Source organism: Phacochoerus africanus, chromosome 2, assembly GCF_016906955.1.
Source record: "Phacochoerus africanus isolate WHEZ1 chromosome 2, ROS_Pafr_v1, whole genome shotgun sequence".
NCBI classification, from domain to species: Eukaryota; Metazoa; Chordata; class Mammalia; order Artiodactyla; family Suidae; genus Phacochoerus; species Phacochoerus africanus.
In genome coordinates, this window is record NC_062545.1 from 180,809,435 (window position 1) to 180,881,523 (window position 72,089).

Below are 72,089 nucleotides of genomic sequence, written 5' to 3' on the forward strand. Positions count from 1 at the left end.
TTTATTCATGTAGAGGGCAACAGTGCACACAAGAGGCATAAAGAGGCACTGGCTCCCCAGTGTTCCATTCTCCTCCACAAAACTGTACTAAGACTCAGGAAGATACAGCTCAGCTAGGGCAAGTTGTCCCACTGCCAAGGACCCCTAACAAAAGACCCCTGCTTATTATGGACTCGCAGACCAAAGGAGAAGTGGGAAAGGAAAGGGCTAAAGGTGAAAATGTACTGAGTCCAAGTGGAGAAAAATGCCTCAGCTGAGGCCTCCAATAAGGAACACTTTGGGTGGGGGCACCTGGGATGTGCCTCAGCCAAGAACCCAGTAAGAAGGACCTTGACTGGCAGTCCCTGGATTAGATGTGCACCTCTGTGAATGAGCATGGTTGGACCAGAGGGTCGGGGGCTCAGTCCTTGACTGGATTTCCTCCAGAGAACTGGAATGTCCTGGCTGTGTACCAAGTCTGGTTTGGGGAGGGTGGTGATTCCCTCAAGAAACATACCAGGTAGGAATTTGTAATTGCTTATGACCAGGATCCTTAGATGAAAGTTAAACCATATACATATAAAGCAAATGTGTGTGTGTATATAACAAATATGTGTATATATATACACACATACATATGAGTATAATCTTTATATCTCTGTACTAGAAGAAACTAATGTGTCACAAAAGGTTACTTCATGCTTAATAACTGAAAATAAACCTGACCAGAAGTGTGCAATATCTAAATAAAGAAAAGTATTTAGTTTGTGGAAGAACATAACATGAGGCCTGAATATTTGGGAAAACATAATATTCCTGGATGGGAAGACACCTAACACTATAAAACTACTAATTTCCCTAAACTTAATTCATAATATAACAGTAGTTCCAGTCAAAATCTCAGTGGCTGCTTTTGGAGCATAATGAATTAATTCAGAATTCCTCTGAAAAGAATTAGCTTTCCTTAGTAAAAGATTCCCAAAATTCCCAAATTTGCTTTCCTTAGTAAAAGAAAGTGTTTAACACTTTAATCCAGCTTTGATACTTTTGAAGTTGGTTTCATTCTCTATGAGGAAGTCATTAGGGAGAGTTCAAAGGCCAAGATACCTTGACAGAAAAATTAAGAGATTGTGTGATTATGACAAGGAGCAGAGAAAGAAATGAGGAATTAGTCCCAAAGATACATATAGGAGAATGTGAAATAATCATTCGGGTGGTTGTAACTTTTCTCAAACTACATGTCTTTAGAAAAATGTATTTTTAGAGAAGAAACTTTTATTTAGTTGTGTTCAATTTTTATTCTGTCAAGGTACTACATAATATAAAAGATATATTATTTTAGTATTTAATTCATATTGCCATTAGGATTTATTTAAAATACACTGAAAAATAGGTGAATGTTAACATGAACTCAATGTTAGGAAGTATCAATATTCTTTCTTTTGCAATACACATTTTAAACTAATAACACTTTTATTTATTACACAAGCATATATGCACGTGTACTGTAGAAAGAAAATACATAGAAATGAAAATAAGAAAATGAAAATATCGCAATTATATTATTCAAAGATGATTGCCATTCTGAAAACCTGTTTCTGGACATTTACTTCTCCTTTACTATGTGTATGTGTGTGTATATGGGTGTGTGTGTATATATACACATGTATAGATATAAAATTTATTTATTTTCCTTTTTTCTTCATTTTTACGAAAATGTGACCATATACATATGCTCTATTGTAAGCTGATTTTTTGCAAATAATGATTTCCATTTCTTCTTGAACATAAATTTTGTCTTAATAATTTAACAGTTTGTTTAAACCAGTATCCAATAACAAACACATACTGAATCTTACTATCATGCCTTTCACGTCTTTTCTAATCTGGCACTCTAGTAAAGCCCCCTTTTTATTTACATTAAAAATAATTAATTAAAAGTTGATTAATTATGCATTAATTATATAGATTTTTTTAATGTGTTTTTTTAATATAGTTGATTTATGGTGTTTCTTCAGTTTCTGTTGTACAGCAAAGTGACCCAATCACACACATTTCCCTGTGCTGTACAGTTAAGGCCCCACTTCCCAATCATTCCAAATATAACAGTTTGCATCCAAAAAACCCGAATTGCACATCCATCCTACTCCTCCCCCCTCACCAATATAGATTTAATAATATATTGTAAATAGTATTATAAATATAAAAATAATATTAAATAGTATTATTTTAATTAATTTAACTTTTTATGGCCACACCAATAGTACATGAAAGTTCTCAGACCACAGATCAAACCTGTGCCACAGTATGAGCCAAGCCACTGCAGTGACAACACCGGATCCTTAACCCACTGTGCTTCTGGAGAACTCCTAGCTTTTAAAATATATATAAAATTAATGCACCCATATGAAGGCAAAAGCACAGTGAAGAGAAACAAAGAATCAAGGGAGTGCGGTTAGTGGGCTGCTAATTAAGATATGGTGATCATGGGATTCCTTTCTAAGAAGATAGCCCTTGAGCAAACACTTTAATTACATTAATGCCACAGAGTTTGAACTTAAATATTTGAGGTTTTACAGTTACAGGTTATTCATATTCTGATTTTTTCCAACCCTATGTTTCAGAGGATTGAAAATTAAGACATTTAGTCTAATCTTTTAATACCAATAACTAATGTTATAAGACACTATTTCTAAAAACAGATAATAACACATATAAGAAAGGATAAATATTAGACTCTGAGGGCTAACTTATTGGAACCAGGATTAGATTTTCTTTGATTTACTCTATAAGAGCTCATTTCATTACTTTAAACAAGGTATTTATATAATTTTATGATTAAAGAATTAAAAGATACTATATAAGGATTTTTTCTATTGTAAGAACATCAATATGTAAATTTAAGAGTATTTAAAAATACAAAAAGTTAAAGGTAGTTCTTAAATTGTAGTTAAATTGTAGTTCTTTTCCGTTTTCCTTGTGTAATACCTCATTATTTTAGGGGAGCCAAGAAACCAAATGCTCTTTTGCTTTATATAGCAGCATATTCATAGAGCTAGCCTGATTCCTTGGAGTTAAAATGAACTGATAGTTTCATTCCCAATATCTGATTTCCTTTAGCATCTTGTTCTGAAGAAATTGGAACAACTGGAATAAGATAAAATTTTTTCTAAGAAGCCTTGCAAGATCTTTCTTGGTCCTAATCATTTTGGCATCTATTTTCATCAGAAAAAGAAATGGAAGTCAGCTACCAGCCACTAGCATTAGAGACAGAGTTAACATTTCCTGCAGGCTATAGAGTCCTGTTTCCATAGAAATAAAGTTTGGCTTGTTGAAAATAGGAAACAGATTTTAAAACCAGTGTGTTCTTCTACCGGTGAAAAACTGTGCAGATGTGTTCTCTTGTTTGTAAGACAGAGGTGGTTGAATAATTCTATCTGATGAGCTTTCCAGTGTGATCTGAAAATGTATGAGGAAGAATTAAAGCTTGCACAAATTTTGAGTGGAGAAGCACGGAGATAATAATCTATTAACAATGACATAAGAGGACCATAGTATTTCCTTAGTGGCCAGAAACATCAAAGCTTTCTGTTTATTGTATTTTGAAAGCTTTAATATATTTAGTCTGAAATTCATGATTTAGTCACTCACGAGATCACAGAAAGCTAACATTTTAAGCTTAAATTTAATAATTAGAAATAAGAGTAGAAATAGTTTTATCACCTCTAAGATTGAAGTCAGATATTAAATGTATATAGTCATTTTATTGCTGATCTTAATGTATGTTGAAATCAGAGAATGCAATTGCATATAATTGCTATCAAGTTTAGATTTGAAGATTTAACATAGTCTTCTCTTTTATATGTACCTATATCTTGAAATGGAAGATGTAAATCATACATACCAGATTTTCAGATGACTAGCATCAGAGTGAGAGCAATAGAGTTGGGTCTTTGATTATGTAACTCTGTTTTAAACTATTTCTCTGATATATAAATTTTAGGTTTATCCAGTGTTCTTTGCTTCATTTCACAAGACTGGGAGAATTACTGATTGGATGCTTTCGAGAAGATTTTACAAAGAAAAAGCATTTCTATAGCAATACAGGGTTTGTCTTGCACTAATTTCTCTTTTAAAAAGTAGCCCAATTACTGCACTATATTTATTTTATTTTTTTTATTTTTTGGGGGGCGGGGGAGCTTAAACAACAGCCATTTGTTTTCTCACAGTCCTATATAATAATAACTTTACTCAAGGAGTTCCCGTCGTGGCGCAGTGGTTAACGAATCCGACTAGGAACCATGAGGTTGCGGATTCGATCCCTGCCCTTCCTCAGTGGGTTGACAATCCGGCGCTGCGGTGAGCTGTGGTGTAGGTTGCAGACGCGGCTCGGATCCTGCATTGCTGTGGCTCTGGCGTAGGCCGGTGGCTACGGCTCCGATTGGACCCCTAGCCTGGGAACCTCCATATGCCGCGGGAGCGTCGGCCCAAAGAAATAGCAAAAAGACAAAAAAAATTAAAAAAAAAAAAAACTTTACTCAAGCATCTGGGACCCAAGATGGAAATTCTTGTGCTCTTTAGAATACACATAGTCTACTAGATATGCAGCATTGGTCCACTATGAGAGTGTTGAATCCATAGTCTAACACCTTATAAAAATTAATAAACATAAACTCAATTAAATGGAATTGGGAGACCAGAAGGAAAAACCTTTATGGTCCACAACATAGCAGAGCCAAATATGAAGGCATTAAGACTTCTTTACTTGTAGGTTTTTCAGCTAATGACGAACCATGGGCTCTTCATTCATTAACTTAACTCTCCAAACAATTTTTTCTCCTCTATAAGAGCATCCTCTTTTTCTTTCCTTGAGGGGAACTGCATATGATTTGTAATGGTTTCAGGCCTCAAATTGCACTGCACTATATTTATTGACAGCCTATATTCGTTATACCCTGAAAACACAGCAGTCATTCAGTAAATGACATTTTCTTTTATGTGATACCAAGGAAAATGGGTCAAAATAATGCAGTCAAATTAATGTAAAATTATAAATGTTAGCCAGTTGAGTTTTCTATCAACCCTTAGAACCATTCTGAACTTCATTTAAAGGAATTATGACTCCTATTATATGTTTGCTTAATACAAACAAAAACTTATTCTCCCAAATGTTAGGTCTCAGAAATTATTAGCAATTATTATTTCTCAAGAGGATATTTTAAGTAGTAGAGGGGAGCTAATGTTAACAGAGGAAAAATACATAGACATAGAGTGTCAACAAACTTTTGTTTTCATATACAGCTTTGTTAGATTTCTCAGTCTCTCTTACAATTATTTTTTTTTTTAGTTTTATTGAGGTATAGTTGATTTACAAGGCTGTGATAGCTTCTGTTGTACAACAAAGTGCTTATACATGTACACATATCTATTCTCTTTTCAGATTCTTTTCTCACATAGATTAACACAATATTGGGCAGAGTTCTCTGTGCTGTACAGTAAGTCTCCATTGGGCAATCATTCCATGTACCCCAGTGTGTATATGCCAGTCCCAAACCCCCAGTCCATATCTCTCCTGTTCCCCATCTGTACCCTTGGTAACTATGTTTTCAAAGTCTGTGTGTCTGTTTCTTTTCTGCAAATAAGTTTGTTTATATCCTTTTTTTTAAGATTCCACATATAAGTGATATCATAAGATATTTTTCTTTCACTATCTTCACTTTGCATGATAATTTCCAGGGCCATCCATGTTGCTACAAATTTCATTTTTTTTAATGTCTGAGTAATATTCTATTGTGTATATATACCACATCTTCTGTATCCGTTCCTCTGCTGATGGAGTTTTAGGTTGTTCCAATGTCTTGGCTATTGTATACAGTGCTGCAATGAACATTGGGGTACATGTATCTTTTCGAGTCATGTTTTTTTTCCAGATAGCTGCCTAGGAGTTGGATTGCTGGATCATATAGTAGTTCTATTTTTAGTTTTTTGAGGAAACTTCATATTGTTTTCCATAGTGGCTGTACCAATTTACAATCCAACGAACGGTGCATGAAGTTTCCCTTTCTTTCACACCCTCTCCAGTATTTACTGTTTGTTGACATTTTGATGATAGCCATTCTGGCTGGTATAAGGTGGTGCCTCATAATAGTTTTGATTTGTATTTCTCCAATAACTAGTAATTTTGAACATCTTTTCATTTGTCTTTTGGCCATCTTTATGTCTTCTTTGGAGAAATGTCTCTTTTGATCTTTTGCCTATTTTTTGATGGGGTTATTTAGCGTTTTGTTTTTTTGGGGCGGGTTCTTTTTTTTTGATATTGAGCTACAGGAGGTGTTTCCGTATTTTGGAGCTTAATCCTTTGTCAGTTGCTTAATTTGAAAATATTTTCTACCATTCTGTGGGTTGTTTTTTTTTGTTTTGTTTTGTTTATGGTTTCCTTTGCTGTGCAAAAAACACTTGTTTAAGTCCTTTTCGTTTCTTTTTATTTTCATTACTCTAGGAGGTGACTCTGAGAAGATATTGCTGTGGTTTACCTCAGAGAGTGTTCAGCCTAGGTTTTCTTCCAAGAATTTTGTAGTATCTGGTCTTACATTTAGGTCTTTGTTCCATTTTGAGTTGGTTTTTGTGTATTGTGTTAGAGAGTATTTTAATTTAATTCTTTTACATGTCCAGTTTTCCTAGCACCGCTGATGGAAGAGACTCTCTTTCCTCCATTGTTTATTCTTGCCTCCTTTGTCATAGATTAGTTGTCCATAGATGATGGATTTATTTCTGGGCTTTCTATCCTGTTCCTTTGGTCTACATTTCAAGTGTCAACAAACTTGATGTTTAGGATTTCTTTAGCTATTCTACTAGTAGGAATTTGATGATATTATGACATGCCATTATGTTTCCCAGTGCTAATCTAATTCAAAATTAGTAGACTTTGAGGAAGGCTCAAGTACATATTGTAAGCCTCTAGGATTTAGAAGTTATAGATAATGTATATCTCTCATTATTGGTCCTCACTCCAGACCTACCAAATTAAAAGCTGTAGGGCTGGCCACAGTTGATTTTTATGCATTCTTAAGTTTGAATTAGCACTAGTATATGTACAATTTTAGGAGTGATTATTTATATGATAGTATTGATTTGGAATTTAGTCAGATATAAATGCAAGATCTTTGAGGAGGGGTTACTGCAAAAACATTGTGCTACTTTTTAAACATAAAACTGTATTATATTTAGCCAAGTGGCCAGTTAAAAGTTGAGACCATGAAGTATAAAAACATAATTTCTAAACACATAGGGATTCAGAAAACCTAGTAGGCACAGACATTTTCTGAAAAAAAAAAAAAAAAAAAAAGAAGAAAAAAGAAAAAAAAAGAAAATTACCATTTGTAGTTGAGCAAAACAACGAGAAAAGGGATTCAAAAAAGAGAAGGATAGAGCATCTAAGAATGACTCAGATCAGCAATAAGATCATATCCTATGATGACAGACATGCTACAGGCTAGAATAAAATTAGTCCAGATTGTATAAGGAAATCAGTAAGTATCTGTAAGTATGTCCTAAAGAAGAAAATTAATTTAAAAAACTGCATTATATTAGCATGGAGAGGCTATACAAAGAGGGGTAAAGAAGTTACTTTTATTGCATTGTAAGTGAAAATGAATAAGCTTTGAATTTAAAAACCAGAAAAAGTGTGTTATGTGGCATTATCAGTGGCCTGGAACTTTTTCCCTTAATCAGTAAGTTAAAATAATAAAGAATAATTATTGTATATTGCCTTTCCTACCATTTCCTCTTTGTATTTTTAGTAATGGTCTCTTTGAGTGGTATATACTTAATGACATAAAATAACATCTATTTTAGGTGTCCAATCACAGTACTTAGTGCCATAAGAGGTAATATGAAATAACAATGTTTTGAATTATTGAGTGATTTTATAGAGAAAACTAGGCAGTATTGTTATAGGATATCATGCAAATACTGTACTAGTAATAACATGGATAAAGATGATACTAATCAGGACTCAGCCAGAGCAGTGGTAGGACCTATACACACACATGAGTGTCAGTATATGCATATATTTTATACATATTATAATAATATCTTAAGGAACTGGATAAGTAAGCCAGAAGTCCATGGGCGGGCGGGCAGACAGAAAGGGAAGACCACAGGAGCATGAGCTGAAATTTGGAGTCTCTTTACTGCATGTTAGTAAGAGACTCATATATACGTATTATGAAGTAACAAGAGCAGTATCATTGCATCATCTTTGTCACATTAGTTAGAAAAGAAGTATGGATGTGAGACAGTTTTTTTTGAAAGTGAAGCACTCAGTTTAATATAAAGTCATTTAAATTTTTTCTTTTTACTCTACAAAGAGATTTCCTTATTTTGGAATTACTGGACTATATCTATGCAGTTTAAAGCCGATAAAGAGATGGTTAAATGATGAAAACTTCCAGGACAATTACTGATACTGGAAAATAAGCACCATAAAAATGTAGAAATCTAATTTGGCTATTGGAACAGGTCCTTAGCAGCTATTCACTCCTAATCAGCCTCAAGTTGTAATGAATAGAATAATAAGCATCATTAGAATAATTCACTATTCATCAAGAATAATAAACCACTTAGAATAACAAGGCTAAAATAATAAGCCAATGCTTAAATTATGGGGAAAGACTGGGGGGAAGAATAGGAGATTCTCAGAGGAATTGAGATTATTGCTGCTGTGAGTTACTGAACTCCCCTAATACATTGAATTCAGTATTGACCTGTTCCACTCCCTACCCCTGTGTTCTGCTCAGTAGCACTCAGTGTGGTTTGTAGACCACCTATATCAGACTCACCTGGAGTGTTTGTTAAGGCAGAGAAAGAGAGATGGGGGGTAGGAGTGAGTGATAGATTTCCAAAGATCCACTAACTGGGATGATTCTTATTTATAAATCTATATACTGTTCTACCTCAAAGACATTTGCTTCTGCTGTCCTTTCCACCTAGAATAGGCTTGTTTTCTAAATTGATGTGTTAAAAATCTACCCATCCTAAAGGTTCAGATTAATGGCTGTTTCCTTCTTTACCCTTATTGAATCCAATTTCCCACCCACTCACCCATCCTGGCCAAAGTGTAAGTAGACTCTTAGCAACAAGAGAAATTAAAAATTACTTCAGTTCCTTGTTTTCACATGATGAATATAGAAGAGAAAATCTTAAGATGCTCACTTAAAATCTTCCTTTCCAAACAAAAAACATGAAAATTGCTTTTAACAAAGGAACTAAATAGACTTATGGATGAGAGTGATTAAATTACTATTACAAAGATAAAGTAGAGAGTAAAGTAGATTTGTTTTTTGCTTTTGTTTTGTTTTGTTTTGTTTTAGGGCCACACCCACAGCCTATGGAGGTTCCCAGGCTAGAGGTTGAACTGGAGCTACAGCTAATGGCCTACTCCACAGCCACAGCAATGCCAGATCCAAGCCCCATCTGCAACTTACACCACAGCTCGCAGCAATGCTGGATCCTTAACCCACTGAGTGAGGCCGGGTATGGAACCTACTACCTCATGGTTCCTAGTCTAATTTGTTTCTGCTGTGCCATGACAGGAACTCTGAGTAAAATAGATTTTTAAAAAGTGGATAGAATAAAAATAAATAAATCAGAGGAAGATAAATACTGAAACCTTTTTTTTTTCTTACATGCAGACTATAAAACAAACAAACAAGCTAATAAGTATAATGAATTTAGGTGACAGATTGGTGGTTACCAGTGAAGGACGGTGAGGAGCAAGAGAAACTCTTTTTGGTTTTGTTTCAGTTTCAATATATAGAATTTTAAAAAATAGATATGACTTTCAATAAGGGCTATACAGATATAAAATATAAGTATTTTTAGCTACTTTTATTACTGTGCTAAAAATGAAAGTGAGCAATAGAAGTTGTTGGAAAAGGAGGACAGAATTTTAGGTCCTTTTCCAACCCTGATCTTCTGTGGATCAATATTTTTCAGTTTTAGGATTGGCTTCCTCTTCAGCAACTGTGCTAGTCAGTAGACTGTGATCCTCTTCTTAAGTTTAATATATAATGTATATGTTTATGATGCCTGAATGAGAAGTTGCATACATTAATGAAGTGATTTCAGCAAAGTATTTTGAATAATGTGTTCTGAATGTGTACAAAAATGAAATATTAGTACAACTAGCCTGCTCCTCCTCCCCAAATATTTGAGTTTCTTTAAGCCTACCACTGTAGTGAAAATACCAATATTGATTCAGTGAAGAATTCTTACCTCTTTTTATTGTTTGTATTCCTGCAAAGATAAGTGATTTAGAATTCACATAAGTATTTATATAATATTTGAGAACTCTGTATTTTATAATACATGATAAGTGGTATTTTCCTTTAAAGGAATCACATGGATAATTGTATCCGATGAAAAGCCTGACCCTCAGAGAAGCAGTAAGCTCTTGCAATATATTTCACATGGCTCCATATGTAAAGAAGAAGTATATTTTCCATATTGTCCTTCAGCTGCAACTTTGATAGGAAAAGCAGACAGTTTATTTTGATGGGCTGAGTGAATTCATCAGTACTAATTTCTGCACAGTATAACTACATTAAAAAAAAAAGGTTAGCAAAGGGAGAGATTTTAGTAATTTTTAATGAGATAGTTCCCATGCCTAAAACTGTTTCAAATACTAGTCTTACTGTAAATTCTTATCCATTTCTTTCCTCTGTCCTTGGTGAACTCATGCATGAAAGTGTCAGGCAAAAAAAAAAAAAAAAAGTTTCCTGTAATGTTGTAGTGAATGTGTGGATTCCATAAAGATATAAAAAACCCATGGTAAAAAAAATGAACTTTTTTTTTTCTGTAAGCAATGCAATTTAGATATCAACTAACAATGTTGTTACAGAGGTTAACATGGTAAAGCTAATAAAGAGAAATGAACATACTGTTATAGAAAAAAGATTTAGCTTTAATTTTGTTCTCAACAAAAGTATGTTTTATTTTTTTAGGGCTGACGCCTTGAGTAATATTCCTGTGAAGTTGTGCCCAAAGCTAATGTAACAAACGAGTCAGCCCCCAGCTTCTTATTGACTGAATCCATTTTTAGCTAAACAGGTCATCAGGCTGAAAAACTGCCCACTGGTTACTTTATCAATACTGCCTCCAAAGTCCTAAAAAGTGCCCTTAATCATTATCAGCTTGCATGGAAAATTCATAAGAAGATGATTCTGAAAAGTAAAACACCCAAAATATTTGGATATAGCTCCAAACAGAGATACACCAAATAGCTGCTCACTCTTCTTTAATTTCCTTCCTTCTTTTTTCCCTTCCCTAACCCTCTCCATCCCTCACACACACATTTTCTTTCAGAATACTGTATGCTATTATATTGTCCATGAGGAAGAAATTTTCCTCTACAAAAAATTATAGCTTCTGGCTTATTTAAGAATTAAATTGACATGAGACAGATTAATACTAGAAAAACCAAACAAAAGTTTAAGAACATGTATATATGGGAGAGGTCCTGGAAAACTGAGTAGCTTACCAAAATGTTTGAAACCTTTACCTTAAATATCATCTAGCTAAAAACAAAAGGGAATGTTAGAAGTAGCAGATTGGGACTTCAAAGAAGAAGTTGATTGACATGGAGATGGAAAAGCAAAGATTTGGTAAAGAAATGTTTACTGGGTTATGCAAAGACAATGGGACACAGGGAGGGATTTTAACAGACTTTGTTAAGTTCCTTCTTGTTTGCCACACCTGGTTCATATATCTGTCTATGCCAGTAGATCCATTCTGGAATAGGTCCTCTATCTGCATTCTTTAGGCAGTTGGGGGAAGGCCAAAGTTCTTCCTGAGTCTTTAGGGCTGGATTGTCTTCAGCTCAAAATAATCTGAATGCCAAAGAGACATTCTGGGGTGGCAAATTTTGCTCCTCTGAGATATAATCTAAATGCAGTCAGAAAGAGTCTTGGGAATATCAGGAGCTTGAGAACCAGTGACTATGAAACATTCCCTTTTGGATTATCTCCTAGGCTCAGCTTCTTTGAGAACTATTATGTCCATTTAAAGATAAAGCTCTATGGGAGAAATAAGCTAAATCTGTCTGGGGTAAGTTCACTGGAAAAGGAATCTGAGCTAGATCCAGAGAGATGAGTAGGAATCTGATAAAAAGGAGAAGGCAGGTAGTCTCACATAGAAGAAACATATTTACAAATGCAAGGAAGAATAGAAAAATTTTATATAAAATTCAGTGTGGTTAGATTCCTCAATGTGTGGTGCTGAGTGGCAGGAGGTGAGATGGCATCTAATAAGGAAGAGCTTTTGCAGGATTAACAAAGAATTGCAGGAATTCCCAGCATGGCTCAGTGGTAATGAGGCAGAATAATAACTCAGGTAGTCAGTGTAGGAACATGGGCTTTGATATATTCTTTGATAATATGGTTATTGATTAACATTTGCGGCTTAAGGTCTCCAGGGAGTAACATCCCCACAGGCCTTGTTTATTATAGGGAGTGTACCTGCACACAGATGGACAGTAATCCCTAATCCCCTGTGACTCAGTTTACAGGAAGAGAAGAACAAAGAAACCATAAATCTTATGGGACATTTCCACCCCTAAAGCCTGTATTGGACGAGGACTGATATAGGTAACTGAGCAAGGCCAATAGGAGAAACACCACATCTTTATGGACCCCACGTTGGTACCCCTTCATCTTTAAGAGATAAAAACCCCGATAAGACAATAGAGAGCAGGGGATCTTTCACCCCTTCCCAGCAGCCCTGGGAGTTTGTTTCCTTTAACAAGACTTTGATTGCTTGATGCCTGTGTGTTCGCGGAGTTCATTCTTCCACTGCGTGAACAAGAATCTGGATTCCAGTAACATCTTTCCAGCATCAGTAATGAACCCGACTAGTATCCATGAGGACATGGGTTCAGTCCCTGGCCTTGATCAGTGGGTAAAGGATCTGGCACTGATGTGAGCTCTGGAGTTCACAGGCATATCTCAGATCTGGCGTTGGTATGGCTGTGGCATAAGCCAGCAGCTACAGTTCATACTGGACCCCTAGCCTGGAAACTTCCATATGCCGTGGGTGCGGCCCTTAAAAAAAAAATTCTGATTCAGGTCTGCAATAATGGTGAGCCATATGCAAGTCCCTGCACAGGAGGGAAAGAGAATTATTTTATATAAGGGAAAAGGAAGTTGGGAGGACTATAGTAAACAGAGAGCCCATGACTCTTCATTGGCTGAATTGTGGTCTGGGAAGAAGTCTTGCTGTTGGGCTTTGCTGTGGCTGCAGGGCATGAGCACTCCCCCTGCTGGCATTTTTACTATTTAATTCTCCAAGAGCAGTGTGAACAGGCTTTCCTGAGTTGTATTTCAGACAAGTGAGGTAGGCATTTTGTGTGGCCTTGTTAATGTTTCCCTACCAGTAATGATTCATAAAAGATACTATCTTGTCAGTAGACCAGTCGTTTCATATATGTACGGTGGTAAGGAGTGGGAATTTCAGAGTCTCCAGGAGGACAGTGTTGTCATTTGGTCTGAACCAGAGCTTTATCTTTTTATTCAAACAATCATTGCTGAATTTCCAATCTTGGTTTTCCTTTTCTGGGGTCAAAGTTGGGCTTCTTCAGCAAGCCTTTTGTGAGATGACAGATATTTGGCTGCTTTTGGCCCCCTTAAGGGCAGCATTCTTTGTGGAAATGTCAGCAAGGCGATTCTCTTTAGTTTTCAGAGTCAAGTTTAGAATGCCGCAGAATCTTAATGATACCTAAAAGCGGCAGGTTTTTACCAGGGATTAGATCTAATCATTTCTGAACCTAGGAGCCATTTCTATTTTATTTTCACTAGAAGTAAGGAAGCCATGTTGCTTCCATAGCATTCCAAAACTATGAGCTCCTCTGAAAGCATATCTACTGTAAGTATAAATATTGGCAGTTTGATTCCTGTGTACAAACTGTGTACAAGCATATAATTTAACCTTTTGGGCTGAAGTGCTGCCTCAACAACATCAAATGGAGTTGCAGTAACATATTCAGCACAATATTTGCCATTGTCACATTTTGAATAAGAATGATCAATGAACCATGAGAAGTCAATGTTACTCAAAGAATCTCTTGTAAACCATCATGTGCAGTCAAGAGCTGATCTGTCAGTGTTAAGCAGTTTGTGAGAGAAGAGTAGTAGAATTAAGGTTATCACAGGTAAAAGAGTTATGTGAGGAGCAGTTAACAAAAGGACTTCGGGAGAGGGAAGATAGCTAAATGAGAAATGTTGAGTATGATGAGAATTCAGGAGGGCTTCTATTGCATGAGATAGAAAAACAGAAGGGATCGCACAACAATTTTCTCAGCGGCATTAACCAAAAGGGTAGTGGTCAGAACTGTTCTAAGGTAAAGGGGATATCTCCATGCCACAGGATCAAGTTGCTAGATATCCTATGGGTCAATGGTAGCCCCCATGTTTTGGGGTGAGTATCCAGAAGGCAGCCCTTTCCTTTTTATATACAAAAAGGAAAAAGGGAATTTAATAATTGGGATACCCAAGGGCAAGTGGATTCCTCAGATTCTCCTTTAAGGCCTTAAAAAGTATGTTGTCTTGTTCTTTCCATAAAATTGGGTTTGTATTGTTATTATTTAGTAAAACATACAGAGCTTTGGCCATAAGATATATCTGAAGATATTGGGAATCCAGTTCTAGCCGTAACTGATTAGCCCAAGATAACCTCACAGCTGGCACTTAGTTTTGGGTTTTGGGAAACTTAGGACACCAGGAAATCTACCTGGGTCTAGATGCAACCCTTCATTCCTGGTATCAGATGCCCTAAATATTGTACCTGGGTTTGGGCAAACTGAATTTTTTCTTTGGCAACTTGATATTTCTTGAAGGCTAAAAGCTTTAGCAAGTGGATGCTGTCTTCCTATGAGGAAGCTTGAGAAAGAGAACAAAAAAGGAAATCATCCACATATTACAACAAACTAGAAGCCTTAGGAAATTTTATATCCTCAGATCAGCCTTCACAACTTGTTAGAAATAAGTAGGACTTTCAATAAAACCCTGAGGCATTACTGTCCAGGTGAATTGTTTTACTTTCCAAGTGAAGGCAAAAAAGGTATTGACTAGCTTCACCAACTGAAATACTAAAGAATGCCCAGGAGTTCCCATCATGGCTCAGCAGAAACAAATCTGACTAGTGTCCATGAGAACGCAGGTACAATCCCTGGATTTGCTTAGTGGGTTATGGATCCAGCGTTGCCATGAGCTGTAGTGTAGGCTGCAGAAGCGGCTCAGATCTGGTATGGCTGTGGCTGTGGCATAAGCTGGTGGCTACAGCTTTGATTTGACCCCTAGACTGGGAACCTCCATATGCCGTGGGTCCAGCCATCAAAAAATAAACAACAAAAAAAATGCATGGCATAAATAAGTTTTAATAAAGAATTTAATTCTAATGGGAATGGATATTACTATTGAGTGAGGGTTAGGAATAACAGAATGTTAAGTAATAGTAATAATGACAAATGAGTAATAATAACATAATATCAGAGATCCTGCATAAACCTCCACCCTCAGCCCTTAGGTTTTCTTAGCAGTAAAATTAGAGATTTAGAAACTAGTATAAGAGATAATGAGGACTTGAGCCCTGTAATCTTATTATGGGCTTTATGCCTTGAGGACTTTTTTATTGATAGAGTACTGATTAATTCTGGAAAGGAGTTATGAGGTATCTACTTGAATCTTGATGAAAGGTGTTTTGTGAATTTTACCAATATCTGTTAGAGATGCTGCCCAAAAAGGAGGGTGGTAACTGACTCAATAGGGACAGATGATCAGTGTTTTCAGAATCAGTTCTAGCATCATAAGAGATTTAGCAAATAAAAGATTTCAAAATCTCATTTAATTAACCCTTTTGGTTATTTTGATGATTACTATCAAATTCTAGAATCATTTCCCCCTTTTGGGAGAAAGAAATTCTGGCTTGCTACTTCTCTACAAAGTCTTGGGCTAATAAACAGATGAAGGCAGGGGAGGTAGGAGAAAAGGAAATATACCTCTCAAAGGGCTTAAGTAAAAGGGAATAAGTTCAGAGACAGGAACCTTTTGAGGTTCATTAGAGAACTGTTGTTCTCTAATATGAACTGTTGTAGAACTCTAAGGCAGGAGATGCTTTATAGCACTGGGATCAAGCACTCAGAGTGTGGCATGGGTAATGATTACGACTGGCTAGGAATGATTCATCCTCAATCTGGAGAAATGTTTCTCCAAGCCAGTTAAAAGAGAAAATTGGGGAGAGCCCCTGTAGTTCTTCAGCACCCATCTTTGATCATTGGGAGGGTATTGTAAAAGATGGTTAGGGAGCTAAGGTGTCTAAAGCATGGACATTTTTAATACCCCCTTTCAAATGCCCTGGCTTTTTGCAGTAGTAGTAGAAACTAGGAGGGTTTTGGTTTCTTTACTGGAGTTGAATATTAAGAATTTTGGTGGTCTTTCTTACAGATGAGTCATCTAGAGTGCAGGAAAGCTAGTAAACCAAATAGACTAAATCTGGAGAAGCCGTAGCTTCCCATTCCATTCTTCTTCTTCTTTTTCTTCTTCTTTCTTTTTTTTTTTTTTGTCTTTTTGTCTTTTAGGGCCACACCCATAGCACACAGAGGTTCCCAGGCTAGGGGTCCAATTAGAACTGTAGCCACCGGTCTATGCCACAGCCACACTGGATCCAAGCCATGTCTACAACCTACACCACTGCTCATGGCAAGGCTGAATCCTTAACCCACTGAGTGAGTCCAGGGATCGAACCTGCATCCTCATGGATGCTAGCTGGGTTTCCTAACCACTGAGCCATGACGGGAACTCCCCATTCTGGTTCTTTTCTCAGTTCAGCCCATTAATAAACACAGAGTTAAAAGCTACCCAAGTGGAACTGACATATAAAGGAAGACCAGAATTTTCTTTAAAAATAGGCTGATGTCAGATGTAATTGTCATGAACAGATTCATCAGACTTTTGTGTGAACCTGAATTATTTTGTGTGAACCTGAATTAAATAGGTTTGGAAAAGCTCTAGGAATTGTGCAATGTAGTTGCCTAGTGATTTATCAAGCCCGATCGTATGACAAAATTAGCAGGCTGGTCTCCCAGTTGTAATTCTAGAGATCTTTCAGGATTTTCCTCATTAGTAGTTTCTATCAAATGCTGGGCCTGGCCTTCCCTAATAAGCATATGAACTGTTACAAGTCAGGGAAACCAGGTTGATCTGTGAGTATCTTTGGTTACTTTGGGAAAAACGTTGACAATGACTCACAGTTCAGCTTTAGTTAGGGAATATAAGAAATTAAAGATATAGCCTCTGGAACCTTAGACATCTTAATTTTAAAGGGATAAGTTCAGAAGAAAAGGGAAGGTCACCTGACAACTGTGCAGGGGAACTGAAGGTGTAGAGAAGAAGTAATTGGTATAGAAAGGAAGAAGGAGGAAGATGGTGCCAGAGGCAGGACTGGAGCATGAGGAACCAAGGGAGAGGAACAAGATGGCATGAGAGGAGTTGTGTGAGACAAAGGAGCCAAGGAGGAGGAACATAAGGCCATGGAAGCCACTTCATTTTTTCTCTTTTTTTTTTGATTTTTTAAGGCTGCCCTCGGGACACATGGAGGTTCCCAGGCTAGGGGTCAGATTGGAGCTACAGCTGCCAGCCTACACCATGGCCACAAAAACATGGAATCAAAGCCATGTCTGTGACCTATACCACAACTCATGGCAATGCTGGATCCTTAACCCACTGACCAAGGCCAGGGATCAAACCTGCAACCTCGTGGTATCTAGTCAGATTAATTTCTGCTGAACCACGACGGGAACTCCACTTCATCTTTTTTTTTTAAATTGTTTATCCCAGTTAATCTTAAAATATTATTTTGCAGGGAGGCGATTTTATTTTTTTATTTATTTTATAATCTTATTTTTTAATTATGTCCCCAATACAATTTTTTTCTACTGTACAGCATGGTGACCCAGTTACACATAAATGTACACATTCTATTTTCTCACATTATAATGCTCCATCAAAGTGACTAGACAGAGTTCCCAGGGCTACACAGCAGGATCTCATTGCTAGTCCATTCCAAAAGCAATAGTTTGCATCCATTAAACCCAAGCTCCCAAACCACCCCACTCCCTTCCCCTCCCCACTGGCAACCACAAGTCTATTCTCCAAGTCCATGGTTTTCTTTTCCATGGAAAGTTTCATTTGTGCTCTATATTAGATTCCAGATATAAGTGATAGCATATGGTATTTGTCTTTTTCTTTCTGATTTACTTTATTCAGTATGAGAGTCTCTAGTTCCATCCATGTTGCTGCAAATGGCATTATTTCATTCTTATGGCTGAGTAGTATTCTATTGTGTATAAATACACATAATCCAAATCCAATCATCTGTTGATGGACATTTGTGTTGTTTCCATATCTTGACTATTGTGAATAGAGCTTCAATGAACATGAAGGTGCATGTGTCTTTTTAAAGGAAAGTTTTGTCTGGATATATGCCCAAGAGTGGGATTGCTGGGTCATAGGGTAATTCTATGTATAGATTTCTAAGGTACCTCCATACTGTTCTCCAGAGTGGTTGCACCAGCTTACATTAGGGAGGCAATTTTAAATGACTGATAATGTTTGCAAACCTCAAAATACTAATAAAGATAGGTATCCCATTCACTTTTGGAAATTTGAGAGCTAGGATGGTCAAATTCATGTTAAGATAAGTAAGTTTGAGGATTTCAGAAGTTCCATAATGGTCATTGATATTCCAAATTTCCTTTGGTCAGGTCAGTCCATTTTAGTTACAAATTCACATGAGGAAGGACCATGGATTTTGAACATAAGATCAACCAGAGTTCCTGTGGTTGGGGGGCAGGGGTGAGGGCACCTTCAAAATATTTAGACAAATGGGGTGTTGTTTCTCAAAGGTTTTTCTCTAGAGTAAAATAATTATTTTCAAATAGTCTAAACAGCTTACTGCTAAGATACTTTAAATTGATTAGATAGCTCAAGAAACTTGCAATTTGAATGGCTCAAATAGCTTAAATAGAAATACTATTTACCAATCCCACCCCTAGGCATCTATTCAGAGAAAACCATGACTCGAAGAGACACCCGTACTCCAATGTTCATTGCAGCACCATTTGCAATAGCCAAGACATGGAAACAACCTAAATGTACATCGAGAGGGGAGTGGATCAAGAAAATGTGGTACATATACATGATGGAATATTACTCAGCCATTAAAAGGAACAAAATACCAGCATTTTTAGCAAAATGGATGGACCTAGAAATTATCATGCTAAGTGAAGTCAGTCAGACAATGAGACACCAACATCAAATGCTATCACTGACATGTGGAATCTGAAAAAAGGACACAATAAACTTCTTTGCAGGACAAATATTGATTCACAGACTTTGAAAAACCTATGGTTTCCAAAGGAAAGAGGTGGGGAGATTATGGGGGTTTGGGGTGGAAATGCTATATCATTGTACAACTATAAATGTAATAAATTCCTTGAGTAATATATTAAAAAAAAAGCACCTGTAGGTTTAATACTAGCCAGTTCTAAGGGAGCATCTTGGTCCCAGAGGAACCAGACTGACAGCTTTTCAGCTCATTTCCCATAAAACAGTCCTTTTTTCAAAGGAATGGGCCCAAGCTGAGCCAACAAGTTCAAGAAAAATAGCCCTGTTCCCAAAGTAATGGGACAAAGGCTGCACTAGTTCAGTTGGATATAGACTGATTTAAAACCAGAACAAAATGCCAAATGAGTACCTGCATACAGAACATGGCCTTAACCAGAAAGGACAAAATCTTAGAATAAATCCTAAGTAAAGCCTGGGGAGATTTAAAATGCAAAAAGGGTATAGGCTCAAACCCAGGATAAAGACATACCTTCAATTTCAGGGTCAGCAAGAAAAGCAGTGACAATGGACCCAGTGTTGGTAAAGCCCCTATTTATTTACCAGCCCCTGAGTCATAGGGGCTCTTCTCTGGAACCCTGTACAAGCCACTAAAATGCTGACCTAAAAATAGACTGCCAGTTAATTCTCTGACAAAAATGGCTATATTCAGGATTAACATCCAACTGTCATTCAGGAAGTATAACCATGACAAGTCATGTGTAAATACCCACCCCAGCAAGGGAAGGAGAAAAGTTTTATAGAGGGGGAAGGAAATTGGGAGGGCCATAATAAATGAAGAGTCTATGGCTTTTCATTGACTGAGTTGCTGCCAAGAGAAAATAACACCTTTTTTTTCCCCTCTTGGGCTCAGTTGTAATTCCAGGGCATAAGAGCTCCCCCTTCTGTCTCTGGACTCTGAGGTTTCTGTTTATTCGTTTTTTACAAAATAAATGCCAGGCTTCTGTCTCCTACAGCCTCAAATATCTTGCAGATGCTTCTGTTTTTGCTGAGTCCATTAGGAACCCTCTCCATAATAATTTTCAAATACTCTAAAGAGCTTACCGCTAAGATAGTTGAAATAGGTTGGATAGCTCAAGCAACATTTTGCATTGTCACTCTCTCAATATATAATCTAGATAGAGAATTGAGAGGTCATTTGTCTTAGGTTCTTCCCTCCCCCACCACCCCGCCACTATCCTGTTTTCCAAGAAGATCTGCTTTGGCATCTAGACCATTTCTATAAATGACTTTCAGTGCAGATCTCCAGATAAGTCCTCTCCTTTGGGCTAAAGAACTGTACATAGCAGAAGCAAGACATTATATACTTGACACTGTATTTGGAACAGTTTTCATCTGTCTTTTTTTTTCCTTTTGTTTAAAGCTGATAACAACAAAAATCTCAGAGAGACAAGTAGAATATATTTATTTTCCTTGCCACTGGAGAAAAGCAGATCCTGTTCTGTGTCATAACACTAGCTATTATCAAGTCATATATTGAGATTATTCAATTCTAATATCAGTGCATTAATCTACATGCTCTGGTCAGTGCAGCAATGTGTAGAAAATGTGTACCCATGTTTTGTTTTCTGATAATTTTTCCTTCACAAATATTAATTAAAAGAAAATATTTTATATACTTTGACACTAGAAATAATTTCTCTGTCCTTTACAATATAACAGGAAAATTTTAAGAGTCTGTCTTCTTATCATTTACTTTGCTTGATAAGATCTTGGCCAAGAAACAACTATGTTAACATCTGTGTTTATGTGAAAGTGTAAGCATTTGAATTTTTTTTCAGAAAGTTAAAATCTTACTTTTTTTCCTTTTATCTATAAATGCATAAAATATGAATTATGAATATTCTGGATGCTCTCTTTTAACAAAAAAAAGGATTAAGAATTTTTTTCTCCTTTAAATCAGAAGTTTCTTTCAGTCATGAAGAAGAAGGAAATCTTGCTTTTAGTAACGACATGGATGAGGGCATTATGCCAAGAGAAATAAGTCAGAGAGGGAAAGACAAAAATGTATGACCTGACCCCCTTGCTGTACAGTGGGAAAATTTAAAAAAATTAAAAAATTTAAAAAAATGTATGATCTCACTTATATGTGTAATCTAAGAAAAAAATACCAAACAAAACCAGAGTTAGAGGTACAGAGAACAGACTGGTTGTTGCCAGAAGTAATGGGGGAGGAGGGACTACATGAGTGAAATATTTGAAATCGTATATCTATTAAGGATTAATACCCAAAATATATAGAGAACTCAATAGAAGAAAAAAAACCTGATTAACAGGCAGAGGAACTAAATAGACACTTTTATGAAGAAGACATACAAATGGCTAACAGGTACATGAAAAGGTGTTCAAAGCATTAATCAAGAGAATGCAACTCAAAGCCACAATGAAATATATCACTTTATGCCTCTTAGATGGGCTATTATGAAAAAGACAGAAAATAGTAAGTGTTGACAAGGATATGGAGAAATGAAAATGTTTGTGTCCTGTTGGTGGGAATGTAAACTGGTGCAGCCACTACAGAAAACAGTATGAAGATTCCTTAAAAAATTAAAAATAGAATTACCATGTGAAATAGCAATCCCAATTTTGGGTATTTATCTGAAGGTAAAGAAAACAATAACTTAAACAGATGTATGCAACCCAGGTTCATTGCAATGCTATTTATAATAGACAAGATAGGAAAAAAACCTAAGTGTCCATCAAGAGAGGAATGGATAAAATACATAACTGTGTGTACCATAAAACACACACACAACTTAATATCATTACACCATAAAAATGAAAATCTTATCATTTGAGACAACATGGAAGGACCCTGAGGACATTACGCTAAGTGAAATAAGTCAGCTAGGAAAAGACAAACATAATAGGATCTCATTTGTATGAGGAATCTAAAAAGGATACTGAAAAACTGACATCTTAGATACAGAGAACAAAATGGTGTTTTCCAGAGTGGAAGGAGGTTGAGGGAGTGAGAAAAATGGGGAATGCTATGAAAAAATACAAACTGCCAGTTGTAAAATAAATGAGTTATGTAGATATAATGTATGGTATGGAAACTGCAAATAATAATGCTATATCATAGTCTTGAAATTTACTAAGAGAATCTTAAAATTTCTCATCACAAGAAAAAAATGGTAACTCTATGAGGTTATTGATGTTAACTAGACTTATTGTGATTATTTTATAATATGTATGTTATGAAATCATCGTATTGTACACCTGAACTAATATAGTGTTACATGTCAGTTATATCTCAATTTAAAAAGATAAGTTTCTAACTGTCCAGCTGACATTTCTACTTGGATGTCTTAATCATAGCTTGGATGTAACATGTTCCAAAAGTTAATCCATCATCTTCTCCACAGGTATGTCCTTCTCCAAACATTTAAAAATAATTTGCTTTTATTCTTGAAATTAAGATCAAAACTCTTCACATGGCCTATAAGGTTCCATATTACTCCTAAAGCCTTATCTTGACCTGGTTACAAATTTGTTTAAATTTTTCTAGCAGTATTAGTATATTTTCTTTGTTCAAGCTCATCATGTTTCCTATAGCTTCAGGAATTAGCTTTGCAAAGGCTACTCCACTAGTCTCCTTTTCCCTGCCTTTTATCCATTGGCATAGTCAACTTGGACTAATCTTTCAGATAACTGCTCCAATTTTTCTCATTATTCTCTAAAACTTCTATTTGATATCAAATACTTCCACATTTTCTTTCATAGAAGTTATCAGTTTTAGTTAAATATTTGATAATTTTTTCTCTCCTTCTGAAATATAATCTCCAAAAATGCTGTATAATCTACAAAATGCTGTATAGCACAGGAAACTATATCTAGTCGCTTGGAACATTATAGAGGATAATGTGAGAAAAAAACATATATATGTATGTATGACTGGGTCACTGCTGTACAGTAGAAATTGACAGAACACTGTAAATAATGTAAAAATAAATCATAAAATAAATAATATTAAAAAAATTAGTTGATCTGTCAATGTTGAGCATACCTTTAGAGTGTATTTTTATTTTATTTTATTTTTTTTTTTAGGCCACACCTGCAGCACATGGAGTTTCCCAGGCTAGGGGTCAAATTGGAGCTGTAGCCGCTGGCCTACACCACAGCCACAGCAACTCTGTGCATCTGAGCCATGTCTGCCACCTACACCACAGCTCACCGCAATGCCGGATTGCCAATCCACTGAGTGAGGCTAGGGCTAAAACCCGCAACCTCATGGTTCCCAGTTGGATTTGTTAACCATTGAGCCACGACAGGAACTCCTAGAGTGTATTTTTTTTTAATGTGGACCTAGTACTTAGTGAGGGGGAAAGAACAAGTTTTCAGTCTTCAGGTACAGAACACCACAAAGAATTGAATGTTAGCTACATTTAGCTAATAAGGTGACTTTGCAGGGCATTATATGTGAGAAGTACAGAATGGGTACAGACGTGGGAAAAATAGAATAGGGTATAGAATGAGAGGAGAAGGAGATCAAGATATATCAAAAAAGCAACATACTTTTATGATTGATAAAATTACTAGAACAACAATTTACCTTGCAAGTTAGTTTGCTTTACTTTATGTAATGAAATAGTTCAGCAGGTTACACCTAGAGCTTTCTTTTCTCTATGAACTTGATTGTTTTTGTTGTTGTTGTTGTTCATACATGATTTTTAACTAGATGAAAGAGTATCTGGACAAATAGAAACATTGAAAATTTTGGAATGTGAATTAATTAAATAATAGCTTTAAGACATTTTGAGATATTATTTTGATTTTTACTTAGTCTTTAGAATTCTCTCATATAATTAAACCACTAATGCAATGGCTATAGCATTCTTCACCTACAGAGAAAAAGGACTGGTGATTGGACCAGTATACTGTACCAGAGTTTGTTTATTTGGCAATAATGAAAAGAGTAGGCATAAGATTGTTGTTATACTAGACAGTGATTAAAGAGACACTGGTACCCATAAAAAAAGAAAACAAGCATATTTTTACTTCCTATAGGTAAAAACCAATAACAGGTGATTCACTGCTAACAGATCTCTTTCCCTAAGCCTTGCTACATACTCACTAATTCACAACTGTATTTTGAGTAACAGGCAACAAGACTAAAACAGCAAGTGTTTCATTTGTTTTCCAGCCTGAGTCGAAACTAAGCAGCTCCATGCTGGCACAGCTTTTTGAAGAAACTTATAACGTATATTGCTTTCCAAGGAGTTTGGAACTCTCTCTGGATTACTGGGGTCTTGACATATAAAGAGAAAAACCTCATCATGTAAGCTGGAGAGTCAAACTTCCATTTTATAAATCAAATAAACACTGAGTGTTTTTCTTGGGAAATAGATGAAATGCTTGACATTTCCAAAATATGTCATGATTTTATTTCAAGAGCTCTATCATGTTTTCTGGAATAGTCCACATACTCCTTTCCTTGCAGGCAATTTTATAGGCTATGTGTGTGCATATGTGTGTGTAATATTTATAAATAAAGAGACAAACAATGTACAGTGTATATGTGCAGGCATGTGGATGAATGGATGAATAGAGAATAGGCAAGCTCACACAGGTTTGGGGTTTGACTCCATGTGGTGATGATGGCTGTTAACAGTCTCTATTGTTTCTTCAGTATCTGTGCCTGTGTTGGACCTCAGATTCCCAGTGCCATTTGAGCACCTGTCTATATTGTAGCAGGCATTTGGGGAGATAAGGCTCAGTGAAATCGTGAAAGACATCTCTCAAACACAGTAGATACAGATTTTCTAATTCAAATTTGAGCTTTTTCATTTCCATCTATGTGATCTCAGGCAAATACATAACTTTATTTCCCTCTGTTTTCATCAGCCTTCAGGTTAAATAAATATATACCTGGGAGAGAGAGAGCGACTATTGTGTGACTCTGTAAAGGACTTTGTTGGTAGTTGATAGCAAATATTTTCTGTAGAATACACATTCCAACATTTTCAAGGGGATGAATATCTCAAAAGTGCCAGAAGCTGTATATTTTTAAAGGTACAGTTGGGATTCTAAATCCAAATAGAGAGTAATTGAAGTGTTTTATTCTAAAAAATCTCGAGATAGCATTTTCTGAACACCTCTCATCACAGTGCCCAGGCTCCTTTCACCCAAGTCTAAAGCGATCACAAGGAGGAAGCAATTACCCCATGTCCTCTGAGGCCAGGGGCTGACATCTTTCATCTCTGAGAATGTACTTTTTAATATCATGTCTACTTACTGCTGCCCTTTCCTCCAAATAGGACTTGAAATTAGCCTCTGTTCAAGTCGATGGAGCCTTAGTGAAGCTGTAAAACTTTCTTTACTGTCCCATGCTCCTATTCTTAAATTCTTTTCTCTTTTGGTCTTTGTCTATGTCCTTATGCACACCTCACAGATAGCCAGCTTGCCATACACAGTTGTAGCAGTGTATGCACTGCTCAGAGACCTGCCCATGAAAGTAGCTGAAGAGGGAAACCCAACTTGCCCTCTTCTGACCAAGCAATGTTCCCAGAAATGTGGACATATTTTTCTGAATTCTGCAGTTGGATAGAAACAGGTCACGATAGAATCTAAATATCTTTTTACATTATGATGGGAGAAAATGACCAGCAAATAAGTTTGGAAAATGAAAATTAAAAAGAAATCCTAAAACCCTAAAGAGGGCTAATTTGTGTGTATGTGTGTATCATATACTTTTCCATTCCATAGACTAACAGATTTCAATTTCCATTATTCCATTGTACTTTTCATAAAAATCCGAGCGAGGGCTAGGGAAAGACTTGAACTTACAGGATCATTTGAGCTAAAACTCAATCTCTTGGGGCCTCTGCAAAATGTGTTTGGATACAAGCAATGCTTTTGCAGAGCTCCCTGTCAGACTTATATATATGCTATAATGAAAGTAAAATATTTAAATCTTTAGCAGTATGGTAAACTCTCTTCTTGAATTAACTGGTAGAAATCCCATAAAGATAATTCACGCATCCATAAAAAGATGAGAATTAGTTTTGGGCCATTTGATGTTCCAAAATGTGGCTTTTGGCTTGCAGATAAAATCCTTTTAATTCAAGCCTTGAAACCTTTTGCATAGAATCAAAGACTAATATCTGAAATTTCTAATCTTTGGGTGCATTTTTAGATTTTGGAAGCAGCAGTGGAAATCATTTCAAGACTAATAGCTCTAGCAAATGGTATTCATCATTTTTCCCTCACTCCTTGGTTTACAAGACGCTTTCCTCCAGTTGCAAGTAGAAAAGGGAATTTTAACCATAACACATTGAAAATCAGACTCAAGTGCTGAGATTCTTGACAATTTAATAACGATTCCTCATGCATTGTTTCCTTCATGGTTCTGATGCAGTGATTTCAGAAAGAATGGGTTATGCTGATGAAGAAAATATACTGGCAAACTTCCAGGAGTCCTTTTATTGTTTATTTACACTTTTTTTTTGTCTTTTCCAGGGCCACACCCATGGCATCTGAAGGTTCCCAGGCTAGGGGTCTAATTGGCACTGTAGCTGCCAGCCTACACCACAGCCACAGCCACAGAAACATGGGATCTGAGCTGAGTCTGTGACCTACACCACAGCTCACAGCAAACGCCAGATCCTTAACCCACTGAGTGAGGCCAGGGATTGAACCCACAACCTCATGGTTCCTAGTCGGATTTGTTAACCACTTAGCCACGACGGGAACTCCTTATTTTTTATTTAATAATCATTGATTAATCTGTAATCTATTCAAAATGGAAACTGGCCTCTTGGCTCTGAGACTTTTCTTTCTTATACTTGGTGATATTGGTATGGCAGAAATGATTTTTGACGTTGTTTACTGCCACTTAATGTGGCATTGTAAGACCTAAAAGATATCAAAAACTAAGGCATTTTTTATAGCACAATGCTAGACATTTCATATTTGGGTAATACACACTTATCCACATACCTTCAGAAATTAATACAACTACATAGATAATGCAACAAAATATTTCCTTTTAAAGAAAACTTGTCTTTGAAAGATGACAGAGGAAAACATTTCATTAGTCCTCTGCATCTTCTCCTTGTTGTGCAAAACCTTGTATCCTTTTTACATTTGAACTAGTAATCACAGATTGTACTGCCAGTTGAGCACCCATACTCATTTTGTGAATGCAAACAAGGATATTTTCATTTTTCTTGGCATATTCTTAAAAAACTGAAAATTTTAGAAAGTCTAGAAAAAGCTTTGATTTTCTTCCACGTATACTCCAGAGGAAGATAATAGATACTTTTGAAGAAACATTCATGTGTGCTATTTTATAAAGTATACACATTAAGTTTTATCTTTCTGTAAGAATAATACTGCTTCCCTCCAGTCAGAATTTTATATTTTTGAAGAAAACTCAAAAAGCATTTGAGGTTGTCAAGCAGTTGGGATTGGCTTTTTCCCAAAATTATTTCATGAGAGGAATAAATGCTTTATATTTTTAAAGGAAAACATTTTAATACCACTATTTATATTAATTTAAAAACATTGTAATATTAATAGAAACTATGAACCAAATGACAGCATTCAATTATGAACAGTGGATTGTTTAGTAATAGCTGTTGAGCAGCCCATTTATCCCCGGAAATCTGTTCTGATCATCTAAAAAATATCTTGAGTTGTGATCAAATATGGAATAGATGATAAAGATATATGGTACAGAAGAAAAATGGAAATAAAGCCATGAGAGCAGCCAAGGTCTATAGCACTGTATAAACTATATCGAACTTGTTTTACTGCTATCAATTATATACAGAGCTCTCTTATTAAAAGATTTTATGTAAAATTTCCTCTCCTTTCTGTAAATTGTAAAACATCCATGAGTCTATCTAAAGTTTTCAAACATTATGACAGATATTTTCTAATAGTTATTAGAGGAGTAAATTTCAAACAAAGCTTCTGATAAGTAATTCAACTCTACAAAGAACACTGCCTTATAAACCCTGATCATGCCCTGACACAGAGAAATGGAGCATGTGACTTGTGACCTTTCTTTCAGACAGAATTGGAACCATCACATACATTGTGGCATTAGTATATATTACAATATGGAAATGACACTTTTCCCCTCTCCATCTTAGTTATGGTGACAATCAGGATGAGAAAATCTTTGTGCTAGTGCCCTAAAAACTAGAAAGTACTATACTCTTATTTAGTGTGATTATTTTGTTCTGATTATTTCTTTATATCATGGGTTGTATTTATGATGTATAAAATCTCTTCAAGTTGATATTAAAAATAATGAAGACTCATTATATTAGTTATTTCTTCCACTTAACACTCTCCTTTTGTGTGACTGTTTCTTTTCTTAATTTCCTTGGAAACTAGTTTATGAATTATTTGCATTAAGGTATAAAAAGCAGTGTTGCTAGGGTTTGACCCAGAATGTGATTGACATCTGTTACCTAGAGCATCAGGGCAGCTGTCTGTGGATGAAACAAACACATGGCTGAGGTTGGTTTCAGCGAAAAATGACCTAGGAACTTGAGGGCTATAAATGATACGCAGACTGTAAAGCCACCTTTAATTTCTTCAGAATACCTATCTGATGATTTAAATAAATGGGAATGCTTACTGCTTAAAGAGAACTTTTGCTGGTTCAGGATTTCTTGAGTTTTCTATCTCTGAAAGAGCAGATTTCTCTGACAAAATATCACATACAAACTGAGGTTTGCTTCTTTGCCTTGCTGTGGATTCTCAGGATAATTGATCAAATGCACGCTTGAGCCTATGTTCTTCAACTCAAAACCAAAGAATACGTAACTAAATATTGACAACTAAGTACTTAAACATGGGGCTATTTTCAGATATTAAGGAGGGCAGTAAATATGATTTTAAGAAATAAAGCCTTTAAAAGCGGATTTATATTTACCAGAGAAATCTATAGGCTGCACAAGCTGCACTCCTCCTTGCAGAAAGAAAATGTGTTTTAAATCCTCTTCCTGCTGGTAAGTGGAGATTGTTAAACCTGCAGGAATTGTATGAGCCAGTGGTAAGGAGTTTGTAGTTGGAAATTTGCTATAAAGGCAGTAATTGCACTACAGAATCTGGCAAACTACCAATCAGGGAGTATCTTTATTTTCTCTTTCTCTCTTCCTTTCTCTTTCTTTCCTTGGTTCTTTCTTTGGTTCTTTCTTTCATTCATTTGTCCTTCCTTCCTTCCTTCCTTTCTTCCTTTCTCCTTCCCCAGACCCCATCCCCTCTCTCTGTCTTTCTGTTGTGGAAAGAGAGTGTTGCTTCATTTCCTTTTCTGTGTTTCAAGAACATTGGTCTTTAAACACTTACCAGCATAATACATATGAACTTACAGTTGCAAAACGAATGAGCCACGATTATAGTGTAGGGAATACAGTCAATAACTATGTAATATCCTTGCATGGTGACATATCATAACTAGGCTTATTGTGGTAATCACTTTGAAATATATAGAAATACAAATTCATTATCTTGTGTAATAGGAACTAATATAGTGTTATAGGTTAATTAACTTCAAAAACACACAGGCTCACAGAAAAGATTTATAGTTACCAGAGGCAGGGGGTGAGGAGAGGGGGAATTGAATGAAAACAGTAAAAAGGTACAAACATACCCAGTACTGTATGTCAATTATATCTCAATAAAACCGGAAGAAAAAAGGGGGTAACTATACATATCACAATTATTTATACAAAAAATAATGGCATAAACTTTTTGTTCTGATTCTACGTCCATGTAATAGCTAAAAGTCCACTTTCTTCAAAGATCCAAGAAACTTTGTGTGTATGTGTGTGCATGTGTATTTTGTTCTTCCAAACATGTAATTTTGATGTAATGGCTTAATATGGTTGCTTGGACTCCATACTTAATGTCTTCATTCTACTCGGTATGTAAGAGGATGAGGAAGAAAGTGAAAGTCCCCTCTTTTAGAAAGAATTCTCACAAATTTCTCTGCATGTATCTCATTGATAAGAACTGAAATATCTGATCACACTTACAAGGATGTCAGAGGAGATCCTGTCGTGGCTCAGTGGTAATGAACCCACCTAGTATCCATGAGGATGCAGGTTTGATCCCTGGCTTCACTCAGTCGGTTAAGGATACAGCGTTGCCATGAGCTGTGGTATAGGTAGCAGATATGACTGAGATCTGGTGTGGCATAGGCTGTGATTTAGGCTGGCAGCTGCAGCTCTGATTCAACCCCTAGTCTGGGAACTTCCATATGCCATAAGTGCAGCCCTAAAAACAAGCAGAAAACAAAGAAAGGACGTCAGAGAAGTGTAGTATTTTAGTTTTTGGCAATGTATAAAGTGATTAAAAAGTTTTCTGCTATGAAAAAAGAAGGGAATGAATATATGGTAGTTTTAATGGTCTGGCTATATGTAGTAACCCTGCCACAGACCTCAGGGAACTTGTTACCTGAGGAAATAGAAATTTTATAGCACTTGGCACATGGACATTCAGTCATGAAGTATCCTACACTAAAAGGAATACTGAAGAAAGGAGTGTTTTCTACTAGTTCCTGAGGAAACACAGTTGTTCTGGACAGTTAACCAGAGCCTGAACCAGTGGCAGTATAAAAAGTAGGGTCCTGGGAACTGTGAGAACAAGTGGCACAATAAAGGCCATATTTCAGTTCAGTTCCCGGGCTTCAGCAGGAGTAACAGTCTCTGGTGTCCAGGAGGCATTAAGTGTGATAATGAATCAAGAAGGGTAATCAAAAAATCATAAATACAGTTAGAGAAGGCAGTGGACAAGAGCCCTGTTCCTGAGTGACCCATCCTGAAAAGAGCACTTGAGAACTCCTGGCTAAGAGCAACAGGTCTAGTCCTGCTTCATTTATAAATAGGCAGTACAGGCAGGTGGGAATCACAGGCAGGTGTCTGGCGGCTTCACACACTGAGGGGAGGGATGTTAGGGGATGAATGGACCTCTCCTCATCGGCGGGTAAATGTGAGTTTACTTGTACTTGCATTAGACATATTAACTGCACTAGACCAGAAACTCTAAACTCTTGACTATACTTGAGAACATCAAAGGAATATGTTTTGTTTTCCTACCTTCTCTGAATTTTTCTTATTTTTATCCTTATCATAAATGGAAAATACTGTCAATTGAAATTGAGAGGTGACTCCATGGAATATCAGTGGAAATATAAGAATCCAGATTGTATCATTTATCTTCTCATTTAACAAGATGTTTATCAAATACTATGACCATCAGAAAACGGATTTGATATAGTTCCCTTTTTTCCTCAAATAGAAAATTCTATGCAAAAATCAAGTGCCCGATCTGAATTAAAATCAGTCTTCTATATATTGCTGTACTGAAGTTGAAACACAGTAAAACATACCATGATATTTTCAATAGAATAAGTATGGCTTACTGGTTCACTGTGAGGGAAGGCAGCCCTAATTTTGAATCCCAGCTTTTACATTCACTGGCAGTGTGATTAAGAAAAGTTGGCTTGCAAATCTTCTTGTTTCTGTGTCTTTAAAATAAGAATTATATTAGTAGTACTTTGGTAATTTTGTTATCTGGATTCATTCATTTGTCTATTCAGAAATATTTATTGAGATCCTACTATATTTAAGACATTCTTTAGGTGTTAAAGACACTCCCACACACAGGAGAACATCAAACACCTGCCCTTGTGGAGCATACTATCTAGGTGGAGATTATCTGAGATAATATATTGTGAGCACTTAGCATATTTCCTAGAATATGGTAAACATTCTCTAAGAAGGGTAGCTGCCATTATTTCTGTCATTTGTGGAATAACTAGATGATTGAGAAAGTCAGTTTAATCAGGGTACTATAGTAGTCATAACATGGTGTTTTGGAGCCACTGCTACTCTCCAGCTAACTCCAGCCATAATCCTCCTAAATAAAACCATGAGGAGTTCCTGCTGTGGTGCAGGGGGTTAAGGATCCAGCATTGTCTCTGTGACATTACGGGTTCCATCATTGCCAGTAGGTTGCAGTTGTGGCTTGGATTTGATCCATGGCCCGAGAACTTCCAATATGTTATGGGTGTGGCTGAAAAAGAAGAAAAAAATATGGTGAGATACATTGAATTTAATTTACTCAAAATTAATTATTATTTCTTTCTTCTTTTTTATTTTTGGTAGAAATAGAAATATCTGGTAGGATGATATATTTTAACTTTTCATCTGGGGGTTCTATGGAAAGATTGAATGCCATGTACTTTTCTCCCATGAGAATTGCTTTGTTCTAAGTACTTAAAGCTCAAATATCCTACTTTTTTATGATTTTGATTGAGGAGAGATCTTTAATTCATGTTTCTAGTAGCAAAGCTTATTACATTTATTGTTATCAGAATTAGATTATACTTTGTCAAAACAAGTATTTTTATGTTAACTTAATGACCTACACATAGATTATATTAAAATTATACTGTATCACCTTATGTACCTTAGTTTCTTTGTTTAATGATTAAAATAGATATTGCCAATATGTATGTAATTTGTCTTTTGATATTTAGAAAGTAGTATTTATTCACCATGGATATGATTCCTATTTTATTTTACGTATTAAAAATTATAAATCTAGTTTGTAACACATAACCTAGTTTAAGTGTCACAAATGTTGGTAAATTTCTTGGGAGAAAACAAAAATAGACACAAGTAATATTGTTATGTGTTTTATTACCTGTCATTTAGAATAATGGTTCATCAGCAAATGATTGATAATATTTTTGAAGTATTATAATCACACAAAAGAAATCATGCTGTATCTCTCTCTTCTTGTATGTAGAAAAATAGACATGAAGCAAATTTTATTAATATATCTGTGAAAATTTTCATAATTATGATAGCTCTGCTTTAAAAGGAATATAGGGGTAACAATATTTTATATTAAAATTTCCAAAATGGGAAGTTCCCTTTGTGGCTCAGTGGTTAACATACCCAGCTAGGGTCCAGGAGGATGCAGGTTGGATCCCTGGCCTCACTCAGTGGGTTAAAGATCTGGCATTGCTGTGAGCTGTGGTGTGGGTCACATATGTGGCTTGGATCCTGCATTGCCATGGCTGTGATGTATCCTGGCTGCTGTAGCTCTGATTCGACCCCTAGCCTGGGAACTTCCGTATGCTGCAGGTGCGGCCCTTAAAAAAAAAAAAAAAAAAAAAAAAAGCAAAATTTCTAAAATGTTTCTTTAGAAAACTTGAAGTGAACCTGCCTTTTTCCTCTTTATGTTGTAAATTGGGTCTGAGTGGTCTATAACTTAGTCACCAATGGCTCGCTTAGAGCCATTAATGCTAGGAAGAGCCACCATAGTTAGGAAAGTTGTGGGTTAGCACCTTTTATTTTAGACATTAAAGTACAGAATTATTTGAAAATATCTCACTGAGCACAACATGAATACTATTTAATTGCATATCACATAAAGCATAGGTTCAGTCTCATTTAACCATCATTCTTAACTACAAAACTTTTCATTTAGCTATTAAATACACAATTTAATACTAAATGTGTCACATTTTGGTGATTCTCATAGCACTTTAAACTTTTTAATTATTATTATATTTGTTTTGGTGATCTGTGATCAGTGATCTTTGATGTTACTATTGTAATTGTTTTGGTGTACCACAAAGCACAACTTATATAAGATGACAAACTTATAAATGTTGTGTGTGTTCTGGCTCTTCTACCAATTGCCCATTCTGTTCCCTCAGGTCTCCCTATTCACTGAGACACAACAATATTGAAATTAGGCCAATTAGTAACCCTACAATGGGGCTTTAAATGAACGGAAGAGTTGCAATTCTTTCACTTTAAATGAGAAGCTAGAAATGATTAAGCTCAGTAAGGAAGGCATGTTGAAAGCTGAGACAGACCCAAAACTAAACCTTTTGTACCAAATAGTTAGCCAAGTTGTGAATATAAAGGAAATTAAAAGTTCTATTACAGTGAACATGGGAACAATAAGAAAGCCTTATTGCTGATAAGGAGGAAGTTTTAATGATCTGAATAGATCAAACAAATCACAATATTCTCTTAAACTGAAGTCTATTCCAGAAAAAGGCCCTAACTCTCCTCAATTTATGATGGCTGAGATGAGGAAGCTGCAGAAGAAAAGTAGGAAACTAGCTAGCAGCAGTTGGTTCATGTTGTTTAGGGAAAGAAGCTGTCTCTGTAACATAAAAATGCAAGGTGAAGCAGCAAGTGCTGATGTAGAAGCTGCAATTAATTGCACAGAAAATCTAGTTAAGGTCATTAATGAGGGTGGCTACACTAAACATATTTTCAGTGAGGACAAGACAGCCTTATATTGGAAGCCTTATATTGGGACTTTCATAGTTCAGAGAGGTCAACACCTCATCTCAAAGTTTCAAAGGATCCACTGACTCACATTAGGAGAGCCAGTGGTTATTTACCCTTCCAAAAATTCTAGAGCCTTTAAGAATTATGCTAAATCTACTCTTCTTGTATTCTATAAAAGGAACAACAAAGCCTGGATTACAGCACATCTTTACAACATGATTTACTGAATATTTTAAGCCATTATCCAGAACTACTGCTCAGAAAAAAAAAGATTCCTTTCAAAGTATTACTAATCACTGACAATTCATTTGATCAATGGAAAGCTATGATGGAGATAAACAATGATATTAATGTGGTTTTCATGCCTACTAACACAATATTCTTCTGCCTGTGGATCAAGGAGTAATTCTGAATTTCAAATCCTATTATTTAAGAAATACATTTTGTAAGGCTATTGCTGCCATAGACAGTAATTCCTCTAATGGATCTAGGCAATGTAAATTGAAATCTTCTGGAAAAGTTTTACCATTCTAGATGAATTGAGAACATTTGCAATTCACAGCAATAGGTCAGATGATCAACAGGAATTTGGAAGAAGTTGACTGTAGCCCTCATGGATGACCTAAAGGAATCAAGACTTTGGTGAAGGTAACTACATGTGGTGGAAATAGCATGAGAACTAGAACTGGAAGTGAAGTCTGAGGATGTGACTGAATTTCTGAATGTCTTCTGATAAAAATTTAACAGATAATGAGTCACTTCTTATGAATAAGCAAAGAAATTGGTTTCTTAAGATGGAATCTACTCCTGGTGAAGATACTGTCAGGATTGCTGAAATGACAACAAATGATTTAGAATATTTCATAAACTTAGTTGATACAAGAGCAACAGAATTTGAGACGATCGAGTACAATATTTAAAGAAATTCTACTCTGGGTAAAATGCTATCAAAAGGCATTGCAAGCTATGGAAGAATGAAAGGAAGAGCCAATTGATTGGTAAATTTCATTGTTTTTATTTTAAGAAATTGCCATAGCTGCCTCAACCCTGAGAAACCACCACCCTGATCAGCCAGCAGCCAATATTGATGCAAGACCCTCCCATAGCAGAAAGGTTTGACTTGTTTAAGCTCAGATGGTTAGCATTTTATAGCAATAAAGTATTTTTTAATGAAGGTACATATACCATTTTTTAGACAAAATGCTACTGCACACTTAAGAGACTGAGATATAGTGTAAATATAACCTTTATATGCACTGAGAAACCAAAAAAATTCTGTGAACTTGCTTTATTGTGATATTTGCTTTATTCTCATGTTTGGAACTAAACATGCAATATCTCCAAGGGTTGCCTGCAGTGCTTTGGAAAATCTTTTATTTGCACCCGAGCAGCAGTTGCTCTTTTCCCTTTAGATGATTTCAAATTAACACCTGGATGGGATTATTTTATTAGAAAAGTAGAAACAAAGGAACTAAACAGAAAAAAAAATTAAGTACAATATTTATAGTACTTATTGATGCATTGAACTATTTTGGTAGATGTAAAACTGATTATGATGTTTTCAATTATGTGAGGCCTTTGTTTAATCACCAATCTTCCCTTACTAAGGAACTGGAAAAATCACTAGAGACAACAGCAAATGAAAAGATAATCAGAGACCTAGGCTAGGTACCAAATAGCTCTTCTTTTTTCTTACAGTTTTCTAGGTTTCACATTTGTCCTTTTTCTGTTTAATCATCTTATTTTCTAGGGAATTAAATTTCTAAACTAAAACAGATTCCCTCAGAGACTAGTTGCATTTACTTAAGGAACTTGATATTAAAAATATTTTCGGAATATACTCCTGTAAAGTTGTATATCTATTACTTTCATCCTTTCATGTCTTTGCAAGCATACTTTTAATGCCTGTGATGTTTATTCTAACTGCTTTTAACCACGATGATATCAATGACCCACAGATAACCCCAATTCCAAAGGTCAGTTTTGAATTTGGATTGTTTTTTATAATAGTTTCAATCTACTTGTCTTTTTAAAATATAACAATAAAAAGAAAATTAAATATTAAAGGAAGATCAATTATAATATATCTAAGCCAAAGCTCATTTTATTGTGCAAGTGAGAAAAAAAGTCCAAAATGTAATAAGAACATTAATAATAGTTGAGGACACATGTTTTATCATAAATACAGGTCAAGAAGTAGCTGGCTTGCTATAAGAAATATTTAATCTAGGAGTTCCCATTGTGACTCAGCCCATTAAGAACCCGACTAGGATCCATGAGGATGCGGGTTCAATCCCTGGCTTCAATCAGTGGGTCAAGGATATGGCATTGCCACAAGCTGCAGCATAGGTCACAGATGCAGCTCAGATCTGGCATGCTGCAGTTGTATCTGTGGTGTAGGCTGGCAGCTGCAGCTCCAGATCCACCCTAGCCTGGGAGCTTACATGTGCTACAGAAACCACCCTTAAAAAAAGAAAAAAAAAAGAAAGAAATATTTAGTCTATATCAGATAAATAAACACTAGAATGGTAGACACAGTTATGGTTAACTTACTTGATAGTATCCAGTGGTGGGCTGGAGCAGATTTCCTGTGAGATTGCAATAGCCTATTATACACATTTCTTTCCAATTCCACATTCAGTGACCTTATATTAGTTGCATGAAATCAGCCATGGTGGGAATATTTGCACCTCAGAAATCAGCAAATACCTCAAATCAGAGCTTTCTCTCCCCTGGAGAGGTGCTTATTAAATTTACTAGCATACCACTGGCAATACCCTGAGAAGTGAAGATTAGAATGTATAACTTTTTAAGGCACAATTTAAAGCAAGCTCTTTGTGCCTGGTGAGATTCCAGAAAGCCTACTTATGCTCCTTTTCTGTGTTTAAAAACTGTGGATGATGACACTCCTGAGTCCTGCTTCCAACTTGCCATCACTTTAACATTTCTGTCTTTTCTTATCTGATGCCAAGATGCCCTGGACACCAGAAGTATTAAGTCCAAGGAACTAGTATCCATTCAGATGTACAAGGATCAAAATTCTTAGAAGCCCATTTCTTCCAGTAATTGCCTCAAATCTTCTTAGGTAGTTGGTTGGGTGAGAATCTTAAGGAAATTAAAACTGCTAAAGCATTCCACCAAAATCAAGAGTTCCTGGACCCCTGTGGATGCTGTATCTTAATACCAACAATTATGTTAGGAGGTCTACAAGAAAGAGTAACCTCAGCAGTGGGTGAACACTGTGTAGTAAAAGGTTAATTTAATGGAAGTAGGTTGCTCAAATCCTATACATTTGAAAGAAAACATTGTCCCTTAACCAGGTTGAAACCCTTGAAATGTCCTTCCTGGTGAGAATATCTGTATATAATGGGGCCATGAGCCATGCCAGAGTTTATATTAACAACATGATTTGTGATGGGGGCCTTGGGCAATGCTGTATCAGTTTGATCTCTGGAGTGGTTAGAGATTGAGTAACTCAGATAAATCATACTGGGCTCCATGCTCTATGTGCCTAACCACCCTCTCTCCACACCTGCCCCATGAAGGATCTCTGTACACCACAGCTTGGGTGAGCTACCCTTGTTGACAGTACTTCATTTGTGTTATCACATGTCATTGCTGGGAAAATTAGAACTGTCTGTATGATTCCACTGGGAGAGGATAACTGGAAGCTTATGGTTTGTCTCTCCTGGACTGTGCCCTATTTACCTTTTTCTTTTGCTGATTTTAATCTCTATCCTTTCACTATCATAAATAGCAACTGTGCATTTCTGAGTTGTGTAGGTGCATCTAGTGAATCATTGAGTCTAAGAGTGGTCTTGGGAAATCTTGACACAAGTGATGTTCAAGAGAAAATAATGACCTTGAAGTCAGGAGTCCTTAAGTTTTTGCCTCCCTCTGTCAAGAATATAACTCTGTCACCTGAGGTCATCCTTTCCTTTTGCTAAATTCCAGTTATCCATATAAATTTAACCAATGTGCCAAGTTCAAATACATATCTGATATTCTGATTCTAAATATGCAATTTATGTATTATGTTTCTGCCTAGGACCTCAAAGACAGTAACACACTCAAGGTCTGGATCTTTGAAAGTGAAAAAGCATGTAAGAATACTTTAGTGCTAATAGTAAATCTGGGTTTATCCTTTTTGGGGGGGAGGAAGGGGCTGTGGTCTTGCTCAGATCATCTGTTCTTCAAAGGTGGTACTACTTAAGAAATCAACAAAACTAACGAAATAGCCCCTTGTATGTATAACAATGTGTTGGGTGCTGTGAAAAATTGATTTTTTACATGAAATTATATTCTTCATTGTTGTTATTGGGAACCATAAATTTTAAAATATTATGTTATTTTTCTCAAATAAGAAGACTATACATTTTTCAAGAGATTGGGAAATGTCTTCTAGCAAAAGTTCAAAAATCTCAAAAACACATTTATTAACATGGGAATTTAAACCAGGCAAAGCTAACTCTACCAATTTCTCTTATGATAACATCATACATTTAAAAAGCTAGGATTTCTTGGAGCTTCAGTGGTTTAATTATATTTTTGAGTAATGAAACAGATAGCAAACTATTTCTGGCTAATGTCTTTGTATTTTTCAGTTAAATTAATAATTTGATTTGACTTAATTCTGGGAATAATATTAATCAGAATTAGCAACTTGAATTTTAAGCCAAGGAGCATAGAATTATTGGAAGTTTTTGTATAGTCAAACTATCATTTGGGCTTTAAATATATCTTCCCCATCTTTTGGGGAATTATGGTAGGTCTCAAGAAAGATACCCAAGTGCCCTTCCCATTTAAAAAATAGATAAATAAATAAGGAAATATCTCTTTGCTTTACAGATACCAGAAAAAGAAACAAGGGATAATCCTATATTCTTTTATTTTGGAAAGAATACAGCATGATCTCTACCCTCTTAACAAATATTTAAGTGTACACTATATTATTATAGACCAAAGGTACAATGTTTCATAGCAGTTCTCTAGAGCTTGTACCTCTTGCTGGACTGAAACTTCATGCATCTTAATTAGCAGCTCTCAATTCCTCACCCATTGGCAACCACCATTGATTCTCTTTGATTCTATGATTTTCACTCTTTTAGATATCTCATATAAGTGGAATCATGCAGTATTTGTATTTCTGTGATTGGCTTATTTCTCTTTACCTAATGTCTTCAAGTTTTGCCAATACAGTTGAATTTTACAGAATTTCCTTTTTTTCTAAAGGCACAGGGGCACTAACTCCCTGTGCAGTAGGAAAGTTAACTTTATAGCTAGCCCTCCACATTAGCAGTGTGGTTCCCACAGCTAAGTATTCAACCAATCACCAATCGTATAGTACAGCAGTAGGTGTCTATTAAAAAAAAAACTTGTATAAGTGGATTTGTGCAGTTCAGAACTGGAAAACTGTATATAAGGCAGTTATCCATTCATCCCTCATTATCCATTCATCCATTAATGGACATTTAGGTTGTTTCCACGTGTTGACTATTGTAAATTGTGCTTCAGTGAACATGGGAGCATAAATACCTCTTCGAGATCCTAGTTTCAATTATTTTGGGTTCTCTAGAAGTGGGATTGCTGGATCACATTGTAGTTCTATTTTTTTCATTCCTTGAGAAACCTCTGTACTGTTTTGCATAGTGACCATACCATTTTGCATTTCAACCAAGAGTGGACAAGTGTTCCAACTTCTGCATATCCTTGAATATTTGTTGTCTTCTGGGATTTTTTCTTATTGAAACTCAATTTACATACATCACTGAATAAGCTTAAGGTGAACATTATAATGAGTTGACTTACATATATTGTGAAATAATAATTGTAATAGTTTAGTTAACATTCATCTCATATAGATAAAAGAAAAAGAAAAAAAGTATCCTTGTGATGAGAACTGTTAGGATTTACTCTTAACAGTCACATACATCATCAAAGAGTGTTAACTACAGTCATTGACTTACATATATTGTGAAATAATAATTGTAATAGTTTAGTTAACATTCATCTCATATAGATAAAAGAAAAAGAAAAAAAGTATCCTTGTGATGAGAACTGTTAGGATTTACTCTTAACAGTCACATACATCATCAAAGAGTGTTAACTACAGTCATTGTGTTAACTACAGTCATTGTGTTGTACATTATATACCTAGTACTTAATGTGTCTTAAAACTGGAACTTTGTACCATTTGACTACCTACCTTCAATTCCCCCACTCTCATCCCCATCCTCTGTAACCACAAATCTAATCTCTTTTTCTATGAGGTTTTTTTTTTAAGATTTCACATATAACTGAGGTTATATTTATTTTTCTGTCTGACTTATTTCACTTAGCATAATGTCCACCAAGTCCAAGTCCATCCCTATTCTCACAAATGGCAAGATTTCTGTCTTTTTTTCTTTTTTTTTTCTTTTTTGGGGGGCGTCTTTTTTAAGGATACACCCATGGCATATGGAAGTTGCCAGGCTAAGGATCCAATCTGAGCTATAGCTGCTGTCCTACAGCACACCCACAGCAATGTGGGATCTGAGCTGCATCTGTGACCTACACCACAGCTCACAGCAATGCTGGATCCTTAGTGAGGGCAGGGATCAAACTCACATCCTCATGGATACTAGTTGGATTCATTACCAATGAGCCACAATGGGAACCCCAAGATTTCCCCTTTTTTAAGGCTAGATAATAGTCTAATGTCTCTGTGTGTGTGTGTGTGTGTGTATATATATATATATATATATACTTTTTTTCTTTATTCATTAATCTATCAATGGGCACAGGTTACTTCCATATCTTGGCTGTTGTAAATAATGCTTTAATGAACATAGAGGTGCATATATCTTTTTTAGTTTAGTGTTTTCATTTTCTTCATCTATATACCCAGGAGTGGAAATGTTGAATCATATGCTTGTTCTACTTTTAGTTTTTTGAGGATTCTCAACACTGTTTTCCATAGTGGCTATACAGTTTATAATCTTGCAAACAATGCAAAAGTTTTCCTTTTTCCACTTCCTTGCCAGCATTTGTTATCTTTTCTCTTTTTGATTATGGCCATTGTAACAGATATGAAGTGATAGCTCATTTGGTTTTGATTTGCATTTCCTAGTAGTTTTGCATATATTTCGTGTACCTATTGGTTATTTGTATATATTTTTTAGGGAAAATGTCTATTCAGGTTCTTTGCCCATTTTTAACCAGTTTTTGTTTTGTTTTGTTTGCTTTTTTTTTTGTTTTGCTTTTTGACTATTAAGTTGTCTTGATTTCTTCGTATATTCAAGAAGAATTGGCATTAATTCCTCTTTATTTTTTTTTTTTTGTAAAATTCACCAGTGAAGCCATCTGGTTCTGGCCTTTTTATTTTGGATGGGAGATTTTTGATTACTAGTTCAATCTCATTTGGTCTACTCAGATGTTCTATTTATTCCTGATTTAGTCTTGGTAGTTTATATGTTTATAAGGAATTTTCCATTTTCTAGGTTGTCTAGTTTGTTGGTGTTTAGTTGTTTGAGTATCCTCTTAGGATCCTTTGTATTTCTGTGGTATCATTTTTCTTCTTTTTCACTATTTTGCTCATTTCAGATCATCCTCTTTTTTTCCTTGGTTAGTCTAGTTAATGATTTGTCAATTTTGTTTATCTTTTCAAAGAACAGCCTCTTAGTGTGACTAAACTTTTCTATTTCCCTGGTCTCTATTTCATTTATTTCTGCTATAATTATTATTTCCTTCCTTTTGCTAACTTTGGTCTCATTTGTTCCTCTTTTTTTCTTTTGTTTTTTGATGATCACCATACTGACAGGTAAGAGGTGATAGCTTATTGTGGTTGTGATGGGCATTTCCCTGATGATTAGTCACATGGAACATTTTTTATATAAATAGGTTAGCCATTTTCAAGTTTTCTTTGCAGAAAATGTGTTTATGTCCTCAGTCTATTTTCAAGTTGGGTTATGGGTTTTTTTTAACTATTATAGGAATTCCATATATATATACTTTTGATATTAATCTCTCATCATATATACAGTTTGCAAAGTTTCTCTAATTCTGTAGGCTGCCTTTTCACTTTGTTGATCATTTCTTTTGCTGTGCAGAAGCTCTTTAGTTTGATGTAAGCCCACTTGTTTATTTTTATTTTCATTTCCTGTGCTTCGGACATCATATACATCAAAATCTTTGAAAAGACCTATATCGTGAAACTTTTTTCTATGTTTTATTCTTGGAAGGTTTACAGTTCTAGGTCTTATGTTTTAAGTCTGAATCTATTTTTATTTAATATTGGTGTATGGTGCTAAATAAGGGTCCAGTTTATTTCTTCCTTTTTTTTTTTTGAATGTGGTTATTTGGTTTTTCCAGCACAATTTGCTGAAGATTGTCCTTTCCCTGTTACGTGTCCTTGTGAAAGATCAATTGGTTTTGTATGCATGGGATGCATGGGTCTATTACTGGGTCTTCTATTCTGTTCTGTTGGTCTGTAAATTTGTTTTTATGCCAGTACCATACTTATTTTCTTATTATAAATTCTTCTTAAAATTTTGATGTATTTCCTCCATTCTGCTAATTTGGTGTTTAGTTCTTTTTCTTTAGTTTCTGAGGTGTAACATTAAGTTGTTGATTTGAAATCTTTCTACTTTTTTTTATTTTATTTTTTTTCCCACTGTATAGCAAGGGGGTCAGGTTATCCTTACATGTATACATTACAATTACATTTTTGCCCCACCCTTTGTTCTGTTGCAACATGAGTATCTAGACAAAGTTCTCAATGCTATTCAGCAGGATCTCCTTGCAAATCTATTCTAAGTTGTGTCTGATAAGCCCAAGCTCCCGATCCCTCCCACTCCCTCCCCCTCCCATCAGGCATCCACAAGTCTCTTCTCCAAGTCCATGATTTTCTTTTCTAAGGAGATGTTCATTTGTGCTGGATATTAGATTCCAGTTATAAGTGATATCATATGGAATATATACACAATGGAATACTACTCAGCCATAAAAAAGAATGACATAATGCCATTTGCAGCAACATGGATGGAACTAGAGAATCTCATCCTGAGTGAAATGAGCCAGAGAGACAAAGACGAAATCTTTCTTCTTTATTTTATATGTTTATATCATGGACTTTATTCTTAGTACTGTTTTCTTTGCACACCATGTTTTAGTATATATATTTTGTTTTTGTGCATGTCAAGGTATTTTCTAACTTTTTTTTTTTTTTTTGCTTTTTTAGGGCCACACCTGTGGCGTAAGGAAGTTCCCAGGCTAGGGGTTAAATCAGAGCTACAGCTGCTGACTTATGCCACAGCCACATGGGATCTGAGCCATGTCTACAAACTACACCAGAGCTCAAGGCAATGCCAGATCCCTAACCCACTTATTTTCATGGATACTAGTCTGGGTAGTTACCACTGAGCCACAACAGAAACTTCCCTAAGTGTTTTTTTGTTTGTTTGTTCTTTATTTCTTCTTTGACTCAGTGGTTGTTTGAGTGTATTGTTTAATTTCCATATATTTGTGAGTTTTCTGTTTTCACTTCTACTTTGATTTCTAAGTTTCATTCCATTGCGGTCAGAAAAAACAACTTATATTATTTCAATCATATTAAATATTTTGTGATCTAACTTGTGATTTATTCTAGAGAAAGAATTTTGTGTGCTCAGGTAGAATTGCATATTCTGTTGCTGTTAGGCGGAATGTTCTATATATATCTTATAGGTTACCTTGGCCTGTAGTGTTACTCAAGTTCTTTTTTCCTTTACTGATAATCAGTTTGGATGTACTTTCCATGATTGTTATATCTGCCTGGAAAATTGACTCCTTTATTATTGTCAGGTTCGTCTGCTCTGTGCTAGCTATCTCCCTTGGTCCCTTCCTACACTTAACATGGATTTGGAGGTGTAGGCTGAGAATCATGGTAGTTTCATGGGGATAGAGCCAGTGGGCAGGCAGGCAGTCTGGCAGAACATTGTTCCAGCCAAGAAGTGCTACAGCAGTGCCAGGATAGATCCAGCAGTCTTGCTGTGCAGGGATGGAGGCAGGCAGTTTCTCCAGGTGGGAGCAATCAGCTCAGCACTAGAGCAGTTCAGGGTCAGAGGGGATTTCCCCTTGAATGGACACCTCAGTGTAACAGCTCTGCCCTGGGCTCTTTTGATGAGCTGCTCAGGTCTGTCACCCCAACCCCTGTCACCCAGAGCAAAAAACGCTCCTACCAGTTGTCTCAGAGGTCAAAATCAAGAGTCAGGTAGCAGCAGTGTACAGCAAGTTTTATTTACATCCTCAGAGAGAGTGGTCCACCCTAGGTAGAGACTGGCCCTGGCTGCAACTGTGTCTCTCCTTATATTCCTGTATCACAGACCTGTTTGGGGATCCCTATTCTCTTGCCCCAAGCCCACTAATTTCCTGTCCCAACCTCCCCTGTACCATTTGTTGTTTTGATCTCCGTATAGGAAGGCAGATTTTGATCCCCCGATCACATTTGGGCAAGGATGTTTTCGTACATGGAAAAAAGGTTATAGGGAGGTGCTCTGAAGAGCATTTCTCTGATATCTGTATGTCTTTTTTGTTTGATCGCAGGCCCCCTATTTTGGTAATTGATAAATGGCCTGTTTTTTTCTCTGGTTCCCTAGATCTGATTTTTTAAATTTATTTTTATTGCTATTTCCCCCAACACACTTTTTTCTCCACTGTACAGAATGGAGACCCAGTTACACATACATGTATACATAATTTTTTCTCCCATTGTCATGTTGCGTTGTAAGTATCTAGACACAGTTTTCAGTGCTACACAGCAGGATTTCATTGTAAATCTATTCCATGAGCAATAGTTTGCATCCATTGACCCCAAGCTCCCAATCCCTCCGCTCCCTCCCCCTCTCCCCAGGCAACCACAAGCCTATTCTCCAAGTCTGTGATTTTCTTTTCTGTGGAAAGGTTCATTTGTGCTGTATATTAGACACCAGATATGAGTGATATCATATGGTATTTGTCTTTTTCTTTCTGATTTACTTCACTCAGTATGAGAGTTTCATTCATGTTGCTGCAAATGGCATTATTTCATTATTTTTTATGGCTGAGTAGTATTCCATTCTGTATATATGCCACATCTTCCTAATCCAATTGTCTGTCGATGGACATTTGGGTTGTTTCCAGCTCTTGCCTATTGTGAATAAAGCTGCAATGAACATGTGGGTACATGTGTCTTTTTCAAGGAAAGTTTTGTCCAGATATATGCCCAAGAGTGGGATTGCTGGGTCACATGGTACTCTTTTGTATAGATTTCTAAGGTACCTCCATACTGTTCTCCATAGTGGCTGTACCAGCTTACATTCCCACCAGCAGTGCAAGAGGGTTCCCTTTTCTCCACACCCACGCCAGCATTTGTTATTTGTGGACTAATTAATGATGGCCATTTTGACTGGTGTGAGGTGGTATCTCGTGGTAGTTTTGATTTGCATTTCTCTAGTAATCAGTGATGTTGAGCATTTTTTTCATGTGCTCATTGGTCATCTGTATATCTGCCTTGGAGAAATGTCTATTCAGGTCTTTTGCCCATTTTTCCATTGGGTTGTTGGCTTTTTTGCTGTTGAGTTGTATAAGTTGCTTGTATATTCTAGAGATTAAGCCCTTGTCAGTTGCATCATTTGAAACTATTTTCTCCCGTTCTGTATGTTGTATTTTTGTTTTCTTTTTGGTTTCCTTTGCTGTCCAAAAGCTTGTCCATTTGATTAGGTCCCATTGGTTTATTTTTGCTTTTATTTTCCGTTGCTTTGGGAGACTGACCTGCAAAAATATTCATAAGGTTGATGTCAGAGGATATTTGCCTATGTTCTCTTCCAGGAGTTTGATGGTGTCTTGTCTTATATTTAGGTCTTTCAGCCATTCTGAGTTTATTTTTGTTCATGGTGTCAGGTGTTCTAGTTTGATTGATTTGCAAGCAGCTGTCCAGGCTCCCAGCAATACCTGCTGAAAAGACTGTCTTTTTCCCATTGTATGTTCTTGCCTCCTTTGTCAAAGATTAATTGACCATAAGTGTCAGGGTTTATTTCTGTGTTCTATGTTCTGTTCCATTGGTCTGTATGTCTGTTTTGGTACCAGTACCACACTGTCTTGATGACTGTGGCTTTGTAATATTGCTTGAAGTCTGTAAGAGTTATGCATCCTGCTTGGTTTTTGTTGCACAGGATTGCTTTGGCAATTCTGGGTCTTTTGTGGTTCCACCTAAATTTTTGGATTATTTGCTCTAGTTCTGTGAAAAATGTCATGGGTAATTTGATAGGGATTGCATTGATTCTGTAGGTTGCTTTGGGTAGTATGGCCATTTTTACAATATTATTTTTTCCAGTCCAGGAACATGGAATAACTTTCCATTTCTTTATATCTTCTTTAATTTCCTTAATTAATGTTTTATAGCTCTTGGCATATTAATCCTTTACCTCCTTGGTCAGGTGTATTCCAGGTTTTTTGTGGTACAAGTTTAAAAGGTATTGCATTTCTGTATTCCTTTTCTAATATTTCATTGCTAGTATACAGAAATGAAACTGATTTCTGAATGTTAATGTTATATCCTGCTACTTTTCTGCATTTGTTGATCAGTTCAAGTAGTTTTGGGGTTGAGTCCTTAGGGTTTTCTATGTATAGTATCATGTCGTCTGCATACAGTGACAGTTTTACCTCTTCTCTTTCTATTTGGATGCTTTTTATTTCTTTTGTTTGTCTGATTGCTGTGGCTAGGACTTCCAATACTATTTTGAACAGCAGTGGTGAAAGTGGACATTCCTGTCTTGTTCCAGATTTTAGTGGGAAGGGTTTTAATTTTTCTCCATTGAGTATTATATTTGCTGTGGGTTTGTCATAAGTGGCTTTGATTATGTTATGTTCCTTCTATACCCACTTTGGTGAGAGTTTTTATCATGAATGGATGTTGGGCTTTGTCAAATGCTTTTTTGGCATCTATTGAGATGATCATGTGGTTTTTGACTTTTCTTTTGTTAATGTGGTGTATGTCGTTGATTGATTTGCCTATGTTGAACCATTTTTGTGAACCTGGGATGAACCCCACCTGGTCATGGTGTATGATCTTTTTGATATGTTGTTGGATTTGATTGGCTAAAATTTTGTTGAGAATTTTTGCATCTGTACTCATCACTTTTTCAAAAGGTTGAAGAAGAAGGAACACTCCCAAAGACATTCTATGATGCCACCATCACCCTAATTCCAAAACTAGACAAAGATACCACCAAAAAAAAAAGCTATTGGCCAATATATTTGATGAATATAGATTCAAAAATATCCTGTTTTAAAGCACCCGGGCCTGAGTCCATATCCTATCCTACCTAACATTATTATAAATGTCCTTTTTCCTCTTGTTTCAGTTTTGCATTCTAATTCTAAACTCTATTTTGTATTATGTAAATATAGCCACTAGTGTGCTCTTTGCATTACCATTTTCATGGAATGTATTTTTTCCATCTCCTCACTTTCAGCCTGTGTGTGTTCTTAAATCTAAATTAAGTTTCTTACAGATTTTTGTTTGTTCTCTTCAGTCCATTCAGCCATTATGTGTGTTTATTGACCAGCATCATATAGGGGAAAATTCTTATCAATCATTCCAGCCTGTGATACTGAGGGCCTCTACCAACTCTTCCCATCACCATGAAGAAGTAGGCAACTGTTATATTGTCCACTCATTGTGTCCTAGCCTGGAGGAGATGATCAGTGGCATCTGCCAGCCAAAGCTACTGACTCTCCCCTGAGTATCTAGGATTTGCCAGGCCTGTCAGGTCTCTAAAATTGGTAACTCAGAGGTTAGATCTCTGAAGATCCCCCTGAGAAATGTTGAGGTCACTGAACCTGTGAGCCAATACCTCCCTCCTCTAGGTGAGGCTGGGAGCTTTGGGTTCTCATCTTGATTACATGGCACTGTGCCAGGAGAAGTGTTGTTGGAAAGAAAATGTTCTGAATCTACCAGCTCCAGTGAGCTTAGTTTTGCATTATCCAAGGGTATAAAGCTTTTCACTTGTTTTCTGATTTCTCAGGAAAGGAATTTGTTGCTGAAGTGTTGCAAAATCAATGTGATTATGGGAGGAAGGAGGTTCTAGTATTTCCTACTCTATTATCTTGCTAACATAAATTCCCACAATACTTTCAAAATATGGTAAAATTTTGTTAAAATTTCACTGAAGGACAGAAATCCTAAAAGTTTAAATTAAAAGTGCTTATTACCAGAGTTTAGCTATAATTATCTAGAAAAATTAATTACTTAGAAGATGAAATAGGAGAAGGGAATTTGTTATGGTGGGGATTTAACTGATTTAGAGTAAACAACTTTACAAAGTTACTTAAAGTTAAGCAATAATCTAAGAGATAAAGGAAAGAGCAATAAACAAAGCAAAACAAGACACAATAGGATATTGTCTACCAAGTTTGAGCATTGGCTCTTGCGCTTTTCTATATAAGTAGAACCACTTGTATGAAGGGTGACATTACCTTTATTTTCTCTCTGCAAGGGAAAGAAAAACAAAAACACTTTTCTCTGTGTCTCTGTAGAAAAATACCTCAACAAAACCTTATGTAATGACCTAACGTCATTTAACCTACCCTATTTCACACAAGTCTTGGGTCCTTTATACACAAAGAACAAAAAAGAAAAATGTTTGGAAGCTCAAGATAGTAAGTTCTTTCTGAGGGAAGAAAATTAAATATTTCCACAATTATTGTGAATATAATGAGTCCTCATTACACTGTATGAGGAAATAGGTGGGAGATGTACAAACAAAAAAAAAAAAAAAGAAAGAAAAAAGAAAAAGGTTGTCAGGGCTTTGTGAAGGTCATTGGAACAGGCCACTAGTCTGCTTATGTTGTTGTTTCTAGAACTGAGAAGTCATCAAGGAATTTAGAAGGAAAACACTCAGAAAATACACTGCATCACTATCCTAATTCTCAGTCAGATTTCAAGTGGTTTTCTTTCCTTCATCACTCTAGTCAATATGTTTTCTAATATTTAATCAGGTTCATGGACAAAGCTGTGGTTGCTGGCCCAGAGGCCAGATGGCTTGCTGTCCACTTTGTCATAGTTTCTTCTATGTCACATACATTTGGCTCATAGAAACCACTCAACAAAGCATGGCAGCACCACTCTCCTTCAAATAATTTTTCCACCTGAATTGAATCATTTGAAAATAGCTTATCACTGATATTAATTCATCATCACAAGGATTCACTTCATATTACAATAATGGAAACACATACTTACATCCCTTTATCATCTGTTATTTTGATTTTGTGACAATTAGAGTTTCTAATCTCTACCCCAGTTTGTAAAATACTCAATCTCTTTATGTATTTACAATCCATCCATGCCTCAGAACAAAAGAATAATCTAGTAATCATTATTCCCAATGCCATTGGACTGGTTATGAGATACATAATCTCTCAATAAGTGTTAGGGAAAGCCCAGGAAAAATACACTTTTACCACCTTGGTCATATTTAAAAATACCAGATAGTTACAAGCATTTACACACATGCACAGTTACATGTGCATATATATGTAAGGATAGGAAACTATGAAAGAATACAAGGGCAAGGAAGTCAATTAAATTTTGAACAAATAAATTTTATTTTTTGTTTTATCTTTTTTTATTTTGCCTTTTTGTCTTTTTAGGGCTGCACCCACAGCATATGGAAGTTCCCAGGCTAGGGGTCTAATCAGAGCTACAGCTGCCAGCCTATACCACAGCCACAGCGACGCCAGATCCGAGCCGGGTGTGTGACCTACACTACAGCTCATGGCAATGCCAGATCCTTAACCCACTGATTGAGGCCAGGGATTGCACCTGCAACCCCATGGTTCCTAGTCAGATGCGTTTCCACTGTGGCATGACGGGAAATCCAACAAATAAATTTTAAAAACACAACTGAAAAGGGGCCTCAGAAATTCACTATGAAACATTAAAATTTTTAATGATGGTAGTTTTAGAAGAAGCTTAGTGAATTAGAACTTTTTTGTTTGTAAGAAAAAGATATCTAACTTGACTCACATCATCAAATCATGGGAAGGGTAGACATGAATATTGCTGGCCTCATGTTCTTCTACCTTGACCAAAGAGGAACTTCTTTCCCAGTTCAGTTTAGAAAAACCCTTGACTGACTTAGATTAGAATTCCATCCAGAAGTGCTTCTTAAACTTTAATGTGTATAACAACCACCTGGGAATTTTGCTAAAGCGAAAATTCTGATTATAAAGAATAAATATACCTGGAGTAGAGTTTAAGATTTTACATTTCTAATCAGCTCTCAAATGAGGCTGAAGCTGCTAATCCTCAGAATTTCAAAAAACACTGATGCTAATTTCCTGCTGCCAGATATTCTGATTTAATTGGAATGAAGTGAGGTCTCAATATTGGGATTATAAATTCCCCCAGGTCAACATTTGAGAAGCACTGCTTTAGAGTTAAGACATTTCAAAATTTCCTGATCAGAAGACTCATTAAAATACCCATTTTTACCATTAAAATCTAGTATTTACCAGTTTAAATACCAGACCCCATCCCAGACTCACTAGATCTGAGTCTCCTAGAGAAAGGCCTGGAAAGCAATATCTTTAATAGATGATTTCTTAGCAACAGGAAAGTTTGGTATACACTTCCCTAGAGCAATCGTAAAGGCCAGAATATGATGTATATTACTGGCCCCATGGGTTATGAATCCACTTTAAGACCAATCACTCTCTACTAGAGAAAAAGCATCATGCAACATACCCCTTTAGATCTCCTTTGAAGAAGGTTGATGAAGAGGAAAATTGGTTCTTCAAAGGGATAGAAGAGTGTGAATCATCACTATGGGAATTATTGTGAGTGAGAGAGCCTGCCTCTTAATTTGTACCTATTAAAGTTATCACCCAAAGCAGAATTTTTAATGGCTAAATCACATATTCAGTTAGTTGTATAAGCAGATATTATCTGTGTTATTTTTTGTTTTTTAAATATCTATAATGACATCTCAAAATTTGTATTATAATATTTGGACTTCTTTTGGCCCATAAATTATCTATAGGAGGATTTCCAATCAAGTTACTTTTCAAGACTCTAGTGATGTTTATAAGTAACATATAAATGTTTCTTAACAAATACCCTGGGAGAATTTTAGTTAGAATAATAAAAGTATGCTAGCCTGCTGAAACTAAAAGTTACTTTTTGTGTTTTGTTGATTCACACACAGTGCAAGGCACTGTTCTAAGGTTCAAAATGTCTCCATATTACCAAGAGAAATGCACTTGTCCCAGAGGTATTGAAGACATCGTGTGGATTGTATAACCTCCATAATTTCCCCTTTCAAATGACATTGACTCTTTAAAAGGTGCGGAAGTGAGAAACCCAGTTTGAAGGAAACAGTAGTTTTGCAAAAAATCAGTACATTGTACAACTATAAATGTAATCAAATTCATTGAGTAATTTTAAAAAAACCTGCTTTTTAATGATTATCTTTTCTCATACAGTAGACTGAATAAGAAGGACATTTTTATAGTATAAATCATGATTTGGATAAAACTGATTTGTTTAGACACAGCAAGACCAATAGAAATGGTTGCAATTTGGTTGTGCAGCCATTTTTTATAGCATTCCTCAGTGCTTGTGGTACTGGGAAAACAAAACAAAATAAGGAAACATAAAAATAAAAATGATCTCCACCCCTACCCTTGGTATTTTATTTTGGTTCCCTTCATCTGAGTATATATAAATTCTCTTGAGGACATTTAGGAGTAACCTTGTGAAGGGTTTACCTGCCCTGTTCACAATTATGCACTAATGCTTAAACAGAGGATGGCATATAGGAAGAGTTCAATAAATTTTTTTTTTTTTTGTCTATTTGTTATTTCTTGGGCCACTTCTGCGGCATATGGAGGTTCCCAGGCTAGGGGTCAAATCGGAGCTGTAGCCACCGGCCTACGCCAAAGCCACAGCAACGTGGGATCCGAGCCGCGTCTGCAACCTACACCACAGCTCACAGCAACACCGGATCGTTAACCCACTGAGCAAGGGCAGGGACCGAACCCGCAACCTCATGGTTCCTAGTCGGATTCGTTAACCACTGCGCCACGACGGGAACTCCCAATAAATATTTCTTAAGTAAACGAGTGTGCTTATTCAGTTTCTTAACCTGAACTGGAGTAATCCTGTGGAAAAGGGGGTGTCAAGTTCTTTTCTCATACCTCCTTTTATCTATCCATCTTATTTACTATTTTCCTTAATTATCTTAACCTCTCTTAATTCTAGGGGTTGGACTTAGTGTTTAAAATAAATCTCTATGCCTTAAATTCACCTCTCCCTTCCTGACCAACATATGCAAGATTTGAACTGGAAACATTTTTTTCTCCTGTTGTTCTACATGTACTAAACAGCCTTACTTCTTAATCCTATTTTTGCCTTCTGCTCCAAGATATTTGGTAGAGAAAGAATCTCAGTACTGGATACAGATCTCTTTGTGACTTGGTACAGTCATCCTACCATTAGGAGATTTCTTGCAGAATTTGTTACTCGAGGAATAAAATACAAAATTTGACATGAGCAAATATAATACATAGTCTAATTTCTGAAAGCATTTATAACTTCTAGACAGTTTGTCATCAGTAAAATCTTAAAAGAAATGTCTCTGTATGTTTAGTCCATAGATTTAATTTATAATAGTATCCTACATTACTGACACTGTGCTAATTTTTACACAGAACCTACAGAAGTTTTATAAAAACTTGAAAAAAAATTTGAAGGAAATCTTCAATAGTAAATAGCTTAAATGGTAGAGGACACCATAATGCTGTAACCCTGCAATGTAACAGGAGTTCTCTTTGGCACTTTGCGTGATTCTAACTGATAGCATAGCTATAAAATAGATGTCTCCAATATAAGCAAGAGGACTCATTCTAGCTAATTCAAATGAAAGAAGACTTCATTAAATCAAAGATTCAGGTCTGGGATAATTGAAAATATATACCATGAGCTGAGTCCAAAGCTTATGGGCATGTAGCTCACTCTGGGCTGTACATAGCAACTGGACTTCTGCCAGTGCTGTCTCTGGAAACTAAACATCTCTTACCATCTTCACCAGCCAGGGAAACTCCTTCCTCAAGTAATTCAAAATCCAGGTTTCATATCTTGTTGGCAAAGTCTTGGTTACATGCCTTCATTCCATCTGCAAGGGAAGCTGGGTAAGTCAGATTTGTCTCTTAGAAAGGTGAGACATGAGATATGGAGAAGTCCCAAAGCTAGAAGTCATTTTTAAAAGAAACTATGTAGGCAGAAATGTTCACTAGAGTAAATATTAGAACCACACATGTTACAGAAGACTAAAGCTCACTTAATTTCTCAAAATTCCATAGCAAAGCTTAACATCAAACTCGGTTCTTTGTGGCTCCAAATCTGTCTCCGTGCTTTGCAGCAATGTCTTCTGTACATGACACTGCTATATTTCTCTAGTTAAAGCATTTTGTTCACATTATTTTTGAGATAAAATTGGCATAACATATTGTGTTTTAGATATACAACATGACTTCATATATATATATATATATATATATAGTGATACTATCACACAATAATTAATAGACATCACTACACCTAGCTACATTTTTTTCTTCTAGTGAGAATTTATAACATCTATCTTCTTAGCAACTTTAAAATATACAAAACAGTATTTTTAACTAGAGTCACCATACTGTACATTACATCCACAGGACTTATTTATGACTGTAAATTTGTACATTTTGATCATTTTACCCATTTCACCTCCCAATCCCCTTCTTCTAAAAACCACCAATCATTCTCTGTATCTACAGGCTAAGTTGTTTTTTTGTTCTTGCTTTGAGGTTTTTTTTGTTGTTGTTTGTTTGTTTTTGTCTTTTTAGGGCCACACATCTGGCATATGGAAGTTCCCAGGATAGGGGTCGAATTGGAGCTATAACTGCTGGCCTATGCCACAGCCACAGCAACATGGGATCCGAGCCATTTCTGTGACCTACACCACTGCTCATAGCAACATTGGATCCTTAACCCACTGAGTGAGGCCAGGGATTGAACCCATGGATACTAGTCGTGTTCATAACCCACTGAGCCACTGAGCAACAATAGGAATGCCAATCCTCAGACTTATTTTGAATCTGTTTATCTCTCTTTTTTTTTTTTTTGCTATTGAGTTATGGAAGTGCTTTATCTGTTTTAGATATTAACCCTTTATTAGATTTATGATTTGCAAATATGTTCTCTAACTACATTGACTTTTTTATTTGGTTGATGGCTTCCTCTGATTAGTAGAAGCTTTTTACTTTGATGTTTCACACTGGTTTATTTTTGCTTTTTTTGGCCTTTGCGTTTGGTGTCAAATCCAAAAAATCTTTGCCAAGACCAATGCCAAGGTGCATACTGCCTGTCCTTGAGAAGGATCTGTATTTTATTGCTTTTTGATGGAATATTCTGCAAAAGTTCTTCAAGTCTTTATGGTTTGATGTGTCATTTAATTTTTATGTTTGCTTATTCATTTTCTGCTTGATAACTTATTAATCAACAAAAGTAGGGTATTGAAGTCCCCTACTGTTATTACATTGCTGATGTCTTTATACCTATCAGTAATTGCTTTATATATTAGGTGTTCTTATGTTGGGTACATAAATATTTACAAGTCTTATATCCGTTTTGTGGAATGACCTCTTTATTACTATACAATAACATTCTTTTTCTCTTAATACACTCCTTAAAATTTTTGTCTGATATAAGTATAGCTTTCCCAGTGTTTTTTTTTTTTTTTTGGTTTTCATTTGCATGGAATGTCTTTTTTCTATCTTGTATTTTTCAGTATCTATGTATTCTTAAAGTTGAGGTTAGTCCTTTGTAATCAGCATATAGTTGGGTCTTGTTTTTCTTGTGTGATTTGTTAAATCTATTCAGCCACTGAATGTGATCACAGTAGTTTTTTTAATATAGTTGATTTACAGTGTTGTATTAGTTGCAGGTATACAGCAAAGCGGTTAAGATATGTATAAATATATATACACAAATACATATACTATATATATATAATTAAAAAAAAAATTCTTCCATTGTAGGTTATTATAAGATATTGTAGTTTCCAGTGCTATACAGTATGTTGTTGGTTATCGATTTTATATATAGTAGTGTCTATCTGTTAATTCCAAATTCCTAGTTTATCCCTTCCCTCCCCTTCCCCCTTTGGTAACCATAAGTTTGTTTTCTATGTCTGTGATTCTATTTATGCCTAGTAAATAAGTTCATTTGTATCATTTTTAGATTGCACAGATAGGTGATATCGTATTGTCTTTGTCCGACTTACTTTGCTTAGTATGATAATCTCTAGGTCCATCCATATTTTTGCAAGTGGCATTATTTTTTGTGGCTAACATTCCATTTTATATACATATATGTATATATAACATGCACATATATGTATGTACACATGAAAGGAGATGGGTGCCTTGTGTCCCTCAAAATCCCAAACTCTGAATAAAATTACATACATGTGTACATATTCATATATGTATGTAAGTGTGTATACATACCACATCTTCTTTATCTGTTCATGTGTCAGTAGACATTTAGATTGCTTCCACATCTTGGCCATTATAAATACTTCTTCTGTGAACACCAGGTGCATGTATCTTTTTGAATTAAAGTTTTCATCTTTTCTTGATATATGCCCAGGAGTGGGATTTCAGGATCATATAGTAACTTGATTTTTAGTTTTTTAAGGAGCCTCCACACTGTTCTCCATAGTGGTTTCACTAATTTACATTCCCACAAGTATAGGAGGGTTTTTTCCATGGCCTCACCAGCATTTATTATTGTGGTAACTAATTTTTAGCATAAGCATACTGTTAACAGTTATAATATTTCAAAAAATTTGTGAGACTTGAATCCATGTTAGGAAATGTAAAGGGATGTAAAGATAAAAATATTGGAGTTCCCTATGTGCCACAGTGGAAACGAATCCGACTAGTATCCATGAGGGTACGGGTTTGACCTTGCTTAGGAGGTAAAGGATCTGGCATTGCTGTGAGCTGTGGTGTAGGTCACATATGTGGCTTGGATCCCACATTGCTGTGGCTGTGGTATAGGCCAGCAGCTATAGCTCCAATTCATCCTCTAGCCTGGGAACTTCCATATGTGGCAGGTGCAGCCCTAAAAAGAAAAAAAGATAAAAGCATATGTATTTTCAAAGAACATAGAAAGCAAATAACTGTTACTTTGATGTGTGCATTAGAGTTTTCTGGGGAAACAGAATGCATGTGTGTGTGTGTATGATGGAGGGTTGATTTTATACAGTTTATGTTTATGAGATTATGGAGGTGGCAAATACAAAATCGCAGACTGGGCCAGCAATCTTGTTCATAAATAGAGTTAAGTACTGAGGCCCTTATGTTTTCTTTTTTTTTTTCCTTTTTTTCATAATAATTTTAGGTGGGAAGAATCTACCTTCTCATAAGTATTGCGTAATGGAAAATTAGAGCCCTAGTTACTTAATGGAGTATAAACAGAGCAAGTAATTATATGCATGATTTTTGCCTTTAATTAAAATCTGTCAAATATTCAAAACATGGAAGAGTCAATTTATATCTATGATTATGCGTAGATGCAATGGACAGGTCTACACATAGAATAAAATTATAAAATTTTAGAGTGCCGTTAGACTCAAATACTCCATCAAAATACATAATGTTGTATTCTATTCATGTAATTATGATATTGAGGTAAATTTATAATATCGGCATATGGATAAAAGTCCTTCCTTGAAGTGAAAAACTGAAAATGTCAGAAAGCCAGTATTATCATATTAATTTCAATGAGTATGTCTTATGCTTTATATTTCCACTATATCTCCTTTTCTTTCCTTTCCACTTTCTTTTTAAACAAGTTATAAAGAAATGAAACTTTTTCTTCCAAATCATGGAATGCAGATCATAGTTTCAAGGTTTTGCTATACAAGTCAGGTAAGTTAAGAAAGGCATGCATTTTTTAGTGATATGGAACAGATAAATATGGTTAGAACCAAGGTGTTTTTCAGACTGTGCATAGCTAGCCTGCCAAGTAATAGCTTTCCAATGACATACTAGACAAATCTTTAGAAAGAAAAACAGAACAAGGCAACAGTAATTCTACACTCTGTACAAATTGTACCTTACTGTCTAAGCCTAAGGATAGGACAGACATATTTTTAGGTTTTTCATGAATGCTAGTCTGTATTTTTCTGCAATAGAGTAACTTTGATCTTTGAGCAGAAAATAATTAAAACAGAAAATAATATGTAGTATGTTGGAAATAAATAGTCTCTCTACTTAAACTTCACACTTATGTAGAAGAATCTGCCATTGGAGTTAGGCAGCTAGAATATGCTACTTTTCGTCTTTGCTTTTTGACTATTGACCTTGTCTATTTGGTTTGCATCCCTGTAGCTACTTTTACTCCACTACTTGAATTATACAATCAAAAAGACTCGCCTGTGTGTTTCTTAAATGGATTATCACAATTGCATTTTGAATTCTAGTTATAAAATTTAATTAGCATGTAAGCATTATTATATGAAATGTGCTTGTAAAAATTATGTTAATAAAAGCTAGTTGAAATAAACACATGATATAGGTAATTGTCTAACTCAGAACAGGTGGTTATAACAAATTACTGTAGACTGGATGACTTAACAGAAATCTATTTTTCAACTTTTTCCCTGAAGTTCTCAGGATTGCTATAGGCTGCAAAGTCCAAGACTGAAACTCTAGCAGATCTGGTATTTAGGGAGTATATATTCTTCCTTGTTTGCAGACAACCATCTTCTTCCTGTATATAAGAACTGGGAGGAGAAAGGGACAGGAAAGGGATAGAGATTGACATAGACATAGGGCATTAGTGCTTTGGTCACTTCATCCCCTCATAAGGACACTAATCCCATTCATGAGGGTTCTAGCCTCATGACCTAATTACCTCTCAGATGCCCCACCTCCTTATATAATCATATTGGAGGTTAGGATTTGAACATATGAAATATGGGGGACACAAACATTAACTCCATAGAAGAAAATGATACTAATGGGTGGATGACTCTAATTATAACTGAATTCAAATGCTAGTTAATCCCTGTAGGGATTCTCACCACAGTTTGCATAGTAAATACATTTTTTTTATATTTAAAAGGAATAAAACAGAATTAATATACAACAATTTATATTATATATGTTTTATATATAATACTGTATATTATAAATTAATATACATTAGAGCTTAGGTTAAATTGAAATATTTAGGGAGTTCCCCTTGTGGCTCAGTGGGTTAAGAACCCAGCTAGTATCCATGAGAATGTAGGTTCAATCCCTGGCCTCACGCAGCAGGTTAAGGATCTGGCATTGGTGTGAGCTGTGATGTAGGTTGCAGATTTGGCTCAGATCCCATGTGGCTGTGTCTGTGGCTGTGGCATAGGTCAGCAGCTGCAGCTCCAATTTGCCCCCTTTCATGGGAACTTCCCTATGCCACAGTGTGGCCCTGAAAAATAATTAAAATATTTATATTATGTACCTATTACATTTTTATGATTATATGCTTTGCCTAGATTTTAAATGGATTGACCAACAGAATTTCTGTTGTCTCCTCATATTCTCATTTCATGACTAAAAATGTGTATAAATTTTGCCCTCATGTGTAAAGATACTTATTGAAGACACTGGAAATGTATGTTTAAGTTGATATGTTCTTGTCATTTTTACTTCTCTAAACTAAAAACCTCTCATAAGGATAATTTTAAATCCCTCATTAAACATGTATTAGATTGACCAAAAAATTATTATTATTTGAACATGGAAGTATATTCTGGCCTTATTAAATAACTAAGCATTATATTTCACTTTTCATCATTTCAAATGATGATAACAACAACAACTTAGTGGTGCTGAAGTCTTAGAAATTTAATTACCTTTGTCCCTTGGAATATGAGGCCTGAGTCCTGTAAGAGGCAACATCTTTTTAATTTTGACTCTTAAGAACTTTTTATCTTTGTTATATTTTTAAATGACTTTATATTGTGGAGGATTATTTACTCTAAATCACTCTTCTGCTGATGATTTTTCAGGACACTGGTGTTTTATGATTGGCTTCTTCAAGGATTTTTGTGCATTTTCTGTATATAAAACACACAAATAAATATGGGTTCTGGTTCTAGAGAAGTAGCTTTTAGAAAACAGTAAACAAAGAAACTTTTCATTTTCAGTAATTCTACATCAACAGTAGTTCTATTGGAGATGGTGCTTTTTTCTCCTTGCAGTTATATACTGACTAGCTGGAGGTTCAGTAATCTTTAGAAGAAAGAGCTAATTCTAAGAAACATACCGAATTAATTTATCTAGTGAAAGTTTACTGAGTATTCGCTCTGGATTATTTTCTGTGGAGACACTGGAAATACAATGGAAAGAAAACTGAGTTGTTATCTTTTTTGAGATGAATATAGTCCAATGGAAGACTTAGACATGAACTAGTACTTGCAGTGTCTGATCAGTATTTAGATGAAGTAAATGGTTTCCGTTGAGGAGGGTGTGCTGACTAGACTGAGATCAGGAAAGATTTCCTAAGAAATTAGAAGGAGAAGGAATTTACAGTTAGTGGGGCAAGATGTCATTCAAGGACTGGGGGAGAGAATATGCAAATGATGTTCTGAAAGTGGACCCTTATGAGACACACACACACACACACACAATAGGATAAGTTATCTGAAGAAAACTTTTTTCTTTTCTGATTCCAATAACAAATTATTTTATAGGGAAAAAAAACAGGAGAGAAAGAAACTTGTTCATTTTCATAAACTTTCATTTATAGGATCAGATATCCATTTGTAGAAGCCTTGTAAATTTTGATTTAGTTCAAATTCTCCATTAACTTGATTTAGTAAACTTTTTTCTTTCATTTGACAGACTTTGTTACTTTGACTTGCCTAGTTGTTAAATAGCATTTCAACTCCCACACTCAGCAATCTAAAGTTGTTACTCTTAACAGCATGTCATATAGTTCCATCTATGGCAAACTAAAAGCTAAATCTATTTTATCTATTTGTCCAAGAATCTACTATCAAAATGAGGTGGAAAAATTCCATCTTCCTTCTCGTTCATTATCTCCCACTAGTACCCTTATCTGCCAACGCTGCTTTTGGTTTTCACATGATGCTTCTGCTACTGACTCTGTAGTTTGCCTAGTCTACTACTTAGTTATGACTATGCTCTGTTAGCTTTTCCCATCATTCTGGAAGGAAGGAATGATTCCAGCTCATTTTGTTGTTGCTGCTACTTGCACACTGCTTGGAACATGTTGGATATTTAAGGAATACACTCATATTTTTCCTACGAATGTCAATGAGAAACCTTCCTTTTTCTTCCTATTTCCTTTTGGGAGGGTTTTTTAAAGGAGGCTCCAAAAGGCATGGAAAAGTTGTTGTTTTAGTCTCTGTTTTATACCTACTCCTTAGAAAAGTGTCTAGCATGTAATAGTCATTAGATAAATATTCATTGGATTAACTATTTTATTTAATATTCATATTTTCTAAAGCATTATATATGAATTCAGCAGTCTTAGATATTGATGATAGGGCAATAAAGTTGTATCCAAAAATTTTAAGGCAAAAGCTAAAATGACATTAAATTTACTCCCAAATACTTTCCTGTTATTTAGCAAAATCAGGTGCAGTTGTAACTTTTCAAAGTTAATATACATACCTTATATAGTCAATGTTACTACTGAGCAATTAAAATATACCCTAATAAATAACATTTCAATTTCAAGGTCAGAATGCTATGTGATTCTTAAGTGACTACATTTACTGACGATGTTGGCTGTGGTCCAAATGCAAAATATCATGGTTATTAAATATATTGGTTGGCATTTAATCTGTTAATTATTGTTTAAAGAAAAAGTCCTTGACATTTTCAGAGTTATTTTCAATCATTGCTGTTACAGTATGCTATACCTCTTTTCCTTGAAAAATAAATAAATAAATAACCCTCTGACAACAGAAATTGAATAAATACTAACATTTAAATATACTTTCTATTGAATCAGTCGATGTGATAAAAAGGCAGCCCAAGAATCCCTATGGAATGAGAATCACTCATTATTATTTTAGGTAGGTGGCTATACATGCTTGGAGGTATAACACACTCAAGGTGACCACTACAATGTATAAGAGAGTGATTGATTAGTAGGAATTTCTAGGCTGCCTAGTTCAAGCTCTCATCCTCAAACCAGTGAAGCAGGAATAATTTCTTGTAGAAATCATACTCTGATGTCTCAATTTTCTTCCTAGTGTTATAGCTGATATCAAATATATTCTCCAGCCAAAACTTAGACAAAAGATTTCACAATTAAAAAGAATAAATTTCTAGCTTTAGAAGTTCAACATGTGTCAGTAAAAATGCTTTTAGGTGATATCAATTAATGGCAAATATAAAGAATTTTTAATATTTTGATTGAAGTAAAAAATACTAAAAAATATGACAACTGGGACAATATGAATACTGAGTAAATTTTGATTATATTAAGACATTATTGGAGTTCCCATTGTGATGTAGGGGAAACAAATCCAACTAGGAACATGGGGTTGTGGGTTTGATCCCTGGCCTTGGTCAGTGGGTTGAGGATCCAGCACTGCAGTGGGATTTGATGTAAGTCGCAGACGTGGCTCGGATCTGGCATTGTTGTGGACATGGTGTAGGCAGGCACCTGTAGCTCTAATTGGACCCCTAACCTAAAAACCTCCATATGCTGCAGTTGTTGCCCTAAAAAGCAAAAAAAAAAAAAATTGATTTTAAGTGTGATAATAACACTGCTGCTATATTTTTAAAATGGTCCATTTGGCATTTCACATTGACACATTTACAAATAAAATCATTTAATATCTGGGATTGGCTTCACAATGGTAAAATTTTAAAAAGGTAGAAGTAGGTGCAATATGAATGAAATAAGATTACTGTTGAGGCAATAATTGTTAAAACTAGGTTGATGGGTCCGTGAGGTTTGTGATAAAAGATAAAAGCATTCTTCTTTTGTAAATGTTTTTATACTCTATAATAATAATGTTGAAACAAAAAGTAGAAGCAAAATTCTCTGCTGTATAAAAATGAAGACTGAATAAGGAGAAATGTATGTCCTTCACTGCAAAGGTAAAGAGAAATTACATCAGGCTATATATACCAAGCTTTTTCTTCTCAACTTATGTTGCATATACCAACAGAACTATCATTTTGAGTCAGCTTTGTATATTTACTCTTTAATTTTTTCTGCTCTGTGATATTTTTAGTTCATTGAAGAAAGCTACTTTTTTTAAAGTTTTTTTTTTGTTTCCTCTACAGTATGTAAATGCAACAACTATACACTTGGTGTTGAAAATATGCCATTTAATTAATAATTTTAACTATGAATGTAAGATGAAAATTTCTATCTGCAGTAACCATAATATTCAAATTAAAATACAAGAAAATGTCAGTGAATGGATATATACATCAGATGAAACTAAGGAAGGTTTTTATTTTAGCAAACTACTCAAAGCCAGAAAGTGGTAAACACAACAGAACAGAAATCTTAAAAAGAAATATAGTTGATCAAAAGTGTAAGCAGAATAAGAGAAAATTAAGTGCAGAGCCTCTAGAGATTATGAGAAAATACAACTTGAGAAATGTGAAAAGGATACTAATTTCTACCATGCGCCAGGCAGTATTATAAAAAGTAGGTTTAAAGCAATAAATAAAATTCCCATCTTCATAGAATATTTTGTACCAGCTTTATCAAGATATAATTGACAAAGTTGTAAGATATTTAAAGAAAGTGATGATCTGATATATGTACATATTGTAAAAGAAGTTTCCCCATCATGTTGACACATTCATCACCTCACATAGATTCCACCCTCCCAACTTGGTGAGAACATGTAAGTTCCACCTTCTTAGCAAATTTAAGTGCTACAATACAATGTTATTAACTGCAGCCACCGTGTTATACAATAGATCCTCATACCTTATTCAACCTATAACTGAAAATTTGTACCTCTTTACCAACTTCTCCCTATTTTCACTACCCCGTGGCTCCTTTTCTACTTCCGACTTCTATAAATTTAACTTTTTAAAAATATTGTACATATTAGTGATATACACAGTATTTGTCTTTCTCTAATTCATTGCACTTAGCATGTTGTGCTCTAGGTTTATCAATTTCACCGCAGATGACGGGATTTACTTCTCCTTCGAATAATATTATATTCAAATAGTATTTGGAATAATATTCCTGTGTTTGTGTGTTTATGCATGTGTAGTGTATCACAGTTTCTTGATCCCTTCATACATTAATGGACATTTAGGTTGTTTTCATACATTGGCTACCATGAATAATGCTGCAGGAACATGGGAGTACAAATATCTCTTTGAGATAATGGCTTTGTTTCCTTCGCTATATACTCAGAAATGGGCTTGCTGGCTCATATGGTAGTTCTATTTTTAATTTGTTGAGAAATCTATATTCTGTTTTCCATAATTGCTACTCCAGATTACATTTCAACTAACTGTACACTAGGGCTCCCTTCTCTATATATCCTTGCTAGCATTTCTGTCTTTTTGATAAGAGCTGTCTTGATTGGTGTAAGGTGATAGCTGATTGTGCTTTTGATTTGCATTTCCCTGATGATTAGCAATGTTGAGCAATTTTAATGTACCTATTGGCCATTTAGTGTCTTCTTTGGAAAAATGTTTATTCAGATCTTAGCCCATTTTTCAAGTTATTTTGTTTATTTACTATTAATTTTTTTGAGTTCCTTATATATTTTAGATATTAACACTTTATCAGATATGCAGTTTAAAAATATTTGATCTCATTCCATAGATTGCCTTCTCACTTTGTTAATAATTTGACTTGCCAAGCAAAAGGTTTTTAGTTTGATGGTATCATATTTCTTTATGTTTGCTTTTGTTACCAAATTTAAAAAAAATGATTGACAAAAATGAATGACAAGGAGCTTATTGCCTGTTTCCTTCTAGGAGCGTTATAATTTCAGGTCTTACACCCAAGTCTTTAATGCATTGTGAGTTGACTTTTGTTTATGGTATAAGATAAGGGTCAAATTTCATTCTTTTGCATGTGGCTGTCCAGTTTTCCCAACACTACTTATTGAAGAAACTATCCTTTCCCCATTGTATATTCTTAACTCCTTTGTCAAAAATCAACAGACCATATATGTGTGGGTAATTTATGGATGCTCACTTCTGTCCCATTGATCTGTTTGTTTTTATGCAAAAATCACATTGTTTTTTAAGTTATTTATTTATTTTTCTTTTTGCTTTTTAGGGCCACACCCATGGCATATGGAAGTTCCCAGGCTAGGGGTTTAATTGGAGCTATAGCCCCTGACCTACACCACAGCCACAGCAACATCCGATTCCAGCTGTATCTGCAATCTAGACTTCAGCTCACGGCAATACCGAATCCTTAAACCAGTGAGAGAGGCCAGGGAACAAACCCAGATCCTCATGGATACTAGTCAGGTTTGTTAACCACGAAGCCACAATGGGAACTACCCAAAAACACATTGTTTTAATCACTGTAGCTTTGTGATTTAGTTTGAAACCAGGAATTGTGATATCTCCAGTTAGTTCTTTCTCAAAATTTATCTGTCAAACATCACATAATTACTATGTGTAGGAGTGGGAAGCAATATGGTATCCTTGTTACCAATGACTTTCTCATTTCCTCCTGTAGGTTCTTTTTCACTGAAGGTAGCTTATTTGCCCATCTGCTTTCTTCTGGTGAGCCTTGGGTGAGGGAGGAAGAGGTGCAAAGCTGAAAAAGTAGATCCAACCACAGATGGCCACACAAATCTAAGATTTTTTTTTGTTTGTTTTTAATCTTTTTAGGGCCACACCTGCAGCATACGGAAGTTCCTAGGCTATGAGTCAAACTGGAGCTACAGCTGCCAGCCTATACCACAGCCACAGCAATGCCAGATCCAAGCTGTGTCTGTGACCTACGCAACAGCTCATGGCAATGCCAGATCCTTAACCCACTGAGTGAGACCAGGGATCAAACCCAAATCCTCATGGATACCAGTCGGGCTCATTTCTACTGAGCCATGATGGTGTTTTTCAATAGTGGTGGTTCTTCTTGGTACTTCATTACTGGTGGGAACATCAGTACTCAATTATGAAGCCATGGACCATTCACTGAACTTTTCTGTTAGCTTATCTGTAAGAAGAGTGATCTTTCCAGCTTCTGATTCTTGGAGTCTATACACAGTCTTCTTCATCAGGCCTATTCAGGTAATTTCAACACGTGCTTGGTCTGTCTCTTACCTCTCAGATTTTGCAAAGCACACATGATCCTTCTCTTCATAAAATGGTAATAATGATTAATCCATCAAATTACTGATTAACCTACATAACAAACTGAATTTCCTTCTGAAGACAGACCTCCGGGTGGAGATCATATGCTAGTATATGAAAAGTGGGTAGAAAGTAGTTCTTTGTGGAAATAGTTCATACTTTCTCCTCACTTGGCTGATTTAGTTAGAGATAGCATGGTGTGAAATCAATGAACTATATCATATGACCTCTTTGCTTCTCTCTGAAATACACCAGGCTATCTGTATCTTTGTATTACCTAAGTCAATTGGCTAATTTATTGGGAAGAGAAATGGTGATAAAGAAGAAAGAGGAGGTAGAGGACAAAAAGGAGAAAGAAAAGGAGGAAGGAAGAGAGATTTTTGAGCCCGTATAAAACTTGGAGTCCTCTGTGAAGTTTTAAAAATCTTGCTGCCCTGAGACTACTCCAGATCAATTATATTAGAATTTCTTAGGGTGGAACTCAGGAAGCTGTGCAGTCAAGTTTGAGAACAAATAACATAGAGTAGATAACCCACTCCTTCACTTAAGTTTCCAAATTTCAGTAAGCTTTAAGTAGTGTATCAGGATCAACTAAAATACCAGGCTTGCTATTTGTTCTCTTACCACCACTTAGTGTCTGTATGAACTCAGTCAATTCACTCTCCATTCTGATCATCTGTTTCCCAGCCTGGAAGCTTGAGACAGTACCATGTTTCCCTTGGGAGGCTTTGAGTATTAATGGGTTAATGTACAATGAATATATAGCACTTTATCCAGAATTGAAGAGTTTTGTAACCTGGGAAAATTGAGGAAATGTTCACCCAAATAAATATTTTTGTATGCTGTAGATCAAATGGTAAATCCAGGTTAATAAATAGTATTGTTAAAAATGATTTTTCTTTTGAAATCAGATGGTCCTAGATTTAAGCTGAACCACCCATTTTCTAGCTTTGTGTTCTTGGAGAATTATTTAATCTTTCTGAGCTTTAGTTATCACATCTATAAATTGGAGATAATATGTCTATTGGAGTTGTTATAATAAAATAAGAGCATAACATAGTGTATGACATGTAGGAAGCGCTCAGGACATGTTAGATACGATTATTTCATAATTGTTATTTTTGGTATACTTTTAGAATTTCTTTGGCTACTGCAATTATTGTTACAGTACTGAAAGAAGATGTGGCAAAAGTAAGAGTCTAAAAAATAGAAGACAGTACACAAGTTGACCTTTTATCTATATTTTTTGACACTCAACATTTTTATTTTCCTATAATTTTAGTAAGCAAAAACTGTTTGAATAACACGATAAACTGTTTAGACCAAAAGAAATATCTAGCACCATTGTAGTAGTGGGAATACACATAATTTAAGAGGTTATCTATCCCATAGTAACAGTAGGAAAATAAACTTGGAATAGAGAATTTGTAGAACTGACACAGAAAGACAGGAAATAAATGTTCCTAGTAGATATAGATATGCATAGTTGCTTTTAATTTTTCATTATTTACTGAGACGTTTCCTTTTCTGATAGTTTACAAGAATCTACAGCTTCTCTTCCATTATATCTCGATATAATTGTTTTTAACATCAAATTAAAATTATGGAAGCTAATTATAAAATTAGAGAAGCTCTTAATAGCATAAGGAACAGTTAATTTCTCCTTGTATATATATTTTTGTTGTTTATTAAGAGTAACTTAAAATTTTTTTGCCTTTAGAAATAATAGATTTGCTGAATTTGCCAAATATTCATTGCATAATGCATTCTACATTTGCAAATCAAATATGATAACATCTCAGTCATTTTCAGAAGTTTAATTGCATCTTGATTTGTCACAAAATTGAGAAAATGTTCCCTATTATCGTTCAAGAAGCTAAGAGTTACATCACTCTGCAAAGTTCCTAAATTATTAACTGATGAGGTGAATAAATTTAATAGGTCAGGCTTGAGGTCTCAGTCGTGGTGACTAGTGGACTAAGACTCTGAAAAAGGTTCCAAGGCCCCAGATTTTCTGAATAAAACCAATCCAAGGCTTGTGAGTTTCATGCTCAGCATTTTTTTCCTGTAACCCCTCTATTTATTCTTGTTTTGTTCATTCTTTTACCTTTTTTATTTTGACATATTGAAGAGGTGAAACAACAGTACAAAGAATTCCTAATAATCATTATCCAAATCCCCCAAATGTTTACACTGTCACATTCGCTTTTCCTTCTTTCTCTTCCCTCTCTTTTCCTTTCTCTTTTTAAAGAGTGACCACACAGAGATGAATAGTAAAATAACTGAAATGAAACTTATTATGGAAGGAATAAATAGTAGACTAAATGATTGAGAAGTATGGATCAGTGAGCTGCAATGCAGAGTAGTGGAATTTTACTGCCACTGAACAGAAAAACAAATAAGAAAAAAGAACTAAAAGATATGAGGACAGTTTAAAAGACCTCTGGAACAACATCAAGCACACCAATGTTCACATTATAGGAATCTCAGAAGAGAAGAGACAGAGAAAAGGCCTGAGAAAATATTTGAAAAAATAGTAGATGAAAACCTCTATAACCTGGAAAAGGCAATAGTCACACAAGTCCAGAAAATGCAGAGACCCATATAGGATTAACCCAAAGAGGAACACACCAAGACACACAGTAATCAAAATGACAAATGTGAGAATCTAAAAGCAACAAATAACATACAAGGGAACTCTCTTAAGACCATCAGCTGATTTTTCATCAGAAATTCTGCAGGACAGAAAGGAGCAGCATGATATATTTAAAGTGATGAAAGGGGAAAACCTACAACCAAGAACACTCTACCCAACAAGGCTCTCATACAGATTTGATGGAGAAATCAAAAGCTTTACAGATAAGCAAAAACTAAAGTAATTCAGCATCACCAAACCAGCCTTAAAACATATTTTAAAGTAAGTTCTCTAGGTGAAAAAGAAAAGAGAACAGATAGGAACAAAGTTATGGAATGAAAAAGCTCTCTGGTAAAGGCAAGCATACAGTAATGGTAAGAAATTATCCACACAAAGCTATTAGGGAGGTTAAAAAACAAAAGTAGTAAAGTTATCTGTATCTGCAATAGCTGTTAAGAGATACATAAAATTATTATATGTAAAATAAAATATCAAAAACACTGATCATAAGAAAAGGAGAGTACAAATGCAGGGAATTTAAAATGCATTTGATGAGTTCCCACTGTGGCACGGTGGAATCAGTGGCATCTTGTGAGTGCTGGGACAGGTTCAGTCCCGGGCCCAGCACAGTGGGTTAAACATCCAGCATTGCTGAAGCTGTGGCTTAGGTAGAAAATATGGCTGAGATCTGATCCTGGGCCCAAGGACTCCATATGCCATGGGGTGGCCAAAAACAAAACAGAACAAAACAAAAAAAATTTAAACTAAGATATCAGCAATGCATGTGTATAACAATAATCACGTATGTGTATAGACTGCTATATAAAAAATACAAGGTAACTGCAAACCCAGTCTATAATAGATATAAACACAAAAGAGAAAAAGGAATTAAAATATAACATTAAATAGTCATTAAAATACAAAAAAGGGGAAAAAAAACCACAAAAACAAATCCAAAGCAATTAATGAAATAGAAAAAAGAACATATATATCAATAATTACCTCAAATGTAAATGGATTAAATGCTCCAACCTAAGACAAGAGATTGCCTGAATGAATATAAAAACAAGATTCATATATTTGCTACCTACAAAAGACTCACTTAAGATTCAGGGACACATATACAGACTGAAAGTGAGAGGATAGAAAAAGTTACTCCACATAAATGGAAATCAAAACAAAGCCAGAGTAGAAACACTTATATGAGATAAAATAGACTTTAAAATAAAAACATTTGAGAGAGACAAAGAAGGACACTACCTAATGATCAAAGGATCAATCTAAGGAGATATAACAATCATAAATACATATGTACCCAATGTAGGAACACCTCAATATATAAGGCAAATATTAACAGACATAAAAGGAGAAGTCAAATACTAAGACAATAATAGTAGGGGACTTTTTAACACCCCACTTGCATCAATGGACAGATCATCCAGACTGATAATCAATAAGGAAATACAGGCCTTAAATAACACATTAGACCAAATGGATTTAATTGCTATTTATAGAGCATTCCAGCCAAAAGCAGCAGAATGTACAGTTTTCAAGTGCACACAGAACGTTCTCCAGGACAGATCACTAGGCCACAAAATAAGCCTTGGTGAATTTGAGAAAATTGAAATCATATAAGCATCTTTTCCAACTACCACACTTTTATATATACCTGTCTTGAATCTCAGAAAAACAAATCTTCTCTTTTTGTTTTTAAACAATGCAAATTGCTTATAAAACAGGGCAGACAGGAAAAAGTGCAATCTCACCTCTACAAAATGAAATTAAATAGAGAATATTTTTATAGTGGATTTTATACCCACACAGATCACCAAAAGCCATCTCTTTGGGTGTTTAATTTAAATTTTCATTGTCATTGTTTTTAAGCCTCTTTATGTAGGAAATGATAACCTTGCAAATCCTATAATAAAAGATAGATTACTAAAATCTAAGTAAGAAAATTCAGCAACTATTCATTCTCAAGTACAGTCAATTATGTGTTATCTAAACATTTAATGCCATAAATTTGACTGAGAATCAAGTAATTTTGAATTTGCATTTTATGATCAACAAATACTTATTGAATATCTAACCTAGTGTTAAGACATTTTAGCATAATGATTTGTATATTTACTGTACACAGACTTGTTTTGTGTAAGCATTATTTTAGAAACATACAAACTCTCCTTAAAGAGATACTTGATCTTGTCCCAGATAAGCAGAAGATATAGATTTCTGATTTATGCCCCCCTAAGTGAAAATTTGATGAGAAGATTTCCATGGAGTTATAGTTTGGTTGTGTAAAACATTGATATGGGAAGTTACAAGTTAGAAGAAAATATAAACTAAATAGAAGTAGTTAATTTTGCTTTTCATTGGAGTACAAATGGAACACTATTAACACTATTAGCCATTTTGTCAACTCATCATCTATTACTTTTAGTCATTTGCACCTCTGGAGTTCCTTTAGCAGTATGCCATAGTTTTCTAGGATTAAACAATCATCAGTCTAGTTTCTTTCATGACTTATTTTGCCACCTTCATACAATATCAGCTGGTGACAAGAGAAAAATAAAAATCATTGTTTCAAACTTCCCACCCCATAGGCCCTATAATCAGTACATAAACAGGGCAATATTAGGCATTCATTGGGAAACACATCTTCAGTTCTTTTTGGAAAGTATTTTCATTTAGTCTATTCTTTGAACAAATGGAAATTTTTTAAAAAGTCACAGAAATTAATTTAGTATTTGATGTTAGCCATTTTCTGAAACTCATATATTTATTTACTATATATAACATATATAAAGTCCTGGTAAATATATAAATAGAAAATATAAATATATTTATAACATAAATATGTTAAATATAAATGTATTTATAGTAGGCATATATACCATATGTATGTTTATATATTATATATTATATAATTATAGAATATTTTTCATAAAGATATTTGCAAATACTTGTAGAAAAGTTACAAATTTTCTCAAATAGACAACAAAATTATAATTGTCCGATTCTCCATTTCTTCTGAACTATTGTATGAGTCTTCAACTTTTAGGATGGAGTTGGAAACAGAGGTGATAGAAAGAATCTAAACTGGTAATCTCAATTGGGTTTCTTCAGCAGAAGTGCTCAATCTTTTTGAGTTCTGGGCCAATTCCTTTCAGTTTCCCAATACTTACTTGAGTATTTGGAATAGAGTTTTATTTCATAGAGTCTCACTGCTTGAGAGAGTATACTCTTGAATCCATTTACTGCTTTCTTGGATTTTCTCTCTATTTTGAATTAATAGTTGGATTGGTGGCTGCTATGATGTAATTGGTTCCACCTGAGTGCTAGCAATGTCTGTGCCAATGGTGAAAT